The sequence below is a fragment of the Panthera leo genome, chromosome C1 (genome assembly GCF_018350215.1).
Source record: "Panthera leo isolate Ple1 chromosome C1, P.leo_Ple1_pat1.1, whole genome shotgun sequence".
NCBI classification, from domain to species: Eukaryota; Metazoa; Chordata; class Mammalia; order Carnivora; family Felidae; genus Panthera; species Panthera leo.
Genome location: NC_056686.1, coordinates 24,762,707 through 24,833,267, shown reverse-complemented (window position 1 = coordinate 24,833,267; position 70,561 = coordinate 24,762,707). Strand labels below are relative to the sequence as shown.

General features: G+C 47.7%; 2 protein-coding genes, 1 non-coding gene and 1 pseudogene across 5 annotated transcripts in view; 3 read left to right on the top strand and 1 right to left on the bottom strand.

Annotated features, from left to right (window-relative positions):
- The window catches only part of AK2 (adenylate kinase 2), a 21,097-nt gene extending 20,354 nt beyond the window's left edge, over window positions 1-743 (top strand). Inside the window, exon 7 of the mRNA XM_042951770.1 lies at window positions 1-743. This exon is cut by the window's left edge and continues 150 nt beyond it. The gene's annotated coding sequence lies outside the window, so the exon portion shown is untranslated.
- A 28,363-nt stretch (window positions 744-29,106) lies between these two features.
- LOC122225845 lies at window positions 29,107-40,085 on the bottom strand (annotated as a pseudogene).
- On the top strand, window positions 35,390-35,496 carry LOC122228953. Its single transcript, XR_006206836.1, has one exon. It is a non-coding gene; the product is annotated as a U6 spliceosomal RNA (small nuclear RNA).
- Window positions 38,666-62,275, top strand: RNF19B (ring finger protein 19B). 3 transcript variants are annotated; one of them, XM_042948669.1, is made up of 12 exons: window positions 38,673-39,145; window positions 39,228-39,316; window positions 39,610-40,715; window positions 50,084-50,289; window positions 51,935-52,079; window positions 53,516-53,678; window positions 54,126-54,240; window positions 55,279-55,419; window positions 56,377-56,584; window positions 59,050-59,181; window positions 59,989-60,487; window positions 61,771-62,275. In XM_042948669.1, exons 3-11 carry the CDS (start codon window positions 40,084-40,086, stop codon window positions 60,449-60,451), a joined length of 2,205 nt encoding a protein of 734 aa, XP_042804603.1. In that variant the 5' UTR covers window positions 38,673-39,145; window positions 39,228-39,316; window positions 39,610-40,083; the 3' UTR covers window positions 60,452-60,487; window positions 61,771-62,275. The 3 variants fall into 3 exon arrangements, with proteins under 3 accessions (XP_042804605.1, XP_042804603.1, XP_042804604.1); XM_042948670.1 differs by having other exon boundaries at window positions 38,675-39,145; window positions 51,938-52,079; XM_042948671.1 differs by lacking the exon at window positions 61,771-62,275 and having other exon boundaries at window positions 38,666-39,145; window positions 51,938-52,079; window positions 59,939-60,023.
- The last annotated feature ends 8,286 nt before the right edge of the window (window positions 62,276-70,561 follow it).

Here is a 70,561-nt window from a genome sequence, read left to right as displayed (position 1 = left end):
GGCAATGTGGTAGTGAGGCCGTCTCCTTGACACATAATAGAGGAGTCTGGAAGAGTACAGAGGAAGGGGGAAATTAAACTGATTAGAGTGTGTAAGTAGAAATAGGGAAGTGCAGTATTGTTTCTAAGAAATTGAAGTTTGATTTACTGTGGATTCGTGACAATATTTTTTAAAGCCAATGCCCTAAGACCTCAACTTTTATCTCAGAACCTCATGGGCTGCCAGCCTAAGAGTGCAGGAAATCAAACTGTTCTGTCTCTCCTAAAGCTTGGAACAGACAGGGTTTGACTGTTGACCCTGACCCTGGTTCCCTGCACCATGAGATCAAAAGATCATCTCCACATGGGAAAGAGATGGGGGGGGGGGGGTATGGGGTTCATGGGGGCGGTGTGCTCAGCCAATCAAGTTTACTGCAGTTGTGGGGAAGGCAGGGCTGGTCTCCCTCCTTGAGAGTGCACCACTGTTTACCAGGCCACCCGTTCTCACGGGTCAGCTCTCGGCAGCCACCCAGCATCCCTACACTCTTGCCATCTTCCATCCACAACGTGTGAAGGGACTCTTGTTAATAAATGAACAAGTGTCCTAAGCAACATCATCCAAAGACTGTCCTTACCATCCTCAAATCCTGTGACTGGGATCACTCGTCAGCACTGTGATGTATTATTTTCAATGAGGTGCCTTTCTTAACTGACCAAATGCTGCCTTGTTTGGCCACTAAATCAATAAAGTATGTTAAAAATTTGTATCCCATGTTGTGGCATTTTTTGAGAGGATCTGGGCTAGAAAGATGGCATTGAATTCTGAATCTTGCTTGGAAGCACCTTCTTGTCACTAGAAGTCAGGAAACAGGGAGGTCCAAGTGTGTGCTCTTAGGATGAGCCGCACCCTCTTGAGCCTCAGTTCAGATGCAGGCTTTTCTTGCACCGGAGGACAGGGCAGCTTGGCTTAGTGGAGACGGCGCTGTGCCTGGAGCTCAGAGGATGTGCAGTGAATCCCGGCCAATCATTTACTCTGCTCCTGTTTCCTTGTCTGAAAAAAGAGAGGCGTGATGCCACCTTCTCAGACTTGTTGGCATTAAATGAAGTTTATAAAAAGAAGCTTTGTGCTTGGTGGCTGGCACATAGCATACTCTTGATAAATGTTAGTTGGATCCGAATAGATACAAAAATATCTGCTTCATGCCGGGCTAGATAATTGTTGAGTGGACAGTTGTCCACAGCCTAGAAAGCCAGTGCTTCTCATTCCTAGCCAGATTTTTGGCTGCCTCTTCGGCTGCCTCTTTAACACTCCTGGTTGCTTCTTTGTAAATCCATTTCTTCCTCAGCAAAAGTGCCAAAATGAAGCTTTCATGCTCTTTGGAAGGGCTGCCTTTGCCAGTGAGGTTTCTTTCTTTTCTTTCTTCTTTCTTTTTCTTTCTTCTTTCTTTCTTTTTTTCTTTCTTTCTTTTTTTTCTTTCTTCCTTTCTTTCTCTCTCTCTTTCTTTTCTTTCTTTCTCTCTCTTTTTCTTTCTTTCTTTCTTTCTTTCTTTCTTTCTTTCTTTCTTTCTTTCATTCTTTCGAAGTTTATTTGTTTTTGAGAAAGAGAGAGCATGAGCTGGGAGGGGCAGAGAGAAAGGATCCCAAGCAGGCTGCACTGTGGTGTCAGCACAGAGTCCAACACAGGGCTCGAGCTCACGAACTGCAAGATTGTGACCTGAGCCAAAATCAAGAGTCGGAAGCTTAACCAGCCCACACATCCTTGCTAGTGAGGTTTCTGAGAAGTGACTGCTGTTCCCCAAATCAGAGGAAGCTGTGCTGGAAACACCGCCATTCTTCAGGCTTTCTTGTTCCAGAGAGATCCAGAGTGGTCACAGGCATACTAAATCCTGCTTCCTGAGCCAGCTCCTCCCTCCACTTCACCACATCCCCACCTGTACAGTCATTTCAGGTGCCAACATGACTTATTTGCTCTGATGTTTTCGTTCCCTGAGCTGTTTAAATGTCCTGTGAAAGTATTCTTCCTTTCTTTGATCATCATGTAACAAACTGGGGAAAATATTTGTGAAACAGCCAGGAGACCACGTGGTATGGTTGAGAAGAATGGCCTGAGAGAAGACCACATCTTTAGGCTTCATTTCCTCCTCCGGAAACTGATTGGACAAGGGAACCACTCCCCTGCCTGGAGCACCGGTGTCAGGCCAGGTACTGTGCACAGGCTGCAATAGCCACGACCTCGCTCAGTCCTCCCAGAGCATCTGGGGCAGTCGGAACTGTTGTCCTCCTATTTCAAGGTAAGGAAACCAAGACTCGGAGCAGCGAGGTCACACGGAAGAGGCCAAGTCGGCACTCGAAAAGCAGTCTCTGACGCCACAGTCTGTCCCCTTGACCTTGTTGCTGAAGCGATTTAGTGACCCGTGCAGCGCTCTGTAACAAGACGGGCCCCTCCAGGTGGGTTCTTGTTCACGGACGCTCACTGCCAGTCAGAGGACCCAGGGAATGTGTCTTAGGCTCTCTCGTGGGCACGGAGCATTGCAGACAGAACAGAACGGAATGAAGAGCAACCGTGGCCCTCAGGAAGCCTCACCAGTCTTTCTTAGACCGCTAAATGAAGACAGATTCTGGCCGCACCTCCTCCGCCACGAGGCCTCGGGTGAGTTATCTCCTCATCAGTAGAACAGAAATGACCCTTGCCCCTCAGGTGTGCTGGCGACACTGGTGACCCGGATTCCCTGTGCACAGCACATGCCCAGGACATGACGATGGAGTTCAGAGAGAAAATGCAAGCATTGGCAACAGCTGTCATCTTCCTGACTTTCAGGAACCAGGCCAAGGACTCTTAAGCTAGGATCCACTAGAAGTCCGTGAACCCGTAAAACTGCCTGCAGAATTCTGTATTTTCGTATTCTCATGATTACTCACGGGTTAACGTCTACTTAATGCTTACTGTATGATAGGTTCTGCATACACTATCTCACTCAGTAACCCTGTGGGAGTGAGTGCTGCTGTTACTTCCACGTGATGTCTGTGCATTTTGAGGTCCGCACATCTAGGAGTGACAGAAGCCGAGAGGGAGCCCATCGGCGGCTCCACAGCCCGGCCTCTTACCGCGACTCCGTTGCTTTGACACGTTGCTGGGAGCAGGAAAAGACTCTCCAGGCACTCACGATGCAGAGGAGTCCACGAGCCATACATCTGAATGAAAGGAGAAGAAAGTCGAGGCCGTTTGCCAGTGATGCCTCAGGTAAGACAGTTTTCTATTTCGTCCTTCCCTCGCTTCCCTGCTGTGGGTGCTGAAGCCCCAGTGCACTGGATTTGCAGAACTAGGAGCCACTCCTGTTCCAGAAGGCCAGAGGAGCAAGTTCCTGGGGGGAGAGAGGAGCCCGTTTTCCCGGCCAATGCCTTCTGGAAAGGGCTGCAGCAGGAGGGTGTCTGTACTGGTTCCACTTCACGGTCACTCCTTTCAGACCGTGGCTCCACACAGCTAGTGGTGTGGCATAATCATAACCCCGAGGGACCACTGCCCTGCTGGCAACTCAGGAACATGGCAGTTCTGTGCTTAGAGTCACGTGAGGCAATGGGACGATAAGGGCAAGAGCAGATCCTCTGCAGGTCACCCTCAGACTGAATAGATCTCCACTTTGGGGGTAAAATCGCTAGGGGGCAAATCATCACATTGGATGGGGTCCCTTAAAGAAAGGCTTTGGGGACAGATTCCTCTGAGCTTAGAGCTAGGAGATCACTTACCTTCCTGTTCAGTTGGTGTGCATTCTTCTACTGGTAAGAAATGCTCCATTTTCTGCTGTTTTTCTCTTTGCCCTGGCTGTGAGGAAACCCCTTGTGTCTGATACTGTGCTTTTCCTCCGTCAGGGTTTCGTAATAAAATTCTTACCCGCCTCACCCAATGTCCGTCATTTTGTTTGGTGTTAATGTGCTTGGACATGTCTCGAGTCTTTCCAAACTGCCTCGAGTCTGTTTTGGAGAAGAAGCGGAGAGTGAAGAAAGGGCTGCTTATGTGGTACAGGAGGTGAGGCTGCAGAGAAGATGGTCGTGTAGCTTCCAGGAGGAGGTGGGACTGGGGCGGCTCCGCATAGAGGGTGGGGCATTCCAGGTGGAGGCCGTTGGCACTAAGGGCTGCTCTTATGTAGTGAACCCCTAGGGTACTTGAGAAATCTGCTTTCGGTTGGAAACCATGTTTTTCAAACAGCATAGGGACATCAGAAGGGAAGTTTTTCTGCTCAAGAACCCGGAAGAGCCAGAGGCAAGGTTATGTGGACAGAGTCGATGGCCACTTTCAGCTTGGCCCACGTGCCATCCTTCCCACCTCTCCCAAACACATAGCATCAGTGCTTTGACTGTGAGTTGGGGTGACCCTTTGCTGTGGGACTGAAAAGAAGGGAGTCTCTCGGTTTTAATGTCTGCTCTATGTTCAGTCATTTGCCTAGTGATGTGGGCACGGGTTCTATGGTGACAGAGGTGACCTGTGGTTAGATCTTGGCACTGACGTAGCCTTGGGGAGCTGCTTAACCTCCAAGCCTGAATGAATGAACTCTGTAAAAGGATGACCATAGCACCCATCTATGGGTGGTACAGTCCATACGAGTTGGAAAATAGCACCCCAATAAGTAGTCCTTTTTTTATCTTTTTTCCTATGGTTCCTTGCCAAGGAAAAGACCCTGCCATGGCTACCAGGTGTTTCAGACTGTGTATCTTCGTCCCTGTTCCCCAGCGCCATATCCATCTCTCCCTTGGACTGCTGGACCAACCCAGAACAGTTTGCTTTTCACTGGGGTGTTTCCTGAGCTGCTAGATGTGCCCCCGGTGGGGTGGGAATCCGAGTCTCTTCCCCAGAGGTGCGGACAGGAAGCAGTCTGTCCTAACATGGCGGCCTGCCGTGTATTGACGACCACAATACCCAAAAGTCACTGCGAGGGGGACCTTCTGTCATTGAAGATGGAAACAGGAGCTGTTGAAATCACACCTTGGGCCAGCGGAACCTGCTCTTACTCCATAGACCACTGCAGTGGCTGCCTGCACGGAGCTGCCCTCCTTGAGGCCAGGATGGGAGGGAGCACGGAAGGGCACCGTCGGGACAGGGTAGATCCACGTGTGCTTGAGCTGGGTGTGACACCAGCGAGGGGCTGCGGTGGGCTGAGAGAATCTTTGGTGAGAATTTGTTGGCTCATCCTTTGAAGCCCTCTGACAGTTGTCCTATAATAAAGGAATGAGAGCAGTACTTGTTTCTTGGTGTGCCTGGCAGGACTTAAGTTCACATATATCCAGGGCTTGAGGACATTGACGGCTTGTGGTGCTCAGTATGTTGTTTCCTAGCTGGCAGTTCTGGCTCAGCACTTCCACTTTGTTAATGTACCCTAAGGAAATGACTAAGGATGTGCAGCCTTTTTTTATAACACTAAGAATTGGAAACAACCTAAATTTCCAACAATAGGGGAGATAGGCTGTGATGATTCATTCAAGGAATAGTATGTGATCATGAAATAGATTCTTTTAAGACAAGAATTTCAAGATAAACTATTGAGTGAATAAACATAGATTACAGAACAATAGAGAATGAGTTCGTTTTGTAAAGTAAACTTTTTATTTTGGAATAATTTTAGGTTTACAGGAAGTTCCAGAGATAGTACAGAGAGTTTCTACATGCACGTCACCCAGCTTCCCTACTATTAGCATAATCATGGTATTTACCAAAACTGAGAGATGAACGTTGGGACGTTACTAGACTCTGGCTTTATTTGGTTTATTTGGTTTTTACCATTTCTTCCACTAGTGCCCTTCTGTTCCAGGAGCCAACTCAGTATACCACACTGCATTTAGTTGGGGGTTTTTAAGGTACAGTACATAGAAAAGCATCTGGAAGATTATAGACAAAAAATATTAAGCATGATCATAGCTGAGTCATGGAACTAAGGGAGATTTTTATTTTTTTTTAAGTTTATTTATTTAGGCAATCTCTGCACGCAGTGTGGGGCTCAAAGTCATGACCCCGAGATCAAGAGCCACACACTCCACCAACCGAGCCAGCCAGGTGCCCCAGGAAATTTTTATTTTTAAGTTTTGCTTGGGTCTTCTAATATGTTATACTCTGTATAACATATCACATAATTAACAGCAACAACAACCAAAATGAATGCCTTCAGGCTAAGCTGATTACTCCTAGTATGGCTACTGTGGATTACTTACTCATTTGTCCTCTTTAGACTGAGCTCGGAAGAGGGGCCATGTCTACTTCACGCCTCCTTCCCCAGCTTACAGCACAGGGCCAGGTGTGGGAGGAGGCACTGACATCTGGTTGAATGAAGGAGTGAAGTCAGAAGTTTACTGCTACCAACTCTCAGAGACTAACTAGTCTTGCACTCTTTCAGCTCGAGGAAACCCCAGTCTTATGTTTCCCCAGATTAGTCACCCTCAGCAGAAGTACAGGACCTGTTTGTAAAGCTTGCAGGCTCAGGGCTGACTCTCATGCCCATCACTGAATGAGTTGCTGTGGTCAGTTGGCCAGGCCTTTAGATGACACCCAAAGAAAAGTCAGGGTTCTGCTATTTAAAGGAGGGAGGATAAATGCTAAGCAGGTTACCTATATCAGAGCCAGCCCTCCAAACAGGCATTTTAATCCCTGATGCTTTCCATCAGACTGTAAGCTCTTTGAGGAGGACAGGACCACATCAGTACATTGTGCTTGGTGTGGAGCAGAGGCCTAGTCGGTATATAAGTGAACAAACGTATTTGTTGGTAAACACAGTTGTTTACTGGATAGTGTTTGAATCAGGATGATTTTAGTTGCAAGTAATAGAAGATCGACTTAACAATAAAGGAAGTTTGTTGGTTCATGCAACCGAAAAGTCTAGTGGAGCCTGGCAGTCAGGCAAACAGTCGGGTTTGATCAGAACTCCATTTCTCTGCTGCTGTCCTACCTCTGGACCCTCAGTATCATCCTTAGGCTGCCTTCTCTCAGTTCCTGGCTGCAGCGGTTCCAGACCTCACATTTGCACTGCACACCATGTGGAGCCGCAGAGAAAATAGAATCTGTGTCCCAGCATTCCCAGCAAGTCCTAAGATTCACTGTGGACTACATGAGTTCACCTGCCCACCTGTAGATTAACCCCTAGGGGCAGAGGTCGTTTAGTGGCTTAGCTCAGAGCATGTGTCTCACCCTTAGAATAGGGAGTAGGTGGGAGTAGAATCAGCTTCCCTGAAACTGTAAATTCCCAATAGGAATTGAGACTGGAGAAGGAAGAGCAGTCTAGATCGTGGGGAGACGACCTGGAGAGGTGACCAACAGGAATCCAACTCAACCGAATATGCTGACTTATGCAGCACAGACGAGGGCCCCAGGAGGAGGAGGACGCAGTGAGTGAGGGGTGCGGCAGTCAGAAGGGCGGCTTCACGGAGGAGAAAGGGGTGTGTGGAGAGGAGGGAAGGGCACCCCACAACAATATGTTGAGCATTTCCCACGTGCCAGATGTCACGCTAAACTCTGTATGCATCATCTCGATGAATCGTCACAGTGACCTGCAAGGTCGCTATCCTCATCACATCCATTTCACAGACAGGAAACAAACACGGATCTCACGGTAAATGTCGAAAGTGGGACTTCGACCCAGCTTGTCTGGCTCGGGAGCCACAATGCTAGTGAGTAAAGGGGGCCACTGTTGCCCAGAAGGTCTGTGCACCAGTGGAGTGGCCTAAGGTAGTGAAAAGTGGAAGCCGGCTTCCAGAGTCTCCTCTCCCAGCCTGTGTCCTCTATCTGCTGTTGTGAGAAATTAAATGAGTCCGGATAGAGCTCTCAGCACCGAACCTGGCACATGGTGGCCCTGCAGGAATTGAGGGAGTTATCAGAGTTGCAGCCTGTGAGACATGGGAATGCCAACCCCACCCAGTGGGGCCTTTGGGGTCCTGTCCTCTTCTACACCCTAATCTACACACCTTCTCCTCAGAGCAGCCAAGAGACAAAAAGGAAGTCATGTGACCTTGCGGTGGGAGTGGGCCAGAGTCCCCCTCCCTTGGGGTGCTGGCTAGGGCTGATATGACCCCCTTGTAGGTCCCAGCCACCACTACCCCCTGCTGCTCCTCTGGTCTGAGGCCACCAAGGCTGGGCCCAGAGCCTCCCCTGCTTCTGCCTCAGGCTGGGGCAGGTGTGGGGAAAGCTGCAGAGCTACACGGACTCAGGCTGGAGCTGGGCCAGAGCCGCAGGCCGCAGCGGCAACCATGCAGTCCCTCACGTGCTCCAGGGAGACCAGCGTAGCAGCACGAGTAACAGCACTGGGCAGATGCCCAGATTGCAGGGTCCTTGGTCTAGGGCCAAAGGACATAATCCCAGGAGTAGGCCCCAGTCCCCCACAGAACTACACAGCCTTCCCCTTTGAGAGTCCCCACCTGGCCCTTACTCCTGTTCATGTGAGCCCCTGAGCCCCAGGCAAGGAGGCACTGAGCCTAGAGTTCAGATCCTGGCTCTGCTTCTCCCTGACTGGGAGATGGTGGACAAGTCACCTCCCTCCTGGTGAGCCTCAGCTTCCTCCCTGTACATTGAGGATCACAATACCTTTTTCAGAATTAAATAGAACTCTCTATATGAGAATGTCCACGCTAGGTCTTCACACAGTAGGTGCCCAATATATGTCTCTTCCCTTCTCCCTCAAGCGTGCCATTGGCAAGGCAACAGGGATCAGAACTAAGGCATGATTCCTTTGAAAGTGTGCCAAGCTCTGACCTTAGCCATCTGAAGCTATGCCTTCTTTCCCCACCAGATGGACTCCCCAAACCTGGGCTCAGTCCTGGTTCGTCAAACCATCATGCTGTGCACCTTAAACTTGCAAAAAATTTCCTTTTGTCTGTGCTGGGCCCTTGGACCCAGAAACAAAGATGAATGAGACAGTGCCTGCCATCCAGGAGCTCCCAGTCTAGTAGAGGAGACACATGTAAAATCAGGGACACAGAGTGGGAAGAACAGAGCAGGGAGTGAGGAACCTAGCTCAGGTGGGTTGGGGACGGCCTCAGAGAAGGGTTCACTTCTGAGCCACAGCTTGAAGGATGATTAGGAGTTTACCAGGCAGCCACTAGGGAGAGAGTTTTTGTGTCACATAAACATGTTTTGTAAACTGGGCTGCCTCTTCCTGCTAGGCTCCTACCTGAGCACCCATTGCTCCTGTGGGAAACAAATGCCCTAGAAACACCTCCCCAGGTCAAAAGTGCTGACAATAGTGGGCAGGGGAGGGATATCATCTGCTGGGCAAAGTCTGAACTCACTAGCCGGCCACACAGAGGCCTGGCGAGCTTCATCTCCCCTTTATATTTTATGCTCTGGCAAAATGGAACCACTTGGCAGTCCATGAAATCAACTCCATCATTTCTCCTCCCTGGGTCTCCCCACACTACCTGGCAACCTCCAGTTTATCCCCTGGAATTGTGATTAGGCCCACACCCAACTCAAGCCACCTGGCACTTTTCTATTCGTAAATACACGGACTTGTAAATACACAGACTTGTCCTAGCTCCCCAGGTGACTGGTGCTCCTTCCAGGACAGCCTCTGCCTGCCCCCTCCGCCCACCCCCCCCAGTGCCCAGCACAGGGACTGACCCAGAGCTGCATCTGGATGGATGCTTGGAAGTCCTCCCCTTCCACAAACATTGAGCTGCTCCGGCCTGCTGGTGCTGAGCCAGGCACAAAGACAAGGGCAGGGCACAGTCCAGGGAGAAACACATTCACAGGTAATTGCACTGTTGGGTGATACGCTGGGAACAGGACAGAGCAACTACTTCAGCTGGGCGCAGCAGGGAAGGCTTTCAGGGTCACCATCCCATCTGGGCCTGGAGAGTCAAGCAGGGGCTTCCTGGGTGGTGAAAGAAGGAAAGACTGTAGCTTGTACAAGGCACAGAGGCATGGAAAAGCGCAGCAGGCTCCGGAGACCGCAAGTGTTTGCTACAGCTGGAGCATGGGAGGAAGGGAATGGGGCTGGGAGATGAGACCAGGGAAGCAGCAGGGGGCAAAGGAGGAGCAAACTGCACCCTCCTGCCAAGGCGTCTGTGGACACCTGGTCTTGAGCCCATTTATTGGAACTTTTCAAACGGGGAAGGGCTGATGTGGTCAGTTTGTGTTTTAATGTTGAGGACAGAGGGGTTAGAGAGGACAATGAGGAAGTCGCTCTATCCGTCCAGGGATTTGGGCCACTTAACAAGTTAACACTTACTCAGTGATCACTCTGTTACAGGCTCTGTTCTAATTACCTTTTACATATTAACTGATTTAATTCTCCCACAGTCCTATTTGCAAGATTGAAAAAATGAGGGGGCACCTGGCTGGTTTAGTCAGTAGAACATCTGTCTGACTCTTGATCTCAGGGTCGTGAGTTCAAACCCCACGTTGGGCATGGAGCCTACTTAAAAAATAATAAAATAAAAGCAAAGATTTTAAAAATGAGGCATAAGGCAGCTAAGTACCTTGCTTAACTTTGTAGGTAGGGGAGCCTGGATACGCCCCCTGGCTGGCACACTTTCAGGGCCTGTGCTATTAGTCACTCTGCCACATGGGTTCTTGTTATCACAGTAATAACGATGCCACGCTAATGAATGTTGAGTGCATATGACATGCTGGGCTCTGCTCTGTGTACTTCAGACTGTTAACTCAGTTTTAATCGGGTTGGCAAGGAGGACACGGTGCAGCTGAAAGGCCAGGCCCAGAGCCCACAGTCCACTGGAGACACTGTTCTAGGCCTCGCTGTGTCTGAACCACCCAGTGGGAAGTGGCCTAGTCACCTCCCCAAATTGCTGACAGCCACCTTTTGGCAGGGGCAGCCAGACAGAGCCTCGTGCTACAGTTGGCTGAGAGCCCGGCCAGAAGGGCTGAGCCAGTGTGGAATGAGCAGCTGCAGGGCCTGGGCCCCTGGGGCCTCCGGGCACCCTGGCTTGACGCCCGAACACTGTACGAGGCTGCTACAGCCCAGAGCTGGGGACCGAGCAGCAGGACCCCTGGGTTTGGAGCCGAGCTTGGTCACTGATGTGCTATGGGATGTTGGGCAAATCCCTACCCCTTCATGAACCTCAGTTTCCTAGCGGGTAAACGAATAAGGTTGCCCTTGTCCTTGGTCCTTGATCTTCTTCCCACATAATGCCTGATGGTGAGGTACTGTAGATACCACAAAGTAGTCTCTCCTGCCAAGAAACCCAGGCCCTGGTTACTCAGGACCTTCCTTGGTGTCAGACCCTGTGCTGCTGTGCATTGGGGCTGCAGTGAGGAGCTGAGCTGATCCCTGCCTTCAAGCATTTCCCAGTCAGTTGTGAGGTTGGGGACAGACAGGAAGCCAATCCCAGCCCAGTGTGGTGGGTGCTGTACTGCATAGAGAGAAAAATACCCAAGCGGCTCTGGGGCCCAAGGCAGGAGCAGCTAACTCCGCGTGTGGTGGCCTGCAAGGCTTCCGAACAGGAAGAGCACGGAGTCGAACGTGTCTTGCACCTTCCAGGCAGAGAAGGGGTGTGCACTGCCATTGAGGGGACAATGTATGCAAAGCCCTGGTGGGGGAACAGACCAGGTCTGTTGAGGAATTCGTGTGCTCCCCGTGGCAGATGCTGGTGGGGGAGTGGGTGTTGGCGCAAGGAGACGAGCTGAAGGGGCAGGCGAGAGGCAGCAAGGGGCTGAGTGGAGCACCAGGTGCCAAGCCACATCTGAAGGTTCTTAGACTAGAAAGAGCAGGGCCCCCCCACGGGCCTCACAGGCATCTGGGGGCAGCAGGGTGCCAAGCCTCTGGAACCTCAGCTTGCCCACACCACCTCCTCCCTTCCCCCAATGCCAAAGCCATCTTGCCTCCTGGTAAGGGCACTCCCTCCCTCTAGTCTCAGAGAAAGACCTTCACAGGGCAGCCCATCCACCCAGACACTTCACGCTTGGGGCCTCATCCTTGACCTTCTGGGTTTCTCCAGCAGCCCAGTGAGGTAGCTAAGACTCAAAGCACCTGCCAGGTGATACAGAAATAGTTATTGAACGCCTGTGGGTCAGACCCCTTGTCGACCTCTGGAGAACAGGTCAGACAGGATTCCTGCAAGGAGCCCACCGGCTGGCTGGGAGGACAGACACTAAACATGTCAGCATGCCAGTAATGAGCTATTTGTGATTATTTGGGTTGTTTAGAAAAATATAGGTAGCTGGAGAGCTTTATAACAAGAAGCTCACCTCTCTGGGCAGATGGGAGAGGCATTATTCCTAAGGAAGTGATGTTGCAGTTCAACCCTGACATGTGGAGGAGCGACTTCCTCAGTGGAGCAGTGGAGGGGAAGAATGTTCCCAAGCCCAGGATGATTTGTCCGAGGTCATCTGGCTGTAGGGGGATCTGACTCCCGGCCCACCACCTCACAGCCCCTTCCCATCAATAATTTTCTCCCATCCTTCAAATGTCAACAGCAAAGAATGTCCATATCTTTGATCTTTTTTTTTTTTTAATTTTTTTTTTTTAACGTTTATTTATTTTTGAGACAGAGAGAGACAGAGCATGAACAGGGGAGGGTCAGAGAGAGGGAGACACAGAATCTGAAACAGGCTCCAGGCTCTGAGCTGTCAGCACAGAGCCCGACGCGGGGCTCGAACTCACGAGCCTTCGAGCTGTGAGATCATGACCTGAGCCGAAGTCGGCCGCTTAACCGACTGAGCCACCAGGCGCTTCTGCATATCTTTGATCTTACTGGATCCTCTGTGAGGTGGGGCCCACAGTCCCCACTCAAAGGCAAACTGAGACCTTAGGCAGTCCAAATTACTTGCCCATGTCCACACAGCAAGTCAGAACCAGCACCAGAACCCACATTTCTGGACTCTGAGCTACATGGTAAAATCACCACTGTCTTTCTCGGCTTTGCCTTGGGCCAGGCTATCCCTGGGATGACAGACACCCAAGGGACTTTCCTGGAAAAGGACTTCTTGGAGAGAAGGAAGAATGGCTCAAGAGAGATTTTTGACTTGGGGACGGCCCTGTGCGGAGCCTGAGGGTGCCTAGGAACCCAAGCAGATTTCCCAGCCTTGCTGGCAGCCCAGAGCTCAGAGCAGATACCTGGACTGTAGTTCTTTTTGGCCTTGAGGGTGCAAAAGCAGGACTGTTATTGAATGAAATGGAGCACGAGCCCCACACAAAGTTCATACAGTCCTCTCCAGGGGATGTGGGCACCACCATTAAAAGGCCTATATACTGTAGGAAGCTCTAAGCCCTTGAACACTGGGCCCTCAAGCCCTGAACTGGGATGGGTCTCTCTGGGTCCTTATGGAGAGGATTTTTGGGTTCTGATGAGCAGGTCTTTGGATACTCTGGCCCCAGGGGAGGGTTTCTCACAATAACAGATGAGTTACGAGAAAGGAAGAGCTAGAGTGTCTGAGTCAATCTGAGTGCACGTATTTCCTGTGTCTGTCAAGTTCCTCGGTGCCACTCCTTCCCCAGAGCACTCACCCCCATGACTATCTTGTGCCCTCCACATTGGCCTTCCAAGCATCACTTTGTGGAGCTAAAGATTAAAGCTGGAGAAGTGAGGAGAGCTGCCCAGGACCGCACAGAGAGGGACACATCTGGAATCAGATCTGACCCTCTCCTCTGGTCTCTATCTGCCCTTGTACCCTCTGCTAGCCCACCCTCCCCAATCCAGCTTTGCCTTTCTAGCCTGTGCTGAGCTGCAAGCCTGAGAAGCCAGAGAACAAACCCCTGCTCTCCCACCTGCCCCCATCCAAGTTTTCCTTTCTGAAAAAGCCCTGTCTGGGAATGAACTGGGGGCTCTTATCCTGGCTCTGCCTCCTTCCCCATGTTGCTGTGAGTTTCAGTGAAATCGTGCATCTATAAAAGTACTTCATAAACTGAAAAACACTGCAGCAACTCAAAGGGAAGCCACCCTTTCATGCACAGAGACAAGAAGCTCACAGTCTGGGGAGACAGACACGCAGACCCACAACCCCAACATGGCACGAATAATGCTACAGCCCAGAGGTGTGCCAGGCACCGCGAGACAACTCCTAAGGGAGTCAGGGAAGGCCCTGAGAGGACGCCTCAGAGATGGCCCCTGAGGGATGTGTGAGAGTTTACCAGGTAGATAAAAGATGAGACAAGGCATGTGTTCCACAGGACGGAGCAGCAGCTGGTGCAAAGACGGGGTGGAAAGGGAACGGTGTCCGGCCAGCGCTTCCAGTCGGTGGTGGGGACACGCGTCTTGGCAAGGCAGCCCAGGGCAGGGTGGAGGAGAGCGTGGACATGCTTGCAAAGAAGATTCAGAGCTGTTCTCCACAAACAGTGGGACTTCTAGAGGAAGGAGTGGTACTTGTGCAAGGAATCGTGGCTTCCATTTTTTACAGATTTCAAAACAGGCTCAGAGCGAGCCAGCAAACTGCCCAAAGCCTCTGTATTCGCATAGGGCCAGTCCAAGTCTGGGTTCCCTGTGAGCCGGTCAAGTTGACACATAAAATTAACTATAGCAGCCTCATGGCTAAAAAGTGGCAGGGCTGGGGTTCGAACCCAGGCCTGGGACTTATGAACACTGCTGCAGCAGGCACTGGGCACAGAGAGATCCAGGCTCTCCTTTCCTAGCCTGGGCTCCAGCCCCATGCCAGCTGGAGAGAAGCAGACAGTCACCAGCCAGGGTAGGCTGTGGGCCAGTCAGATAGACCAGCAGGGCTTCGGGAGGAACCAACCAGCAGCTTCTCTGTTGTAGGCCAAGCTTTACAACGGCTTTACAACACCTTGGGAGGAGAGGTGAGGGCAAGGGAGCGGGGCCTCCAAGAAAATGCCTGGCAGGAGCAGGGAAAGCCTCCTCAGTCAGGCATCTGAGCAGCCCGCCTCTGTCTCCCTCGTCCTCCTATGGCCTGGCCTGGAGAGTTGTCGCTTCCAAGATTGTTGGAACTAGAAAAGCCCCCAGCCATCCAGCCATGCTTTTTTCGAATCAATTCCACACCGTTAAGCAAATGACAAAACACAGGTCCAGAAAGGGAGAAGGCTTCCCCAGGGTCACGCAGCCAGTCCGGTTCTCTTCGACCCATGTTTGTAGGCCTCACTATGTTCTACTGGGTAGGGGGCTTAAAATGTAAAGAAATTGAATAGTTGACTCCAGGAGTGTGGTTATGTGACCCTCTCCCCACCAGCCAGGGGGCCCTAAGGATAGACTGACCTACCTCCGTGCCTCCAATGGCAACACAGGGCCCAGCATAGGGAAGGTGTGTGCCTATTCAGTAATGTCCCCACATGTTCCACAAGGTCCCGGGGTACATAGGATGGACTCCCAGAGAACAGAGTCTTCATGACGTGGGCTAGTATAAATGTGGTGGTGAGGAAAAGGAGGATAATATGCCCCAGGTTCCAGGCTTCCGCTCCTGGGTATGTGGGGATAGCCTTGTCTAATTTCGAGAACAGTCAGAAGAGCAGATCTTGATAACAAATACAGTTGGGACCCTGAAATCACAAGTAAAGGGCTGGGGGAGGAAGGTTTGCTTGAGGAAGTTATTGGTGTATGTTGGAGAGTGAGGAGAATTAGATCTGAGCGGGAGAGGGTTTTGAATGGAGCCTGAGGTTGGTGCTTGATCCCATCTGGGCAGAGAGCCCCTGGAGGTCTTTCAGGGGCATGGATCCCAAAGGTCACTTCCAGCCAGCACCATGGGAACAGCACACCCCAGATTCAAGGTGTGCTTTACAACGGCTGTAAAGTAGGTGGGGGGAGATGAAGTTGGGCTGTGCCTCTATCTGTCCTGTTCACCCCATTTGAACTCAGTAACCCTGAGAGTGGGGAGGGCTAAACAGCCCATTAGCAGAAGGAGAAACTAAAACGTTTCTTCTTCTTTTTTTTTTCTTTAATGTTTTATTTATGGGGCGCCTGGGTGGCTCAGCCGGTTAAGCGTCCGACTTAGGCTCAGGTCACCATCTCGCGGTCCGTGAGTTCCAGCCCCGCGTCGGGCTCTGGGCTGATGGCTCAGAGCCTGGAGCCTGCTTCCAATTCTGCGTCTCCCTCTCTCTCTGCCCCTCCCCCGTTCATGCTCTGTCTCTCTCTGTCTCAAAAATAAAATAAACATTAATGTTTTATTTTTGAGAGCCAGAGACAGACTGTGAGCGAGGGAGGGGCAGAGAGAAAGGGAGACACAGAACCCTAAGCAGGCTCAAAGGCTCCGAGCTGTCAGCACAGAGCCAGACAAGGGGCTAGAACCCATAAGCTGTGAGATCATGACCTGAGCTGAAGCTGGACACTTAACCGACTGAGACACCCAGGCATCCCGAAATGAAGACGTTTCTAAGATGGGGAGGTGAAGTGGCTTGCCCAGGGTCACAGCTAGCAAGCAGAATCACAGTACCCAAGATGCTTGGAGCCCATCCCCCTCCTGTTTTATAGAGAAGGAACGAGAGACCTAAAAGGGAATGTCCCCGTTCTGCTGATGAGGAAGTAGAAACACAGGAAGGCCAGGTCTTCTCCAAGCTGTTCAGTGAATAGTGATCAAGCCCTCCAACTATCCTGGGTGTCTTTTCATCTGTCCACGGGGCTGGGCCTTTCTACTGTCCCCAACCCCAGAGTTGACAAAAATACTTGGCCACAGGATCTTGGGTTCACGATCACACCACTGCAGAACCAGATACAACCCACTGTCGCTCAGCACTGAGATCCAGAGAGGGGAAACAACCTCCCATGTCACCGCACAAGCCCGGATCTAACTCCCAAGGCCATTTCCCTGGGCCGCCTTTGGAGGAGCACAATAGAGGCGTGGCTAGTGGGCCAGCCTCTAGGAGACCCTGGGAAACTGCTCTGAAGAGAGAGGCTCTGAGGCCCAGAGAAGGCAAGTGGGCTGGGCTGCGGCTCCTCAAGCTGAGGCTTTGCTGCCGCCCCATGAAGCACCGGGGGAACACCTGGTACTTTCTGACCGCGGTGGGGGCCGGCTGGGGTCACAGCGCCCGCCACAAGAACGCACCCAGCTCAGGGAGCTTTTTCAGCCTATCCCCGCGAAGTTGCGCCACCACCCCCCGTCTCACCACAAGCATTTCCTTCTCTAAAAACTCCCTTCTCGGCAGGCCTGAGGCCAGCACGGAGGACGCACACTAGCTTCTTGGTGTGGCTGGCACACCAGGTCAGGAATGTCCCCGGGGGCCCTCTTACCCCGCCTCGCCACAATTCAAGGGCTGGGGGGCAAGGGGCGGGGTGCTGGCCTCAGGAAGGGCTGGGCCTCCGAGAGTGAGAGTAACCGGCTCCCACCGCTTGCAAGCAGTTTACATGCAACGGCGCCCTGGGCCCTCACTGCGGTCCTGGGGGCGTGGCACGGTTACGGTGGACAGCCGCCGGCTTACAAATAAGGAAATTGAAGGCAGGGAAGGAGCCAGGGGCAAGGCGGCTCTTTTCCCCCCCGCGTCTGACTCAGCTCTCCGCTCCTCCTAGGGGTCTATCTACTCAGTGGTGTCAGGTATCAGGTTTCGATTTTGCTTTCGCATTCGGAGATTTTTTTGGAGGGAGGTTGCCTGGGAAAGACTTAAAAGTCTTAATCACGCCAAAGCGGGAAGGGTTTCCCGGGATGGGGAAACGGGAGCGGGAACGGAGACCTGGGTCGGCGAAGGTTCCACAGCACGTGAACTGGCTGGCTGGGGCAGACTTGGCCCGGCTGCAGCCTCCCACCCACCCCTAAAGCCTCAGTTTCTCAGCCCTCTAGGCTGGGGCTCCTCCAGAGCGCACGCCTCGGGTGGGGCCGCAGAGTGTGGGAGCTGCGTGTGCCGGAACGGGTTTGGCTGTGTGGGTGCACAGATTCCGGCCCCGCCTCCCGCAGCCCCGTCTGGCCCCCCCTCGACACCCGCCCCCCCCCATCTCGAAAGGCCCCGCCCCCAGAGACGCTCCAGCTGTGAGGGGCAGGGTGTCGCCGCAGCCGGGGCCAGGCAGGAGCCCCGCGCCCCACCTGAAGAGACCCACCCAAGAGAAGGGGTTTCGCTCCCCCCTCCGAGAAAAGAGGGTTGGGCTGCCGGAAGACGCCTACTGGCTCCTGACTCATTCATACCTTCTTCCATTCACGCGTTCGGCCTCCCCATGTTTATTCATCCATTCTCTAACATTCTTATCCATCCCCTTCTTTTTTTTTTTTTTTTTTAATTCTTTGTTTTTTAATTTAATTTGAGAGAGAGAGTGCATGAGCCGGGGGAGAAGGGTAGAGGGAGAGAGAGAGAATCATAATGTTTATTTTTGAGAGAGAGAGAGAGAGAGAGAGAGAGAGAGAGCAGGGGAGGGGCAGAGAGACAGGGAAACACAGAACCCGAAGCAGGGGAACTGACAGTGCAGGAGCCTGACCCCAGCTCGAACTCATGAACTCATGTGCAGTGAGATCATGACCTGAGCCAGAATCGGGCGCTTAACTGACTGGGTGCGCTTAACCAACTGTGCCACCCAGGCGCCGAGAGAGAGAGAGAGAGAGAGAGAGAGAGAGAGACAGAGAATCTTAAGCAGACTCCATGCTCAGCGCAGAGCCCAAGGTGGGGCTCGATTCAGGGACTGTGGGATCGTGACCTGAGACAAAACCAGGAGTCCCATGCTCAACAGACTGAGCCACCCAGGTGCCCTTTATCCAGCCCCTTCTAATTCTCTAATTTTCTAATTCTCTCATTTGATGTATCCTGACAGCGACTCTGGGGCATGCCTTCTGCTGGACCCTGCCCTAGGGACACAGAAATGAACAAGGCGAACATAGTCTCTGCCCTGGAGGAGTTTAAGAGTATAGGGAGTACAGCATTGTGTGTCTGACGCTATAGCAGAAGGATGGTCGCGGGACAGCCACAAGACAAAGGGAGTGAGAGGTATGGGAGCTGCCGGGGGAAGACTAGAAAGGAAAGAGGCAACTGACCTGGATCTGGAAGGGAACAGCAGTTGGCCAGGTGAACAGTTAATAATAGTAACAACCCCAATATAAGCTCTTTGCAGGCTCTTACTGTATGCTTTATTTCCATTAATTTTCATGTTGACCACAATCCTGGAGGATAGATATTAATACCTCCATCTTACAGACAAGGAAGCTGAGACTCTAAGAGGTTTAATAAATTGTCCAAAGTGATACAACCAATAAATACAGGAGCCAAAATTTGAACCAGGTCTATCTCCAAATCCAATGCTAAGTTTAGACCTAAATTTAAGTTTAAACATACAGGATGTTAACTGTAAAGTCCTGGAGGCTATGCCCCAAATACTAGCAATGGTAGTCTCTGGGAGATGAGTTGGCATTGTTATACACTGACATACGTTTGAATTATATATTTCTAGCATATATAGACATATCTATATATGCTAGAATTCACAATTATCCCCAGGTACACTAGTTTTGTTTTCTCCAATTCTTTTTCTTCCCCCAGAAATGAAAGTTGCTTAAGTGTGGGGTTTTTTTTTCTTGATTGCAAAAATATAGGATCATTTTAAAAAATCAGTCCATATTTGGGGCGTCTGGGTGGCTCAGTCAGTTAACCATCTGACTTCGGCTCAGGTCATAATCTCACAGTTCGTGGGTTCGAGCCCCGCGTCGGGCTCTGTGCTGACAGCTCAGCGCCTGGAGCCTGTTTCAGATTCTGTGTCTCCCTCTTTCTCTGCCCCTCCCCTGTTCATGCTCTGTCTCTGTCTCAAGAATAAATAAACATAAAAAAAAAATTTTTTTTAAATCAGTCCATATAAAAATGACCATCGCCAGTGATTTTTTTCCCCTTTCTCTTTCCTAAATTACTGCATCAAGGATGTATTATTCCTGTCATTCAAAAGTAAATGTTATTTTTAAGAAATAAACTGCACGTGGGGCACCTGGGTGGCTCAGTCGGTTAAGCGTCTGACTTCAGCTCAGGTCACGATCTCACGCTTCGTGAGTTCGAGCCCCACATCTGTGCTGTCAGCACAGAGCCTGGAGCCTGCTTTGGATTCTGTGTCTCCGTCTCTCTCTGCTCCTCCCCTGCTCTCTGTCTCTTCTCAAAAATAAATAAACATTAAAAAAAAAAAAAAATTAAATAAATAAATAAATAAATAAAATTTAAAAATAAAAAAAAAAGAAATAAACTGCACGTGTCAAGGACTGGGGTGACCCAACCAACCAGACCTCAGGCAGTTCCTAAGAAAAAGGCCTGGGGGTTTTGGTCAACCTCAGAGCAGAGTGAGTCAGCAGGGTGAAGTAACTGCCAAAGCTAGACAGACAGGTAGAAACATAGGTCCCATATGGGAGTAGGAAACTTCCCCTGCACCCTCATCTGAGGCTCAGACATGCTAGAGATCCCCTAAGCACCGCCGAGGGGTACCTTGGAGAGGAGACACCCGGAGGAAGGTCTCTACGGCACGTGCACAGTGGGTATGCAGGAATGGGAAGGGCTTGACCAGGCGGCTTAACCTGTCTGGAGAAATAGTGAGCAAGGACAGGCGGGAAGACCGCCTCATTGTAGGGCAGCTGTGTGGGTGATAGGTTGCATTAGGAGACCTCCCTAACACGTACAGTGTTTGTAGGATATGAAGGGGGAGGGATACACGCCCAACTCAACATCTCAGAGGGAACGTGCTGGAACTATCAATAGTAAGCACTGGGTGGCTCAGTCAGTTAAGCTTCTGACCTTGGCTCAGGTCATGATCTCACGGTTCATGGGTTTGAGCCCCACGTCGGGCCCTGTGCTGACAGCTCAGAGCCTGGAGCCTGCTTTAGATTTTGTGTCTTCCTCTCTCTCTGCCCCTCTGCCACTCATGCTCTGTCTCTCTCTCTCTCTCTCAAAAATAAATAAACATTTAAAAAAAGCAAAAACCAGTAACGAGAACCATTTGTTGAGTGCTTATTGTATGCCAGGCTCCTTACACCTAGCACATTATATGTAATACAATATATAGCATATTAACTATGTTAAGTGTATCTATAACATATGGTATGTTATACAGTACATAATATAATTATATATAGGCATATATATAGGCAAGGCATAAAGGCATATATATAAATGGCTTTCAAGCTTGAGCTACACTAGAATTCTCTGGAAGGAATGTTGCAACATAGATTTCCGGGCCCCATTTGAAGAGTCTCTGATTCCATATATCAGGGGTGGGTCTAACTGACAGGTAATATTAATGGAGCTGGTCTTGGAACCACACTTTGAAAACCACATTACATTATACATTATCTTATTTATTTGTCACAACTACCTTACAATGGAGGTTCTGTTATTATACCCATTTTACAGATCAAAAAACAAGCAAAACAATGTATATCATCTGAGTCTTCTCCCAGAGGTAAAATTACTGGGGTTTTGGGGTGGTTTTTTTATGTTTGTTTATTTGTTTGTTTGTTTGTTTTTGTGAGAGACAGATCACGAGCAGGGAAAGGGCAGAGAGGGAGACACAGAATCCGAAGCAGGTTCCAGGCTCTGAGTTGTCAGCACAGAGCCCGATGTAGGGCTTGAACCCATGAACTGCAAGATCCTGACCTGAGCCCAAGTCGGACACTCAACCAACTGAGCCACCCGGGCACCCCTAAAATTATTGTTGACAGCTAATAAGTGGCAAAGCCTAGGTTTGAATCCAGGCCTTCCAGATTCCAGATAAGTTCATGCTTAACCGAAACAGTTCTTCTGTTCAATTCATTGATAAATAGAAACCAAGATTCTGTCATTTGGTAACAAACTTATAAACTGTTTATTCATGATATAAAATAAGAATAAAAATTGCGATGCCTGGAAGAGGCTGGAGCAGGAGTTAGCAGTATTCTGGGGGCAGAACAACAGCAATGCCTTGCGCGGGGGGGGGGGGGGGGGGGGTGATGCCACACTGGAGGGGCTTTGGGCTATACTCTGCCCAGATTTTCTCAGTTCTTGCAGCCCTAGGATCTCATGTGTGGGCTCTCTGCTGGAGCAGTATTCTTCCCTTTCTTATGATGCAATTCACCAAACATGTGTTGAGTGTCTTGCTCAATGGAGCAAGTCAGGCTGAATAACGGCCAACCAAAGATATCAGATCCTAATCCCCAGAACCTGTGAACATGACCTTATATGGCAAAAGTGACTTTGCAGATGTGGTTAAATTAAGGATCTTGAAAATGAGACCACCCTGGATTATCAGGGTGGGGCCGTTGTAATCACAGGGCCCTTGCGAGAGAGAAGGCAATGTGTGACGACAAGCACAGAGAGAGATGTCTGAAGGTGCTGTGCTGCTGGCTTTGATGATGGAGGAAGGGCCAGAGCCAAGGAATGCAGCCCTAGAAGCTAAACAGCCCAGAAAACAGATTCTTCCTAAGGGTCTCCAGAAGAAATGCGAAGCTCTGCCATCACCTTGATTATAGACCCTGTATGACCCGTTTTGGACTTCTGACCTCCACCTGTAAGACAGTGAAACTGTCATTGTTTTAAGCCACTCAATTTATGGTAGTTTGTTACTGAAGCAATAGGAAATTGATTCAGACGTAATTGCCCCTGGTTTTTGCATAAGTTTCCGCACAAATCCACACACATTAACACTCACACTGCTGCTGGCCTTATGTATGCAGGGGAGCGAGTGCAAATCGATGTTTAAGTGGCTTCCAGCCTTGGGGAGCATCTATAGTCACCTAGACCCACACAGACCACTGCTGGTCTTATTTCCACAAGTGAGCAAATGTGATTCATTCCCTTGACTGTGCCCAGCATGATGCTGGATATGGGTACAGAGAGATGGACCCAAACAGATCCTCGTGGGGTTTCTGGTCTAGGAGTGGGAGAGGGGGTTAGAAATCCAATACCCTCTCACATGGTGAGGGTTGTCTCTGAAGGAGGTTTACCTCTATAAAGTCAGCCCTCAGGTGGAAAGGGCATAGCATTCAAAATTATATTTAAAAGCCCTTAAAGTGCCTATAATGCACACTGAATCTTTTGCATACTTGGGTCTGAGACCTGGGCTGAAAGAGGTAATTAAAGCCATCTTGAGATACTGGGACATTAATGCTTCTCTCCCCTTAAGAAAAAGACTCTACCTTTAGGGACGAATTGAGGTGGAGCAGAGAATTCAGGAGTGCTCCTGGCAGCTGCAGGGAGGATTCCAATCTGTTTTTCTATTAAGCGTTGTCATCCTAGTGCGTGTTAAAAGATTAGTTTGTGGGGCACCTGGGTGGCTCAGTTGGTTAAGCGTCCGCCTTCGGCGCAGGTCATTTCATGGTTTGTGGGTTCGAGCCCCGCACCAGGCTCTGTACTGACAGCTCAGAGCCTGGAACCTGCTTCGGATTCTGTGTCTCCCTCTCTCTCTGCCCCTCCCTGCTCATTCTCTCTCTCTCTCTCAAAAAAAAAAGATTAGTTTGCTTTTGTGAGGATAATATCAAATTCTGGAGATGCACCTGGAGGTCAGTGGCTGGAAGGTGAGTTCTGAAGTTGGTGTTAGTTAACTGTGCCTCTGATGCGAGCCCACAGGGCAAACTGGTGTCCGTGCAATTATGGAAAAGAGCTGGACTCACTAGCCTCTATGGTTAGGAGACCGTGGGGGTTCACAGAGCCCTTCCCAGAGGAAGTTACATTAAACTGACATCTGAAGGGCAGGTGGGCATTAACCAGCCAAGGCAGCTGAGAGGGAGAATGTCCTGGGCACACAAACCACCACAGCGAGTGATTAGAGATGACACCTCCACGGTAGGCCCCAGAGAGTGACACAACATGGCCAGACGCCTTGCTGCCTAGAGGAACGCTAGCACGCTCAGCCCTAACCTTGAAACCTCAGGATATCCTGGTCTTTCAAACCCCAGGCACTGTTCTACTTCCTAGGAAATGCTGGGGATTCCTTAAGATGGGATTTGTTGTTTATGCCTATGGCACTTTCTGTTTTCTGGAATGGTGAGGTGAAGCTTTGGCGAAAGTGTTCCTAGAATCTGCTCTCATATTGGCTTGCTATGTGACCTTGGGCCAGTCACCAGTCCAGACCTGTGGGCCTTGATTTGTCCATCTATAAAGTGGGGCTTGGGGCAGGCTGAGCCTTTCCTGCTCCCTCCCCCAGAGGGACTGTGATTCGAACCCCCAGACCATGGCACTGGCTCGGAGCGTGAGTCCCGACTCTGTCATTTACTGGGAACTTGGGCAAGTCATTTCACCTCTCTGAAGCTCCATTTCTTCATCTGTAAAACACAGGCCTTTGTTCCCATCCCCCTTGGACTGCATGAGGATTAAATGAGATCATGGACATAAAGCATGTGTTGCTGGGCTCGGCAACTGCTGTCATTTTTTGTAATGGTTGTGAAATGGAACGTGTTGACTCTGCTGATGGCTGCAAAACACACCACCCTCAGGGTTTACCATCCATGCAATCTCTGCAAACAGCATCAGAAGGTCCTCTGATGGGTGTTCAGGGAAACACCCAGAGCTGGGTGGCTTCATTTTGGCAGGAACGGAGGAAACTCCCTACTCTGGGTAGGCGGTAGCTTCACTGACTCTGCCTAACTTGCGAGTCCAAAGATGGTTCCCAGACTGAGCTGCAAGAGTGGGCCTGGGATGGAGTCTGGCTGGCCTGAATTTGCTTGGGGCGGGGGAGGGCGGGGAGAAAGGAAACATCCCTTGCCCTCGGCTGGTAACCAGAGCCAGGGCAGGCTAGCACAGGACAGACACTGCTCTCCCCCACGACTGGCCCTGCCATCACTGATTCCAGCTATCTAGCGTCTACTCATATTGTGGCTAACACAGTCTGACCGCTCTTTAAACAAGGGATGGGAAATGGAGTCCCAGAGAGGGGCAGGGACTTGCCCTGCAAGTCAGAACCAGAATCAAGGTCTCCAGGCATCAGATCCAAGAATCTCTGACAGCATCATAGCAGCCTCCTTGACTGTCAGAGTGAGGGAGTAGCTAGTTGTTGCCTGGCAACTGCAGCAGGCCCAGATGTTTTCCTTCTCCACATTTCCATGGGAATCAGGCCACCCAGTGACAGTTGGGCTCAGACCTCAGAGACAAAATGTTTCTGGCTTTCAGGGCAACAGGGAGGAGGGCTTCTCCTGTTGAAGTACAGACCCAGGCAAGAAACAGTCCCCCTCCAGGTACTGGGACTCCTCCCAGGCAGCCCAGACCTGTCTATCTTTCTGGCTTAGGGACAGACTCCCATCATTCCTTCTGTCTAGGCAGAGCTGAGCCGTGGGCTGTCTTCACAGACAGCAGCAAGTGCTGGAGGAGAAAATCGTGCCAGAGCAATGTGGAGAGAGAGCAGCGTGGAGTCCCACGTGAGCCCTGGCTCTGCCACTCGTTGGCTACGCAACCTTAGTCAAGTCACTTCACCTCTCTGAGTTGGTTCTCTCATCTGCAAAATAGGATTATTAATAACTACCTCTCAGGTCTGTATAAGGAGTGAATGAAATAAGAAAGGTAAAGTACCAGGCATAGAAGTAGGTACTCAATATTGATATCTGTAGCAGTTAGCTTGCTCGATTATAAACAAGAGTCCACTCTAGACTGTCAGGCAGAAAAGGGCCAGAGAATCACTCTGGGAGGCTATACAGCAAGGGACCATTGCTTGAATGCTACTCCACTGAATGCTGCTTCAGTAGAGACAGCACAGATGTGGCAGCATGCACGAGGGATGCTGCGGGCACCCCGTGCGCTTCTCACTCTCCTTTGGGGATCTGGTACAGGAGGAAAGAAGGAGAACACCAATATCCAACACATATATGAGCACTAAACACCTGGTACCGCTTACAAGTCTTGGGGAGAGATACTATTATGATGCCAGTTTCCAGGTTTGGAAACTGAGGCACAGAGAGACTTCCCCTAACTTGCCTGAGATCACCCAGCTAGGAAGTAGTGAAACCTGGAATGGCCATGCAGCCCAGCTCCAGAGCCTATGCTCCTAACTATTACCTCTGCCCTACTGTTCTGAACTGGAACTCAGAGTGAGGTATCCCGAGAAATAGTGTTATACGTGATGGGGAGCTTCTATCATAAATATGACTAGATGGATGGATGAATGGATTTAACTCATTAACTCAACTAGAATTAAGCACCTTTCTATGTTCTCTGTGATGAGCACTGAACAAGACTAACACGTCCTCTGCTTATAAGGAGCTTAGCGCCAGTGAGGAAACAAGAAGTAGGCAAATGCCCAAATAAATAAAACAATCACAAATTATGATAAGAGAGATGATGGGGGTGCCTGGGTGGCTCAGTCAGTTAAGCATCTCTTTGTTTCAGCTCAGGTCATGATGTCATAGTTTGTGAGTTCGAGCCCCAGTTCGGGCTCCAGGCTGACAGTGCGAAGCCTACTTGAGATTCTCTCTCTCCCTCTCACTCTGCCACTCCCTCGCCCCCCACTTGTGCTCTCTCTCTCTCTCTCTCTCAAAATAAATAAACTTTAAAGAAAGAGACGAAGGACACACAAAGCATGGTATGAGGAAGAATGACTGGGGCATTATTGGGGGTATGAGGACTCTCTCCCTGGCTCCTTCTGTTCCAGCCATGTTGGCCTTCATGCTGCTCTTTGAAACCACCAGGCACACTTAGAGCTTTTGCATTGGCCGTGGCTTCTGCTTAGAAAAGATTGTCCCTGGTTATCTACATGGCTAACTCCCTCACCTCCTTAACGCTTTACATAAATCCCATCTTCTCGGTGAGGTCCCTGACACCACTGTTTAACATTGGATCGCCTCTCCACCCCTACACCCATCTGTACTTACGCTAACGGTACTTAGCCCTTATACCTTCTAACAAAACTTAACTGTGTTTACAGTTTATCTGCTTCCCCTTGTAGAATATAAGCACTAAGAGAGCAGGGATCCTTCTTCCGTTCACTGAATGGTGTGTGGCACATAGTGTAGTGAGTGTAGGTGCTCAAAAATATTTGTTGAATGAATGTAAATAACACCCCCGAGGTCACGCAGCTGGGAAGCAGCATGGCTGTGATTTGAATCGAATTTGTTTGTTTGTTTTGGTTTTTGTTCCAAAGCTATAGAATCTTCTTTCTAGGGCTGTTATGAGGCTCAAGTGAGTTCACATGTGTCAGTCACTTAGCAGAGTGCCTGGTACAAAGGTCAATGTACCATGAACCTGAGCTATCATCATAATCACCATTATTATTATTATTATTATTATTATTATTATTATTAATGCTCCCCTCTCCTCCTGGGTCATTTTCCTTTTTATTATTTTTTTTAATGTTTATTTATTTTTTAGGGAGAGAGCAGGGGAGGGGCAGAGAGAGAGAGGGGAACAGAGGATCTGAAGTGGGCTCCATGCTGACAGCAGAGAGCCCCATACAGGACTCCAACCATGAGATCATGACCTGAGCCCAGGTCCGACACCTAACTGACTGAGTCACTCAGGCACCCACTGGGATCATCTTTCTAAATTCCATAATAGTTCAGTCAGCTTTTGGGGGTGGAACTTCAGACCTAATTTTGGCAGACACACTGACATGAGCCCCAGGAAAGAAAAACCCCCCACATCTCTTGCCAGCTCAGGTAGCAGGGAGCCAGGCCCCTGCAGGACCCAATCCTCTATGTGGCCCCACCCACTTTGTAACTGACCTGAAATTGTTCTCCCACAAGTGCAAACAACATAGGCTTCCTGTGTTTTAAGAAAGGGGAAGTCCAGTCAGCAATTTACCTTGAGTCATTTGTTTCCAGAAGGAAGCCTCCGCAATTGGCAAAAGGTAGGAGGAGGAGGAGGACTGCCAGAAAAGAGAAAGGAGGCCTGGCTTCTAGGAGTGCACCCACTTCTCAGCTGACTACAATGAGCAAGCCCCCTCTCTGTCCTTAATTTTCTCACATGGAAAATGGGACAATGATCTTCAATTCACCTCCTTCTCTGCACAGTACTAGCATGGATGTGGGAGCACATGTGAGTGTGTGTGTGTGTGTGTGTGCGCGCGTGTGAAGCGCTGGGAATATGAAAGCACTATGCCATTGGGAGGGCTTGCAGTGGCCTCTAAGTCCAGAATTAAAAATACACAGATCTGTGTTCAAATCCTGCCTCTATCACTTTCTAGCCGTGTGCCCCTGGGCAAGGAATGGAACCTCTCTGAATCTTGGTTTCTTTTCATATAAAATGGATCCTTGGTTTCCTCAGCTGTGAAACGACAGCTTAACTCCTAATCTGGCTTTGAGGGTTAAATGAACTATGCACATCAAGAGCCAGGAAGGACCTAGGCTCAGAGCAAGCTCTCAGGAACAGTGGTTCTTGTTTTTAATCCTCGATGACCTCTCACTTCCTCCCCTCTGCCCTCTATGCTGTCTTGTTCAGCTCTGGCTGTGCTCAGGGCAAAACCCCTTGTCAGATTGCTTCTAATAGACCCTCTCCCACACCTGTGAGGCCACACAGAATTGTTAAAATGGAGGATAATTTTATTTTTATTTTTACTGATTACACAAATAGTCCATGGCAAAAAAAAAAAAAAAAAAAGTTTTAAGCAAATAAGTAAAAAGAAGAAAATAGAGATTACATGTAACTTTACCCAGAGATAATCACTATCGATGGTTGGGCGAAATTTTCTTCCTGATTTCTTTTTAATACATGTATCACAGGATTTTAAATGCAAGTTTCCTGTCACTTTGCATTTAGAGCGGAGGCAACAAATGCCAAGGACCACCCAGACAGGGCATGCCAGAAGGATGGAGAAACTGGTTCTACCCAAATTAACCCATCACCTACCTCTTGTCACCATGGAGTGTGTTTGTGTTAGAGAGAGAGAGAGAGAGAAACTGAAACACAGACACAGAGATACAGAGACAGAGGAGAGGCTGGTTGTGGGGGGATTTCTTTTGGACAAGGCTGTTGATTATTGTCTGGTCCCCACTGCAACAATCCCCTCTACCCAGAGAGGAGGGATGAAGGTGTGCCTCCTCCTCACTTTAGGGTGGAGGGATTCAGAGGCCGTTTGGCAAGTTTGTGCCTCAGGGGTCCATGGGCCAGAGAAAGGCAAGGCTAAGGCAACAGCCCCTCTTCTATCACCTCCATCCCCCCAGCAGAGAGATGATCATGCTGAATTGTGAGTGTCTGCTGAGTTATCTGCCTCCCCAACTTGACCTGTATCCCCTGCCCCTGCAGGAGGCATAGCAGCTAGCTGATGCTTGATAAATGTTCTGGTGAACAGAGGAAAGACTGTTGGAGCCACACAGATCCAAGTTCAAATCCTGCCTCTGCCACTTTCCAGCTGTGCTCCCTTTGGGGAAGTCACATCATCTCTGTAACCTCATTTTCTCACTTGTAAAATGAAAATAACTGAGTGTCTGTTCTTAATAACACAGAGCTTTATTTTCCCCTGAGCCGTCATTTTATTCTGACACAGATCAGAGGTGCCCCCCGACAGGACCTTCGTACCTTCCCTCAGCCATGGGCCCACTGGTGGGGGTGCAGGGGTGCCGGCCAGCACAGTGGGCATGGGCTGTCAGTAGCCAGAGCCGGGGACCTGGGCCAAGCCTGTCCTAGCTCCTTCTTGCGGGAACAGAACCCCATCTATCTGCTCCTCTAGGAAAGAGATCTGTTCACTCAGAGGGTCGATGCGGTCCAGCTGCTGGAAGGGGTGAGCCAGGAAGCTGCTGGGGTCAGGCCGCCTGTGCTCCAGGGCCCTCAAGGCCAGGCTGTACAGTGGGGCCAGCAACAGCTATAGCTTCTGCTCCAGCACATCCACCCTTGACCGAAGCCGCCGCACCTCCTCCTCTACCGCCGCACCTCCTCCTCTACCGCACTGTCCATTCCTGTTGTGGGGTTCGGGGCTACCCTGGGGGTCCCTCTCTTGGGCAAACAGAGCACACCATCTGCTGATGGGCCGTGCCCTTCCCGACACTGGCAGCAGTAACTACCCACGGTGTTGACACACCACGGGGGACAGGTGCCCCCTCCAGCACTGCATTCATCCACGTCTGTCTGGCAGGTGTCGCCCTGCCATCCTGCAGGGCGGTGACAGCAGCCTGGCTGGACACAGTTCCCCCGTTCTGCCACAGTGGCTGGCACATTGCTGCTCCACGGGCCCTGGGGAGACTGCTGGTCCTCTTCCAGCCAGGGCAGCAGGCATGGCGAAGCCTGGCGGAGGCTGGCCCAGGGCCGCGGCAGTAGGCAGTCCTGTAGATGGTCCAGTAAGTGCTGCAGGCTCAGAACTGTCACAGGTGGTGAGGAAGGGTTGGTACATTCGCTACACAAAAGTCTCGACTCGGGGCCCTTGGGAGCCCCTGTGGCCAGGCCGGTAGACATGCTCAGTGCCACCCACTGCGAGCACCGAGAACCACAGCGGAAGTAGCTCCCTGGAGTCACACAGGCCCCATGTTTGCAGGTGGGATGGCCTTCTCCTCAGGGCGGCCGCTCCAGCCGAGAGCACACTGAAAACCAGAGTGTTTATTGAAATGAGATCAAGCATTGGCACATAGTAGGTCTCCCAACAATGATGAACGTATAAAGACACAGCAGTCTTGGAAATTGCACACTGGCAGGCCCTCCTGAGAATTTCCCGTCTGAGCTGATGCAGTGCTGGAACTTCCGGATCTTGGTTTCCTTCCCTGCTCCTTCCTCAGTCACCACCACCATCATCATCATTAGCAGCAGCAACAGCTGCCGGTTGTATGGCAGTTTCCAGAAATTCTATGACTTGGTCTCATGTAAATCCACCAATAATCCTGTGAGGTCTGTATATAATTCCTATTCCACAGAAGGCATCTAGGCCTAGAGAAGGTGTATGACTGGCTCAAGGACATAGGGATTTGAGGCTTGAGGGCACTGCTTTTGACCTTCCTTAAATGAACTGATTTACTATGTATATAGTACCCACTGTGTGCCAGGCACGTCAATTAGCAGCATGGCTCCTGTCCCCTCACAGATGAGTCGAGAGGACAGGCATGCAAGGCAAAACGGTACTTATAACTCTGCACGGCAAGTGCTGCCCATGAAAACCCCAGACAAGAGGACAATTTCTTTTTTTTTGGGGGGGGGGCAATCAGTTGGAGAGCAGATCCAGTCCACTTTTTTTTTTTTTTTTTTAATCTCTGTGGCTTTGGGCAAGTCCCTTCACTTCTCTGGGCCTTGATTTCTTCATCTGTAAAATGGGGACTATGAGGAATGCCTCATATAGGAGAGTATGACTCTCTCACTACAATCACTGCAGAGATAACAGACATAATGCATATGTGTGGCACAGGGGCACAAGCAAGAACTCGGTGAATTGTAGCTGGTTCTTCACTATTGCAACCTAGATGTGAGCCAGGGGCCGCCTGACCCCTTGAGATCCTCACAAGATGAGCCCAAGCACCCACTGCAAAACCCTCTTCAAGATTACTGCAAATTCCTGGGACACTTGATCTCTCCTGACCCAGCGCCTGCTTCAGCCTGTACTGTCTTTGGTCAACATTATACCAAAATAGATGTAAAACTTGGCCCCCTCCACTATTTCCACAACACCCCAATCTAGGCAGCCTCAGTGAGTATGGGAGGCTTTTTTTGAAGGTTTCCAGGGATGGGAGACGGAGAAGGCCATCACATCATAGTTACAAAAAACCTCAGGGTGAACTAAAAATAACTTGGTTCCCTAGATGGCCTCAGCCTTCTCTTCTGCTTCCTTTTCCATTGTCCCCAGCCCTTCAGCCTTGGGACAGCTGCCATAGTTTGGCTATTGTCTCCAATTCCCTCTTCCTAAGGAGCTCTCCAATTTCCATTCCGGGCATTATCCCACCGTGGGAAGCCTTAGAGGTTGGAAGGGTTGGCTCTCCCTCCTATCTCTCCCTCACCCAGCCACCCACGACACCCCCATGAGTAAAGCACCACAGGGTGCCTTCCCCGCCTTCTCATAGCCCCCACAGGAAGGGAAAAAATGTTTGCAATCATTCCTGGTAGTTGATGCTGGTGGGTGGGTGACCCTGGCTAGCTGCTGGCTGCAGACCTGCCTCCCCCATTTTCAAGACCCAGTCCTCCAGTTTCTGGTAGATTCTCTTGAGTGCTCGGTAGCTTAAAACATCCAGTGTCATTTTAGGAGAAAATTCAAATCCTAGTCCACTTTCTTGTTGCCTCCACAGCAGCTGTGTCTCAGAGCTTCAAGAACAAACTTTCACCTTCAACAGTTTTTCAGTGTTTCCCCAACCAAAGCCATCCTCTTCTCTAGGACAGGAAGTCACATGCTGAGGATCTGTGAGCTGCAACTGGCCCGCAGGGATGTTCTTAAGAAATCAAATCAACACTTAAAAATTCAAAGATTACACATGAAAATCTGGATTTGTGGCATTTCATGTAAACTCGTAATATCTGTCATCGTAGGACCCACATTCCTCCCAAGGAGCATGTTGGCCTGAATGGAGAGCAGAGTCTCTGCCCTTTAGACAGGTTTTTCTTGTGCTGTCACCCACTGGCCTTATTTCTCCTGCTTGATCCCTGTAGGCTTGCAACTTTGTGACCTTTGCTAAAGGGCATTTCGGCACCGGTTTCCACCCTCCACTGCGTTATTACAATCAAATTGGGTCTATAAATGTGCTAGGTTCGCAAAGGGTACCCTAGGCAGAAGACATGGCAACAGTGGTCACTTAAGTATGCAATCGGTGACTGTTCCTGGAAGGGCAAGGGGTCCGGAGGAACTGGGTCTCTGGGCTAGGGGGCTGTAAAGGGTTAAACTGGGGCTTGGTTCTGTAGGGCCTTAATGCTCTCTTACGGGACACTGGGAGCCAGTGTGGGGTTTAGAGCAGGGACACAGCATGGGGTGTGCATATGAGAAAAGGGGCTGGGCAGCTCGTGAACGGGATGGACTGAAACCCTCCCATCCCTCTGAATGTCCCCCCAGAAAGCCCAGCGAGAGGCTGAGGCCGTGATCCAGGAGGGCCCGGGACGCTGCGGCCAGGAGCGGCGGTGGGAATGGCTGGGACGATGGCAAGGGAGGGACTCTGGAGACAGCCTTGCGCGGGAACGGGTACGCCTGACCTTGACGGAAAACACTGCAGGCGCCGCGGCCGCAACGCGTTCGTCTATCCCCCCCCCCCCCCTCCCCTGCGCCGCAGCGGACTGCGGCGGAATCCCGGCCCCTCGCCTCCGCGCCCTCCCGCGCCGCTGCGGCACGCGAGGGGCGGGGGCGGCGGGGTGGCGGGGATGCCCGTCGTCCCTGGAAGGCCGGAGAAGGGGGTGGGGGAAGGAGGCCGGTCACGTGGCGCCGCCACCAGGCGCAGCCCGATTGGCGGTTCCGCAGCCCTGCCTGCCCGGCTGCTCGGATTTCCAGGCACGGAGCAGCCCCTCCTGCGTGTCCGGGCTCGCAGGGGATGCTCTGGCCCAGCGCCGAGCAGGGTCGGGCGGGGCCCGGGCTCTCTGTCCTGTTAACCGCTGCCAGGTCCCTGGCTTCTCGCCGAGATCCTCACTGCAGCTTGGGAGGTCTGATTTTTGTCTCAGTGAACACATCCCTTCTCTGCGTCTCTCCTGCCTTCCCCCATCTGTCCCTTTTCCTACCGGGCTACCTGGAGGCCAGCTTTGCGAGGACTGGCTGAAGCAGGTTTGTGTTACTTGCCACAATGTTGCAGCTTTGGGCGAATCAGTTAACCTGGCTGGAAGTGGGGAAGATTCAAATAGAAATCCCACAGACACTCTTCCTCTCTCTTTGCTCCTCCCCTGCTCACGCTTTGACTCTCTCTCTCTCTCTCTCTAAAATAATAAATAAACATTTAAAAAAAATTTTTTTTAAAGGGGGTGCCTGGGTTGCTCAGTTGGTTGAGCCTCCGATTTTGGCTCAGGTCATGGTCTCGGTTGTTCGTGAGTTCCATCCCGGCGTCAAGCTCTGTGCTGACAGCCCAGAGCCTGGAGCCTGCTTCGGATTTTGTGTCTTCCTCTCTCTCTGCTCCTCCCCTGCTCACGCTTTGTCTCTCTCTCAAAAATGATAAGTAAACATTAAACAAAAAATTTAGAAATCCCACAGACACCTCAAGTCCCACACATCCAAACCGACAGCAGTCTCTCCCGAACTGCTCCTTCTTTGTTTCGCCATCTGTTTTAAGCAAAAACCGGATAGCCACATCCATCTTGCTATATCCCCCATCAAATTTATGACCGAAACCTATTAAATTTACCTCCAAAATATTTCTTAAACCTCAGAACCGGGTATTTTCCCTTAGGATTTATCCCAGTTTATACTGTATGTTTATTTGTGTGATTGTTGTTGAACAGTAAGCTCCATGAGAACAAGGACCTTGTCGTTTTGCTCATCACTGTATCACCAACACAGTACCGGCACGTACTAGGTGCTTCATAAATTTTTATTAAATGAATAGATGCACGGCAAGTCCCGTGCTAGGTACTAGCCGTGGAAGGGACAACAGAATTGAAGGTGAGACACACAGTTCTATCCTCAAGAAGTCATCTGTGTAACAAACGTGCCCTGGGGCCTTCTCTATGTTAGGCCAGTGCACAAGACGAGTAAGACACCATTTCTACCTTTCATCTAGGGGGACCACACATGACCAACCTAAACAACAATAAGACTCTGGTATTGGAGGGGTCAGGTGTGGTGGTATATAATGACCTCTAGAGTCAGAAGAGTCCAGGGTTTGGAATCTAATGAGCTGGCTTCCCAGGCCAGCTTTGTCTCCTTCTGGCTATGTGACCACAAATCTCCTCTCTCTCAAAGGCTCCATCCTTTCATCTTAAAAATGGGGGATAATAATACTATCTAAGAGACATGAACAAGACAAACGAACACGTTAAGTGCCAGGTTTTACAACAATGTCAGGTATGGGTGGGCGACTATACCTCCTACTTTGCCTGAAAGAGACCAGTTGACACCTGTTGAACCAGGGCAGTTAATTAATAACAGCGTTCCTGGGGGCACGTGGGTGGCTCAGTTGGTTGAGCTTCTGACTTTGGCTCAGGTCATGATCTCATGGTTCTTGAGTTGGAGCCCCACGTCAGGCTCTGTGCTAAAATCTCAGAGCCCGGAGGCTGCTTCAGATTCTGTCTTCCTCTCCGCCCCTCCCCCACTCACGCTCTGTCTCTCTCAAAAATAATTAAACATTAAAAAAAGTAATAATAATTGCATTCCTGAGGCTCCTGGGAGGCTCAGTTGGTTAAGTATCTGACTTTGGCTCAGGTCACGATCTCGTGGTTTGTGAGTTCAAGCCCCACATCGGGCTGTCTGCTGTCAGCACAGAGTCTGATTCGGATCCTCCGTTCCCCTCTCTCTCTGACCCTCCCTGCCCCTGAGTGCATGCACTCTCTCTCTCAAAAATGAATAAACATTAAATAAGAAAAAATAATAGTGTCCCCGTTCGTTCTCAAAAGTGTCCTGGGCTTGGACAGTAAATTATATGGTCATCCTAGTAACAGGTGTGATACTAGAGTTATCTACACTGTGCTCTGGGGACACAAAGGTGGGAGGGTGGTGGGGCTGACTGTAGAAAGGGGGGCTGTGACCATGGAAATGAGCCTGGAAGTATGCATGCCATTACACCAAGTGAAGAGAGACGGGAAGGGCGTAAGAGGCAGAGGGACCAGCATCTGCAAAGGAAGCAAAACTTGGTAATTCTGGGCATGCCTAGATAGCATCCAGAAGGCCAAATGGTGCTCGTTTTGGCAGCATATATACTAAAATTGGAACGGCACAGAGAAGATTAGATGGCCCCTTGCACAAGGATGTCACACAAATTCGTGAAGCCTCCCATATTTTTAAGGGGCGCTTGGCCGGCTCAGTCGGTAGAGCCCGTTGGCTGTTGCTCTCCAGGTTGTGAGTTCCAGCCCCATGTTGGGTGTAGAGATTACTTAGGGAAAAAAGGCCAAATAGCTCAATTCTAAGAGGCATGGAAGGAGATGAGGCTGACAGTGGGAACTGTAGAAGGGATTGGCATGAGTTGGTGGCTTTACAAAAGAGTCCAACTGAGGAGCTGGGGCCAAAGTCCAGGCAAGAGAAATAATGAGGCCTGAAGCCAAGAGAGGTTCTAGAAACACTTTAGAAGTTAACTGGACTTGGGGGGTTGGAGGACAGGTCAGGGGCAGGAGAACGTCTAGGGGAATGGAGAGGCCACTCATTGAAGCAGGTGGGGAGAAAGGGCCAGGAAACCCAGGAGACAGGAGGTGACCCAGATTGGACTGCCTAAAGTAGGGGTCATAAGAACTAGGGGTCACTTCTGAGGCCAGGGGAAGGAGCTGGGGCCCAGCTGGTATTCAGGTGACATCTGAATAAAAATTACCTTTCAGAGCAACCTTGAAAGGCAAGAGAAAGCTCAAAAATAGAGGCTCAAGAAAAGAAAGAGCTGATTTTGCAGACCAACCTCATTGTACATATCGCTCTCCTTGATCAAAATGTTCCCACAATGCCCCGCTGCATAACAGAATAAAAGCTGAGGTCCTCAGCCTGGTCTTCAAAGCTTCTGGTGACCTGGCCCCAACCTATCTCTGGTGAACGTTTCATATTTCACCTGGTCACTTTTGGCCCCTCCCTTCTTCTGAAAACAAGAATTGCTCTTCCCCTGGCCTAACATATGGTCCAGGTGGAAACCATCAGTCATGGCATCCTGTTCCCTATGATCAAGGGTGTGAGTGAGCATGTGACCAAGCCTGGTCAGTCAGAATCCTCCTGCAGGATTTTGGGGATTTGGAACAAAGGGAAGAGAATTTCTCATCTCTCTGGTGAGGGAGCTAGAAGGCATGAGCTGGGGATTGCTGTTGGGCACAGTTCCAGCCTAGAGAGGAAAGTGGTCTGAAAAGCCACAGTAGGGAGATGAGAGGGTTATTGTTTACTAGGTACAGGGTTTCAGTTTGAGAGATAAAAAAGTTCTGGAGATGCATGGTAACAAAAGTTGCACAAACAACGTGAATATACTTCATGTCACTAACTGCACACAGAAAACTGGTAAAAATGCAGGGCAGCTCGGTGGCTTAGTCCATTAAGTGTCCGACTTCGGCTCAGGTCATGATCTCACGGTTTGAGAGTCCGAGCCCCGCATCGGGCTCTCTGCTGTCATCTTGAAGCCCCCTTCAGATCCTCTGTCTCCCTCTCTCTCTCTTCCCCTCCACCATGCTCGCTCTCTCTCTCTCAAAAATGAACACTAAAAAAAATTGGTAAAAATGGTAGATTTTATGTAAGGTATACTTTATCACAGTTAAAAGGAGGAGGAAGAGGAAGAGAAGGAGGGGGAGGAGCTTCCAGGCAGAGAAGCAAAGATGAATGATGGAGGAGTGCAGGTGGTTCCCTGGCTGCAGTTGGTCCTTGGGCCCCTTTGCTGCAGTGCTTTTCTCAAAGGATTGCCTGAGTCAACCTCCTCTTTTAGGATCAGCTAGTTCATGTTGGGTTTCTCTTCCTTGCATCCAATGGAGTCATAACACAGAGGCTTTCCATTCTCTCTTCTCTCTCGCATCCTTTCGGACATTCTCCACTCTTGTCACACGCTGCTGTCCACACTCGTCAGACTGACCCTGTGTTTGTACTCCTATGCCTTTCCTCCAGACTCCCTCTGCCCTTTCCCCTACTGACAAGTGTCAACTCCCTACTCGTCATTTGAGACCCAGCTCAAAGGGCTCTTCCTCGGAAAGCCATCCCTGACTACCCCGAGCAAGGCTTGCCATTGCCCTCCTCTGGCCTGTCCATGTCTTTGTCACCTAGTATCCCAATGACCTGCTTTCCTGTCTGCAACCCTCATTAGGCTCTGTTTTTCATCTCCATGATCCTAGTGCCTGACAAACAGCCTAGCACAAGGAATCATAAATGTTTACTGAATGAGTGAAAAATGAGTAAGAATCCTTCTTTCTCTCGTGCCATCCCCCTGAGTCACTACTCAGTCTCCACCAAGTGGAGACACAGGAAAAAAAAAAAAAAAAAAAAGTAGGAGGAATTGCTTTAGTCCCTCGATTCAAGGGTGATGGATCCAGGAGGGAAGAAAACCCAGTAGGAAAGGAATGGGGCCATTGCAAAGTTCAATGGCATTTATGAGAGGTCAGCTTTCTGCCAAAGCACTGATGGTGGCAGCTTTGAGCTGAGGCAGAGTTTGTTTGGACGCCAGTGCCAAGACAAGCAAACATTCAGTGTTGAGCTTTTCCGCAAGCTTGGATTCTGACAGCTGTGTGGGGAGAAACAACTAAAAGCCGTCTGGGTCTGCCTGGAATCAGGAGTCACTGTCTCCTTCAGACACAATCTGACCCAAGGAACAAGGCAGCCTCTTCTCTACCCTTCATCCCCACCACAGGCACACACCTCCTTGAAGGGACCCTGCCACTGATCAGGACATTTGGCACTGAGGACAGAGTAAAAAACAACTCTAGGGAGCTGTGGCTTTGATAATATGGCTTACTAAATAGTCCATGGCTTTCCCCCCTACAATTCCCAGCCTGCCTTGCCGTTAGATTCGGCTTGTGTGACAAGGTCCGGTTAAGAGTCTGTATGGAAGTAATGAGTGTCATTTCCAGGCTGAAGTCTTTCATTGCCAGTACATTACCTTCTATGTAGCAACCTTTCCCTTATTGAGGCAATCCTGAAAGCCTTGTATTGAGGTTGTAGCAGTGGCCTGGGTCTCTGAGTTACCCAGTGGAGTAGAGGATCCGTATGCTGGAGAGCACCTTGAGCCACATCAGGCTTTGCATGAGTGACAAAAATAAACCTTTGTTGGGTTAAGCCATTGAGCCATTCGGGTTCTTTGTTACCATAGCAGAGCCTAGCCTATTCTGACGAATATATAGAAATTAATTGTTGTTTTAGCCATCCAGGAGCAAACCTCCTTACTTGAGGAGAAACATGCCCCCTCCTTATGGTATTGGTCACTTCTCTCTTCTTTCCTGACTTCTCAGCAGCAGTTGTCACAATAGACAATCGAAACATTTCATCTTGGTGTCTGTGACATCACGCCTGTCTGGTTTTTCTCCTCTCACAGTCCCTGCTTCTCAGTTTCCTTTGCTGGCTCCTCTTCCACTGTTTTACCTCAAAACTTTGAAGTTTCTTAGGGCTTATTCCTGGGGACCTTTCTCATGGTTGTAAAGGCCACCCATGAGAAAGACAGCTGGTACCTTCCAGAATTCATTCTACCATTCTCTATCAATCACAGAGCCTCTATTTTTAGCCGGGCACATTGCGCCTAGTTAAAAGGCGACATTTCTCATCGTAGCTCATTATTTTGGCCAATGAGATGCCAGCAAAAATGCGTGGGGCTTCCAGCGCAGTCTCTTAAAAAGAAAAGGGTGCACTTTTCCCCCTCTCTCCTGCATGCTTCCAAAGGTGGAGCGCAATGAGGTAAACTTAAGATTGGAAACCAAGCGCTGAGCGTAGCAGAGCAGCTCAAAACTGCCTACCTTTGGACTTCTTTTTTGTGAAGAAAGAAATCAATTTCTATCGTAAGTTATTATTTTTTTTCTTTTGTCATTTGCAACTGAACCTCATCCTAACTGATTGTTCCTGTCGCTGTCGCTGTCGTAGTTGCATGCTCACATCCCACCAGGAAGCCTGCGTACAGCAGAGGACAGACACCTCCGGGGGAAAGAAACGCTGGGCCTCCTTCCGCAATTGTAAGTAACCAAGCTACCAGGAGGATAGGATGGGAGGCGGGCCTAGGAATACAGTTTATTAGCTCACAGAGAGCACTGAATGCTAGATTAAGGAATTCGGACTTTATTCTGCAAATCCCTTGCGGACAGGACACCCTGTCTGTCTTATCTAGTAATGCTTCCACTTTGTAGATGCTTAATGAATGACTATATTCTTTATTAATTAATGCTGTTAACTTAAACGACAGAAGAATTGTTGCGAGGTGGACCAGTTGGGAATCACCACCTGATCCACCCCTGTCCGGGTTTTACAGGTGAAGTAACCTAAGTATCTTTTGCTGGAAGTGGCAATCAGCCTGTCCGCGAGGAAAGGCAAACCGAAAACTCCCATCTCGAGGATGAAGGCGGTAGGGGGTATAGAATTGGGGAACGGGGCCAAGAAAAGCAGTTGGATGTGTGGCTCCTCAAGATGGCTGCCCCGAACCCCATGACCGGGAGGAAGCGGAGCTCCGCCCCAGCGCGCCGGGCCCCACCCCACTCGGCCCCGCCCAGCGCCACCCCCCTCCGGGGGGGGGGCGGTGCGGGTTGTGAGGTGTCTCAGCGAAGCGCCTGCGCAGTGGGCAGCGGCGCGCGGGGCGGAGGCTTTATAATCACTTCGACGCGGCCGCTCGGCTTCTACCTCGGGGAGGGCGGCCAAGGCGGCGGCGGTCGCCGCGCCGGTTGAGGGGGCGCTGAGGCGGGAGCAGTGGTGGCGCTGGGCGCCCCTCGCTCCTGGGCCTCTGGGGGCCATGGGCTCCGAGAAGGACTCCGAGTCGCCGCGCTCTACATCTCTACACGCGGCCGCGCCCGACCCCAAGTGCCGCAGCGGCGGCCGGCGCCGGCGCCTCACCTTCCACAGTGTCTTCTCCGCCTCGGCCCGCGGCCGCCGCGCCCGGGCCAAGCCGCAGGCCGAGCCGCCGCCCCCGGCCGCGCCGCCGCCGCCCGCCCCGGTCCCGGCCGCGGCCCAGGCCCCGCCGCCCGAGGCGCTGCCCGCCGAGCCGGCCGCCGAGGCGGAGGCGGAGGCCGCGGCGGCGGCCGGGCCCGGGTTCGACGATGAGGAGGCGGCGGAGGGCGGCGGCCCCGGCCCGGAGGAGGTGGAGTGCCCGCTCTGCCTGGTGCGGCTGCCGCCCGAGCGGGCCCCTCGTCTCCTCAGCTGCCCGCACCGCTCGTGCCGGGACTGCCTCCGCCACTACCTGCGCCTGGAGATCAGCGAGAGCCGGGTGCCCATCAGCTGCCCCGAGTGCAGCGAGCGACTCAACCCGCACGACATCCGCCTGCTGCTCGCCGACCCGCCGCTCATGCACAAGTACGAGGAGTTCATGCTGCGCCGCTACCTGGCCTCGGACCCCGACTGCCGCTGGTGCCCGGCCCCGGACTGCGGGTGAGCGCGGGGGCGTGGCCGCCCGGGCAGGGGCTGCGGCGGAGGGGGACCCGGGCCCGGGCCCGGGGACCGGACCCCACCCCGCGTGTGGCCGGCCCGGAGAGGCGGTCGGCGGCGCCCAGGGTGCGTGTGTGTGGCCCAGCACCGAGGGAGCGGAGAGGGATGAACAGCGGGAGGAAGGAGAAGGCGGCAACTGCGGCGGGTTGGTAACCGGCCACCATCGGCAAGCCCAGACCCGTGGGGGACGGCACCCACCACCCCGCCCTACCCGAGGGCTTGAGGTGGGGGCTGAGCGGTCCTCGAGGGCAAGGGAGCTGTCCATCAAGTCAGGAGGCCTGGAGAGGCTTTTAGGTCGGGTGAACGCCCCTCCGTCCAGAGGTGTAGGGGGCATGCCTTAATGAGGGCTGGGAGGGAATGACTGGCAAAGGATGGAATGAGAATATCATTCTGAGGGGCTCGCAGCAGTCGGAGGGGTGTGTCCCTTTGGCCATGGGCAGACTTAGCAGCATTGCAGGAGAAGGTGTGTTCTGACCACCGCTGCTGAAAGTTGGAATGGAGGTGATGGAAATGGCACCAAGGGGGAAAGGACAGCTCACTGGCAGCTCTGGGGCACCCGGGGCATCGTGTGCCTTCTGTGCTAAGCTGTTGGGAGGCCCGCTGTGGTTTTACACTGCTGCCTTGGGCAGAGTGAGGGGTGGACGGGCCCTTTCTTTGTCCAGAGAAGCAACGGGGCACTGGGAAGAAGGATGCCCAGAGGTTGATACGGTAGGAGAAAATGTGGTACCCGGCCCCTCTGATCGTGAGTTCTTGATGACAGTCTTTTTCATGCACCGTATATCCTGAATTTTTAAGATCAGTGAGAAAATATGCAGTCTTTACAGGGACAGAATTCCAGCAGATTTTGCTATCTAAAGTATTCAGTGGAGACCACCCTCCCCCCCTCTTGAAAAAAAAATCTGTGTGATACTGTCAGTACAAACCATGAATGGTTGCATGCAGCAAAGAAGAGCTTATCTAAGTGGTTGGGAGTCAGACTGTGCCATTTACCAATTCTGTGACCTTGGGCAGATCATTTTATTCTTGTGTATTATGCTTTGGGGGCAAAAAGATGCTAGGGACTCCTTGCAGTGTGTGAATGTAATGCCAGTAAAAAGCTGCATGGTCCTTTGCTTCAAAGGAGTTAAGAAGGGCTTTTAATTGTAGCCTGTACATCAAGGCTGTTTTAAGATTTCCCCGATGCTATTTGTCTCCTCCAAAAGAAGCTGTCTTAAGAGTGTCTAGAAGAGTTAACTTCTTTCTATTTTGCCAGACTTGTTTAGAGATGGGTGTGTTATTTAACCTCACTGAGATGGAGTTTCTAAATTACTTTGAAGGGTTGTAGTCAGAGGTATGGTGTTTGTCTATGGTAGATCACTTTCGCTTTCAATTAATAAGTGTCGGAGGGAACCTTGTAGGCTCTTATTTCTGGTGGTCTGGTGATCTTAATGGCCTTTAGAGGTTAATATACATATGATATGCAGGCATCATACATACTGTTGATCTATCTTCTGAACTAAAAGAACATTAGGAGAGCATTGCATGGTTAATTTTGGAATAGTATATTAAACTACTTTTTTGAAATGTGTTTCCTTGAATTTTAACTGAGAAATGTGGCATCACTGACTATCTTTCTGGAAAAACTCCCTTTTTGTTATTCTATGAAATCGGTCACTGTCTTTGCTCACATCAATAAAAATGGACAGGAATTAACTTACCATCTTGATGGTAAACTGTAAGCCTTTACTGAAAGCTATTAAGGAATTAAGACCATTTCTTATTTCAGCCAAGTATTGGATTAGTATCATCCAGAGTTTTTTTAATTAGTTAAGAGAATTATAAAAATTATATAACTATATTTTTAAGTGTGTTATGTGTGGGTTTAAAGAAGGTAGAGTTTGGAGAAAGCAAGCAAGCTGGCAGCTGAGTATACATGTGCCAGGCATACATAATTGAATTTGATTCTTACAACATTGTAAGATAGATTTGATCTAGTTTTACAGATGAGAAAAATGAAATTTAAATAAATTGAGTGACTTGTTGAGGGTCATATAACTAGTGGGTGGTGGAACCAAGCTTGAAACACTTAACTCCAACCAAGGCCAATATTCTTTCCTCTTAGCTTTTTTCTTTTTAAAAGCATGAGATTGTTGGCATTATTGGGGATGCTACTGTTTGGATCATTTTGTCAAATGTTGTAGCCTAAGGACAACATTGAAAGAGCCAAGGATGCTAAAATCTAGTTTCTCTTCTGATTCTTTTTGTGAAGAGCCACTTATCTGCTTTTTCTTACCTGAAATAGGCCTAATCCTTTCCTGACTTGAGAGGCTTATTAATTAATGTTTACAAAGTGTTTTGAGGTGTGCAGTTGGAGGTGTTAGATAAATAGAGAGTAACTTTAAAATTCTGTCACTTCCCGGGGCGCCTGTGTGGCTCAGCCGGTTGAGCGTCTGACTTCGCTCGGGTCACGATCTCACGGTCCGTGAGTTCCAGCCCCGCATCAGGCTCTGTGCTGACAGCTCAAAGCCTGCAGCCTGCTTCAGATTCTGTGTCTCCCTCTCTCTCTGGCCCTCCCCCCGTTCATGCTCTGTCTCTCTCTGTCTCAAAAATAAATAAATGTTAAAACAAAATTAAAAAAAAAAAAAAATTCTGTCACTTCCCAAACAAGTGTCTGAGTTCCCTGGGGATGTGGCCAATGATTTTGCCACCTCTTTTTATTTTAATTTATTAAAAAAAATATTTTTTTAACGTTTATTTATTTTTGAGAGAGAGAGAGCATCAGCGGGAAAAGGGCAGAAGGAGGGAGACAGAGGATCCAAAGCAGGCTCTGTGCAGTGAGCACAGAGCCCAATGCAGGGCTTGAACTCACAAACGGTGAGATCATGACCTGAGCCGAAATCAAGAGTCAGGCAGCCACTTAACTGACTGAGCCACCCAGGTGCCCCACCACCTCTTTTTAATGCCAGGAGAAAAATAGCTTATTTTGTTTTGTTTCAATCAAATGGTTCTATTCTTCTATGTCTGTTAAAATTCTTGATGAGCAGTTAGAGAAGCATAATCCCCAGTTCTCTTCTTGAACCTGACCACCTTTACTCATAAATCAACTTCTTGCAGCCAGATTTATCAAGTCCTCCCTTTGCTCTGTGTGTGTATATGTGTGTGTATTTGAAGGAGGCATGTAATTGATCTTACAGAGTTCTGATCGTTAGGTTCACTGTGATTATAATGAGAACACTGTATATTAAAAGATTATTTGTTTACGGGGCGCCTGGCTGACTTCAGTCTGAAGAGCGTGTGACTCTTGGGGTCATGAGTTCGAGCCCCTTGTGGGTTGTGGAGATTACTTAAATAAATAAACCTTAAAAATTATTTGTTTACAAGGTATTTGTAGAGCAGAGCAAAGAGTCATGAATTTTTCTTTTCCCATACTTGAATATGATTTTATTTTAATCATAAATAAGAGGACCAGTTTCAGTGGGGAAACATTTACATTATTATTTAATATTATTAAGTACAGCATTACCAAGTACATTTAAAACATACTTTCTAATAGGTAAAATTAACTCAAAATACAAATAACTGATCTTTTTATAGTTCTTTATGGTAAATTTATTTTATAGAGGAGAAACCAGCCCAGAGAAGTTTAAGTGTGGGCTTCAATGTCTCAGTGCTAATAAGTGGTGCAGTTGATTATAACTGCTTAGAGTCTCTGCTTAAGCATGAGGTCTTTTCAGAAACCCCCACCTCATGTAAATATATAATGTTTTCCTGTCAAGTACTGTGTTGCCAGTCTTCAAACCCTTTCAGAATCTCCGGAAGACTGAGGGGTGAGCAGAGGAGGCAAAGAAAATTCCTGGTGTACAACAGCAGACCTTCTGTACGAATGAATAGGAGATAAGGCTGTCTTGACCTAAATTCTTTGTGCAGGTCCACCACTCCAGCCTCTCATTGCTGGTTCTCTCTCAGTCCCCCCTCCTACCTGACCCCAACAGGTAGTGTCAGCTGTTGGTCTTCCTGGAGAACTGGACTGGACCATCCTGTAAATAGGAACCTTCTGTTCATCTCTAGCACAATTGTGAGCAAGACAAAATTCTCAGTCAATGAGGGAGGATTTTCTTTTCCTCTCTGCAACCTTCCTGGACATCTTTTATCTCTCTCTTTTGGTCTGTGTGTGTGTGTGTGTGTGTGTGTGTGTGTGTGTGTCTTTCTGGTATGACATGTAAAAAATTGAGATAAAGTTGATCTGGATGTTTTCTCTTAATTGATGTCTGTACCTTCTATTTCACAACTCTTAAGTCTCTTAAGCCTCTTAAGCCCCCCATCCCTCGCTTGTCCATCTGCATCATCCTCCAGCTCCATATATCTTTCCCATATTTGCCAAAGTACTCATTCTAAAGTGGAACATCTTATATCACTCCCCTGCTTAGAACTGTTCATACCTGGGGCGCCTGGGTGGCTCAGTCGGTTAAGTATCTGACTCTCGGTTTCGACTCAGGTCATGATCTCAAGGTTTCATGGGTTTGAGCCCCAAATTGGGCTCTGTGCTGCCAGCACAGAGCCTGCTTGGGATTCTCTGTCTCCCTTTCTCTCTGCCCCTCTCCCAGTCACACTATCTCTGTCTCTCTCAAAATAAATAAACTTAAAAAAAAAAAAAAAAAAAAAACCTGTTCATACCTGACATATAAGATGACTTCTTATGTCTTTAAGAAGTGATTATTTATATGATCTACCCTTATAATGCAAGCCTCATTATAGTCTTCTACCATCTTTTCATGTTATTTTCTGTTTTTCACCTACAACAGTATTTTCCAATGTATATTATACGTATTACTGGAAAGGAAAACGTTTTGTGATCAAATAAGCTTGGGAAATACTGGCTTGAGCAAAAAAAAAAAAAAAAAAAAACAAAAACATTTCTGAGCTTTCTGGACCCTTTAAACATGCTAATATACACTGTAAATTTTGCTAATGCTAATAAACAGTGTAAATCTTCAATCTGGTGTAATTTCCCCAAACTTAGACCAACAGGAAACTCCTTTAACAGCTACTCTGTCTTCTGTTAGTGTCCTTATTTAACAGTGAATCTTGTACTCTGAATAGATTAAGAGCTCCTCTAGACTAGGATATCTGTATTCCAACTTTTTCCATAACACTGCGAACAAAATTTTTCAGTTAGATCTCAGAAGAATGGGATATTGAATTTAGATAGTTGAAGATAGATAAAGATAATGAATAGCACAGTTTTTGGAAGAGAAGCAGATAATGAGGGGGAGGGTAAGAAGAGGACAGATGGTCATTAAGTAGACACTTTTGAGAATTATAAAGTGTTGAACCTTAGGTAAATATTGGGTATTACAAAAAGGACTTAGACATGGTCCTCTTGATAGGGAGTTTGGCCTGTTAGAAGGGATGATAGGTAAGTAGGTAGGTAGGTAGAGAGATAGAAAGAAAGAGGAAAAAAAGGAAAAGGAAGAAAGGAAGAAGAAAGAAAGAAAATGCAGTGTAATACATCCTAAAGAAAATACAAATCCTCTTAGAGGATAGATGAAAGATTTTGTATGAGGGTGTCAAGAAAGGGGTGCCTAGGTGGCTGACTCAGTTAAGCATCTGACTTCGGCTCAGGTCATGATCTTACAGTTCATGGGTTTGAGCCCCACATCAGGCTCTGTGTTGATAGTGTGAAACCTGCTTCAGATCCTCTGTCTTCCTCTCTCTCTGCCCCTCCCCTGCTTGTGCTCTCTCTCTCTCAAAATATATATAAACATTAAAAATGTTTTATTAAAAAAAAGACTTCGCAGAGCAGGTAATATTTGATCTGGGCCTTGAAGAGTAGGAGTAGTAATTCCTACAAGGCAAATAAAGATGCAAGTAGAGAAAAAAGCATCTTAAATCAGAGGGTTATGAGCAAATACATAGAGGTATAAAAATGCAGTGCTAAGTCTGGAGGCTAGTTTGGTCAGCTTCTGGATGCACAATATGGAGAGCATGATCTGGAAAGTAACTAGAGATCAGTCTGAAAATATAGACTGGATTCAAGTTGATAGCCCTATCTAAGCCGTGCAAAGTTTAGGTTTGAAAGACTTTTTTTCGTTGAAGGATTTTTTTTTTTTTTAATTTTTTTTTTTAACGTTTATTTATTTTTGAGACAGAGAGAGACAGAGCATGAACGGGGGAGGGGCAGAGAGAGAGGGAGACACAGAATCAGAAGCAGGCTCCAGGCTCTGAGCCATCAGCCCAGAGCCCGACGCGGGGCTCGAACTCACGGACCGTGAGATCGTGACCTGAGCTGAAGTCGGACGCTCAACCGACTGAGCCACCCAGGCGCCCCTCGTTGAAGGATTTTAAGTAAAAGAGTAACATCATGATAGATAACTTTCTGGAATTGGAATTTGGATTGGAGTGGAGAATAAGGAGACTAGATAGTAGACTCTTAGAGTTGTCTGGCCAAGAGGTGACATGAGTTTGAACCAAGGGGGTGGGAATAGAGGGGGGAGAGATAGTAAGAGTACAGCTCATGACAACTTGGTGCATATCTGCTACCCTTACACATGCTCAGGGTCCATTTGTAAATGAAGTTACATGGCCTGGAGCTACAAAGTGCAGACATAATATAGGAACACATTTCTTTAACTACTAGGGTATGTGGAACGTAATCAAATAATAATGGGATTTTTTTTTCTCCAGGGCTGAAGTTAGGTAATACTGTGGTCTGGCCTGTCACACATATTTCTGAAGACTTAGGAAGTGAATAAAATTGGTAAATTTGTATGAAATTAAGGGGAGGGAGAAGGATACGTCTGTTTTCTTAGCAGCATGTAATTTCCAACACCTATTTAGCTGCTGCTTCTCCCTCCCCACCCCCCATCTAGCTTCTAATTAGCAAGCCTGAGTGCTTGGTTACTCTAAGAGCAGGGTGGGAGAGAGGCTCCAGTGTGGGACATGGAAGAGAAAGAACAAGATCATCAAGGTGGATTTGGTCTCAAGGATGAAGTTTTTTTCAACTACCTGTGGAAGAAGATTACCTTATTCAGAATTTAGGAGTTTACTCCTAAAATGGGCTTAGACAAAGTTTTAGGACTAAGTTATAGTACCTGGCATATAATAAACCAGTAGATACATGGGTAAAGTTTAAAGATTGCTTTAGGACAGAGTAATGGTCCATGAGAAGAGTTAGAATGGCCTGGGGAAAGTAAAGAACTTAAGCAGGAGAGGGTCTCTATCATTCGTTGAACACAAGCATTTTAAGCATGAACCAGTATACTATACCCTGAAGATTAAAAAAAAAAGGATGATACTTTTCCTTGAGTCTAGTCTGGTTGGGGAAGCATATGTATAAACAAATAATTAGAACATAATGTGATAAGTAATATGAAATAATCGTACATAGACATAAAGTAGGCAACCAGCCGCCTAAAGAGATTAAGTGGATTTTATAGGGAGATGAAATTTGAGCTGGTTCTTAAATGGATAAAGTATTTGCCAGGGCAAGAAGAAGAAAGGAAAGAACATTTCTAGGCAGAAGGAGTAGATTATGCAAAGGCTATGAAGTAGGATAAAATGTGCTGTATTTTTATATCATACCTTTCAGGGCAAGATCTCAAATGCAGTTTAAGAGTATGTGTAGTTCCACTTAAATGTGGCAAGCACCTATACCTCCATTTTTGGGGTAGAGGTTAAGGCTTGGAGATTTAAATTAGCTCAGTGTCATGCAGTATGAGTCAGGGACAAGGAGCCCAGACCAGGCGCCCAAAAACAGGAATGCCAAGTCTCGTGCCCTGAGTAATTCTGTGTCATGGTAATAGATTGCTGTGTGTTCGTGAGTATTTGGGGTTATTTTACTTCCTTAGAACCAAATTCTACACCCAAAATTGACATTATCAATCTTGTCAAATGTCCTTTAAAGAAAAAATAAAAGATTCTGTTAATAAATATTTACTCCCACCATGTGAGGTAGGAATGGATCAGGAAATGATCAAGGCTTCCTGACTGTGTAATTTGTATCATCAGAAGTTGACTACTTTTCAGAGGCCATCCAGTACCTTTCCTATAACCCAGAATAGTAAGGAAGTCACTTTCTTCAGGAGAAACATTGTTTATCTGTAGTAGTTATTTTGCAGCGAGGTGGGGTAAATTTGCTCAGAACTCCTACAGGATATGAATCATTTGCATTCATACATTGACCCCTTTGCTGTTTCTGAGAAGAGATTTAATACAGACTATATTATGTAACATAGATGATATGTCATCAATACCTTCAATGCCATTCTCAAATCAACTTGCAGAATCTATAATAAACCTGAGAACTTAAGTTGCTGTTATGAACATCTAATGTACATTCAAATAAACAGTAGAAGAAACCCAAGAAAACTTTTATTAGCCTTCCATAAAAGTTGTTTAAGGTCTTTGGCAATTGGAGGAGAAAATGGAATAGGGGACAGCAAAGCCCAATGGCAACACCTAAGCCTATAGTCATTGACCTGTTAATATTTTGGATTGTGAGACAGAATTCTTGGAAAATAAACATGAATTATAAGAAACAGTTGATGTTGGTGCAGATAGATTCTGAATTGCCCATCTTTACTCAGAATGTGTATCAGAAGAGAGAAGGAAGGAGAGGGAGATAATAACCTTATTCTGTATTAATTAGTAAGGTAGAAGAATGATATTCTTGGACTCTGGAGCCTGTCAAGGAAGTAGATATTTCAAGGTATAGATTTGAGTAAAAAAAAAAAAAAAAAAAAAAAAAAAGTTTGAAAGATAAAATGAGCTTTCAATAGGAGAAACTGGTCATGAATCCATCTGTGGCTCTTGTCTCAGGCTGTGTGTGGTCAGACCAGCTTCACTGTGGAACTTAAAAATAAAAAAGTATACTTTAGTTTTTGCTATAGCTTGTTTTACAAATGTTCTGTCCTTTAATGTAAACAAATTCTAATCTCTCTAAATATAGTAAACCATCAAAAGGATATAGTTTTGTACCCTGTAATTTATGAAACTTGCTGTGGGAAACTGCTTTTAAAGCAGCTTGAACTGTGACTGAATATGTGCTAGAATTCAGGCTACCTATGGTATTTTCCCCTATTTTTTCACAAATAAGTGATTTGTGTTTTTTTAGAATCTCAAGAAGAAATTTACTTTCTCACACAGAATATGTTTTACAGTTTGTTCGGCATGCTTGTGTGTATATGTCATGTGTTACATGTGAACTCTTTTCTCTCTATATCATGTGTAGTGACGAGGAGAGTCAGTGTTACCCCACTGACACTGATGAATAATGTCTGTCTTGTTCCGATCTTTCTTACCTTACTGATCCCTCTTCCTGTGTCCTTACCCAGTTATGCTGTTATTGCCTATGGCTGTGCCAGCTGCCCAAAGCTGACCTGTGAGAGGGAAGGCTGCCAAACGGAGTTCTGCTACCACTGCAAGCAAATATGGCATCCAAATCAGACATGCGATATGGCCCGTCAGCAGAGGGCACAGACTTTGCGAGTACGGACCAAGCACACTTCAGGTCTCAGTTATGGGCAAGAATCTGGACCAGGTATAAGTTGGCATTTTCTCATTTTTCTCTTTATTTGATATTTCATAACATGAGCCTAAAGCGAGCAGAGATTATCTTAATGTATAACCAAGTGTTTCCTGGGATCAGAGAGCAGAACATATTTGGTAATACCTTCAACGTTGTATTTGATACGTAGCTTCTCTCTCTGATAACTATAGGTTTTCCAACCTATAAATTGGTAAAATTGGAATGCAACAAAATTGAATTCTCTAGTTTCTACCTTCTAAATTTTTTTTTTTTTACATTTATTTATTTTTGAGAGACAGAGAGACAGAATACAAGTGGGAGAGGGGCAGAGAGAGAAGGAGACACAGAATCCGAAACAGGCTCCAGGCTCTGAGCTGTCAGCACAGAGCCCGACGCGGGGCTTGAACTCATGAACCACAAGATCGTGACATGAGCAGAAGTCAGACGCTCAACCGACTTGAGCCACCCAGGCGCCCCTGTAGTTTCTACCTTCTTAGTAATACGTCTCATATTGGAAAGTAATTAGGTCCTTCTGCTAAGGACTTTTTCGAAACCTTCATTGTAAGCAGAAAGACATTTAATTAGTATTAAACCTCTATTATTTTCCTACCAGCTTTAAATGCACCACTGCTTTTGGAAGTAGGGTACAGAGTTAATGAAAGGAAATAATATTAGTATGGATTAATGATTAACCTTAAAAGGAGGAACCTTGGCAAGTCAGAGTAAACCTACTTAAAAATTTCACTGGGTTTATTACCTTTTATAAATGTATTTTATTTCACTGATGTCATTTGGGAGAGGCTGGTAGGAAAGATTTTACCATTTACTTTTTCCTGGCACAGCATAATCTCCTAAATTGTCATTTTAATAGGATAGTTCCTAGCTTGCTGTGAAAATTACTAGGTGTGTGCTACATAGCATACCCACTTATATTTAGGTTTTGAATTTGAAAGTATCATGGGAAGGGTCTGTGGGTTGTGTTAACAGCAAATCGCAATGATACTTACTGAGACTGAGAAACGAGTTTCTTGAGCTAAAGTTTTTTTGCAGACTGTTCCTCCTGCAGGACTCTGCTTTGAATTCTGCCAGCCTATTGGCTGATGAAATTTCATTTTTCTTGGAATGATCTTTCTCTCTTGGGAAGTATTCTTGCTCAGAGTGTGGCTTAAGTGCTGTGTAAGATGCCAGTTTGGGGGATAGGCAGCTCAATATGAGACAGGATCCATTTTATGAAAATTCCTGAGGTCTAGACATAGCCAGCCTTCCAGTGAAGTGGGTTGCACAATTTGGAATTCTTAGTTGAGAGTTTTTGACTACCTCCTCACTTTTTTTTTTTTTTTTTTAATTTTTTTTTTTTCAACATTTTTTATTTATTTTTGGGACAGAGAGAGACAGAGCATGAACGGGGGAGGGGCAGAGAGAGAGGGAGACACAGAATCGGAAACAGGCTCCAGGCTCCGAGCCATCAGCCCAGAGCCTGACGCGGGGCTCGAACTCACAGACCGCGAGATCGTGACCTGGCTGAAGTCGGACGCTTAACCGACTGCGCCACCCAGGCGCCCCACCTCCTCACTTTTTATATATATTCCTAGGAATAATAAATCAAACTAGGTTTAACTAGGGATATTTTTCTACCCGATTTTCCTTCCCCTCTTAGCAGATGACATCAAGCCATGCCCACGATGCAGTGCTTACATTATCAAGATGAATGATGGAAGCTGTAATCATATGACCTGTGCAGTGTGTGGCTGTGAATTCTGTTGGCTTTGTATGAAAGAGATCTCAGACTTGCATTACCTCAGGTGAGAAGGCAAATGTGTCCATTGCTTTATAATCTTGTTCTTTTACTGATTGAGGGGAAAAAGGAGGTCAAAGAGACATAGTTGTCTGTCCTCGCATTACAGAGTAAGGAAGCTATAAAAAGTTCTTCTGAAGTACTTCTGTGACCATGTTTTTTTCGAGTTCAGCAATTTCCAGGGACTGTTTTCATTACCTTCCAGATAGAGTTCAGTTTCCCTAGCATGGCTTTAAGTCTTTCCACAATTTGGTCATCATCTAATTTTCTCGCTTTTTCCATGTTGCTTTTATACATGCTATATATTACAGGTAACCTGGGCTTGCTGTTCCCTGTGTCTGCTCTGTGCTGTCTTATTGTTCATGTTCTTTCATAATTGTTTATGTTCTTGCCTCTGCTCAGAATGCTTTCTGATCACATCGCCCTCCCAGCAACCTCTTTTTATCTCAACCTGTTCAGTTTTTATTCACCTTTCAGAGGTCACTTAAATGCCATTTTGTCTGTGATGCCTTCCCCAGCTTTTTCTGCCTCATTCTTCTATATTGGCATTCGTTAAATGTTTCTTAATAAACATCACTATTTTTGCTTCATATACAAGTCTAATTTTGCTAAACTGCATAAGTTTATTAAGGTTGGACTTACCTTTTTACAGTTTCTTACATGTAATGACTTCCTAAAGGATTCTAAAGGATTCAGGCTGAATACTAAAATATTGTCCTGAAGGAGTTAATATTTACCAACTTAACATTCATTGTGTGCATGAAGCATTTTCATTTCCAATATGGCAGACATTGAGTACTGACACTATACCGATTATCAGTGACACGAGTGTGTAAGACATGATCCCTACTTTCAAAATTGCTTATCCTGTCTGGTCAAGAAGACGGGACAAAGGGAGTGAGCAAAAATGGTTGAACACATAAGGATTGGGTATAAAAGTAGCCAAACTCGGAATATGAAACTGACATAAAGGGTGTGACAAAGTCTTTTTATATCCTTTCCCAGAAACATAGTTTACACTATCTATTGGATATGGGTAGGACAGATGCCAAGAAAACTATGCAAATCAGTGTTTATTAGCTGCCGGGCACAGTGCTTTTGGATGCGATATTGAGTGTGTAGGTTGTTCAGGATCCCAAGTAGTATATCAGTCAAGGAAGCGGAATCAGTGTTGATAGGTTAAGGAGGACAGAGTTCAACAGAAAAGAAAGGAAAGAGGTTTCAAGTCTGGAAGCATACCTTTACAAAAAGTAAAGGGCCCAGAGCTCTAGTAATCTGACCTTGTCTTTTGCTCCCCCTCATATGATATATTCATTTCCTGTAACCTCTTGTAACTATTAATCATTCCTGTTGAAAAAGAAGGCTCTTGCTCTTAGTAAGCCCTCTGGTGACAATAGCTGCATTTGTAATATTACCATTAACTTCAGCATGTTTCCTCTGCAGCCCCTCTGGCTGCACATTCTGGGGCAAGAAGCCGTGGAGCCGTAAGAAGAAAATTCTTTGGCAGCTGGGCACACTGATTGGTGCTCCAGTGGGGATATCCCTCATTGCTGGCATTGCCATTCCTGCCATGGTCATCGGCATTCCTGTTTATGTTGGCAGGAAGGTAAGACATGCTGAGTTCTATGTATGTTCCATCCCCAGGTTTGCTGGTAAAGGTTTGAAGGAAATAGGGAGGAGCTTATATTTCAGAGCTTCCTGAAAACCAGCTGGTTCTTGGATAAAAATAACCTTAATTTCTTAAATGGATTTTCATAAACCCCAAGAGATCTGGAAGTTCTTATTAGCATCCTGGGCCTGGTTTGTCTCGGTGACTTAAAGGTGAAATACTTTTCCTCACTCTTCTGAGTTATTTTGTCTCTTCTTGGATTAACTTTTTCTGTATTACTTTATGTCACCCTGGTCTGAGTTAGGTTCAAATTGGAGTAAGATGGCCTCTTGGTGGGTGGGGGATATATTTTAATACAGATAGAATATTCACTTGTCTTTTTTCACCCTAGCAAAAAGATTGATATCCTAACCTGCTGACCTGAATTTTATTTCTTCTTCTTAGATTCACAGCAGATATGAGGGAAGGAAAACCTCCAAACACAAGAGGAATTTGGCTATCACAGGAGGAGTGACTTTGTCAGTCATTGCATCCCCAGTCATTGCTGCAGTTAGTGTGGGTAAGCTAGCCGAGACCACAACTCTTCTCCTTCCCTCCCTCTCTTTTCTTTAGCCGCCCCCCGCCCCCCCTCGCTTTCCAACTATAGCAGTTTAGCCAGCTGGCCAGATGCTCCACCTCGGAGGCTCCTACATTCTATGCCAAACCCACCTTGGGAGTTAACTGTTTTAGGCGCTATCATTGTGATTATCAGCTGCACTAAATTGTCACACTTTGGGATCTTTCATTCTTAAATTAGTGCTTAGAACTCCATCTGGCACATAGAAAAGTTTGAATTAAAGGATATCACTTTAAGACCTAGTTTTTCACCTTTCCTCTCCACTTGCCAGGGAACCCACAAAATAAAATTACTTTTATTTTGATTTGCTTAATGCCTCATAGTATTTTAAGAGGCATGAGGGTTTGTTCTAGAATAAGACTATTATAAGTAACATTTATTACAGCTCTCCATGTGCCAGGAGCAGTTCTGAGTGTTTTGCATGTATTAATTCATTTGATCCTCACAGCAGCACAATTGTAATAGAAAGGTGCAGTAATTTGCCCCAGGTCACTTAGCTGGGACATGAATCAAGGCAGTCTGACTTCAGAGCCTGTGCTCTTAACTAAGCCATTCTGCCTCACACAGCAGTAAGATTTTGGAATTAACACTCTGCAGGGGCGGGGATTCTAAGCCCCCACTTATTTAATGTTTGATTATTGATTGTTTCTTGGATTAGCATGTCAGCAGTGAGTAGAAGAGGGAAAATGAAAGCAACGTGTACTCACTGTGCTGGGCACTGTACATACTTTTCTTGTGGTCAGTGACAACCCTGGGAAGATATGTCCGAGGTTATACAGCTAGTAATTTGGAGCCAGGATTCTAATCCAGGCCTAATTCCAAGTCCGGTCATCGTCTCTTAGTCCCACCTACCTTTTTAGGATAAGCCATCTCTTTCTGTGGCCCTTTATAAAGTGGTTTGTCTGTGCTCAGGCTGGAAAGGAAAATTTAGGACGGTTGAAACCTGATGGCCTGCTGACTTGTTTCCTTCTCCTCCCCCAGGTATTGGTGTCCCCATTATGCTGGCTTATGTCTATGGGGTTGTGCCCATTTCTCTCTGTCGTGGAGGCGGCTGTGGAGTTAGCACAGCCAATGGAAAGGGGGTGAAAATTGAGTTTGATGAAGATGATGGTCCAATCACAGGTAAAGGGAGAATTTTAATTTCCCTTTAAATTTATGGGACGGAAGATAAAAATCTGTAGAATTCTGTACATTTTACAGAGAGATTGTCATTGGATTACTTTGGGTAATGAGCTTTGTAGGGGGTAAAGTATTTTTAGCTTTTCATTTCTTTGTTCCAGAGTTATTAGGTTAATTCCTCTGGTACTTGGCTCTGTGTGGCAGGTACAAACTAGTAGGATTCCAAGTAACTCCAAGTATGCTGGTAATAGTAGTGATTATAATAAAGTCTTATACCTGCACAGTACTTTATAATTTTCAGAGGACTTTACACAGTTATTATCTCATCTGGTTTTTATAGCAGCTCTCTGAATAGGGAAGGCAAGGGCTATTATCATCCGCATTTAATGGGAACTTCTTTAAGCTTTTGTCTCAACATCTGTTAAATGGGTTTAAAAGCTTCTGCAGAGCTGGGACTAGAGCAAGTCTTTCGACTTCTTCCCCGCCTCCCCACCCCCCCAACTTCTACTTTGATGTTTTTGCTTTACCATATTAACTAAGCTAGGGCACAGAGAGTCCCACAAGTTTTTTAAGCTTCCTACTAGTCTCAGCACGTGACCTGAACATATTTTGAAATCTTCATGTTTGATTAGATGGCATCTGTGGTATAATAGTGGACTTAGAATCCGAAGTGTAGTTTTGTGTGACCAGCCATGAATGGGACAAGTCATTTACTTCTAAGATTTCACTTCCTCAGCTGAAATTGGGCCTGTTATTGCCGAGTTATTGGGAAGATTAAATATTAACATATGTTCAAGCATTTGACATGTAGTGGCTGCATGTAGTAGCTGTTCATTAAGTGGACATACGAGTATTCTTCTACATGAATGCTCTCCACTCTGAAGAGTCATTACAGGAAAATAACAGACTCTGTTTTGATGCCGTGTTATCTTCAATTGAGATATTTTGTTCCTTCCCCAGTGGCAGATGCCTGGAGAGCCCTTAAGAACCCCAGCATTGGGGAGAGCAGCATTGAAGGTCTGACTAGTGTATTGAGCACCAGTGGAAGCCCTACCGATGGACTTAGTGTTATGCAGGGTCCATACAGCGAAACAGCCAGCTTTGCAGCCCTCTCAGGGGGCACGCTGAGTGGTGGCATTCTTTCCAGTGGCAAGGGAAAATATAGCAGGTAAGCAAACAGATAATTTCTGACAGAACCAGTTGGAATCATAAGAAGTAAAATACCTGTTTTGAGTCATTTCTCTGTGCTGGGCACATCTCATATATCATCTCATTTGATGTAATCACCAGTGGAGCCGGGGGGGTTTGTGTTTTTAACTTCACAATGAGAAAATGGGCTCAGAAATGTTAAGTGAATTACGGAAAGTTTGGTGTTCTTCCCACTGCACCATAGCAACTCCACGTAAAGAGTAATCCTGACTTCAGATCTTCCCTCTCCTACATTAAGCTGCCTGCTTCTGGAAGGGAAAGCACACGTTTTCGTGGCAGTCACTAAAGTGCACTCCCTGTTAGGCTTGTCACTGACTTTCAGTTGAACAGCATTCATGCTGTATGTTGTTGGCTTATTGGTGTTGTGATCCTTATTACCTTCTTATTCCTATTTGATAGATAAGGAAAATCAATTCTATGAACATGCGTTGAGACTATGTAAAACTTTATGACTAAAAACGTTTTGACCTGCTCAGTTATTTTACCAGTGAGATAAGCCAGAACATATTCAGAGAAGCATAACAGATGTCACATGAGAAGCAGTGAGTTGAGCGCACTGGAGAAGGGAGACCCGTGGATAGGGCAAAACAAGGCGAGGAGGTAGGAGAAATTATTGCCTTCAGATAGCTGAAGGACCTTGAGTTGGAAGAAAGGATTCTGACTCATGCCAAGAGGTAGATTAAGGCAACTTAGCAGAAGTTAGAGGGAAACTAATTTTGTTTCTTTATAGAGATTATAGGGAAAATCTATATAAAAATCCAAAGAAGGATTGGATTGGATAACCTTGAAAATACTGAGCTGCCTATCCCTGGAACTATTTAAAGTAAGACCAGATGGCCATTTGGCTATTAGGCCTTTTGGCTAAGGAGTCAAGCAACAGATGACAGATGGATTGGATCCCACACCTGAGTACCTGTCAGTCACCTGGGAGCCTCTTAAAAATAGACTTCAGGGCCCTATCCCAAATGAATAAATTGAATCTCCTGGAGTGGAACCTGGGGATCTATGTTTGGAAAAGGCTCCCCAGGTGATTCTAGCAGTCACTGTACAAGCTGGCATCTGGGAAGCACCTAATGGATGGTGTTGTGAAAAGTCTCTTCCAATTCTCCGAATCTGTGGAAGAGCCAAAACTAGAACCCAGGTCTGTGATCTGACGCCTCGTTCTCTTGGGCCGTGGCACATGCTTGAGGGTATCTGAGGCCGGAGCTACAGAGCAAGGCATAGGCAGCAGGATGGTGGTTGCTCAAATGTGCAGCTGAAGGCTGCTGCTGACCTGTCTGTATCTCATGACTCTGGCCGTCTCTTGTTAGGGGATCCCGCCCCCACATGCCAGAGAATTCACTGCTGGGCTTTCTTAAAACCATCACCCTTGTAAAGAAGCAGACAGACATAATTGGAGACTGACTTGCTGAAACTGCTGCTTAACCAGTCTAGCTGTTCCAGTTCTGTGAAAGCCTTTTATAGGAAGTGCATGAGTCAGGTGGGTTTGACTGTGAAACCTATTAAGAGGAAATACTTAAGGTGAACTGCAAACTGGTGTTCCAGCCAAGAAGGGAAATGGTTATGGGTTCTCAGCTTTGAGACACAATCGGGGAAGCTTGCTGCTCTTGTGGGAGATCGGATCCTCTGTGTCCTTCAGTCTCATCGCCTGGAGGTAATTTGATAGCTAAGTGTTTGAGTTCCCATGTGCAAGACGTAATGTAAATGAGATGTGGTCTCTCCTTTTTTCGGAGCTCACAGATGATTGGAGGAGAGATGCACGAATTGATTTAATAAGTAGGTAGGTGCTATGGGAGCACTTAACAGGAAATGACTGGTTTGCTGGGAGAATGAGGGGAGATGATACCTCCGTTGTTGTTAAGGACTGCATATGAGTTTGTCACATAAAGAAAGGAAACTTCCAGAGTGAGGGAATGGTATGTGCAAAGTCATGGAGTATACAATGTATATAGGTGTGTAAGGAAAGAAAGAATTCAGAGTGATTATGATTTAGGACTGTGGTGAGAGACGAAACTGGAGAGAGAGCTTGGAGGCAGATCGGGAAGACTTTAAATGCCTGTTGGCAGTAGAGAACCAAGAGAGGACTGTTAGAGTGATCGGGTCTTTGTCCACATTGGCACTGATCTGGAAGGTGTTGGACTTGGACTTAGGGCTGCTGGAGAGAGAACCCAACTGCAGTTTTCCAAGGAGGAGATGTTGAGCACCTAAAGTTAAGTAGTAGCAATGGGGATAGAAAGGAGGGGACGATTTCAATAGGTATTCAAGAGAGAAAATATGTGGGCATCTATCTGAGCTATTTGACAATTGGAGAAGATCAGATCAACTCAGTTTGCAAGAGAATAATAGAAGAGATGTGTGCCAGGAAGCAGACTGTCTCAGAATACCCAGGTCTCATATTAACGTGAACGTCCCCTCTTTACACAGGTTAGAAGTTCAAGCCGATGTCCAAAAGGAAATTTTCCCTAAAGACACAGCCAGTCTTGGTGCAATTAGTGACAACGCAAGCACTCGTGCTATGGCCGGTTCCATAATCAGTTCCTACAACCCACAGGACAGGTATGTGAACAGTCAGAGATGCCCAGGAGAGGTTGGAGTTTGTAGTTGGGTATAGGCCTTCAGAAGCTCAACGCCTCCTGTTAGGGCTGCGTGTGCTATCGGATGGGATGTATCGTGTGTGCCCTTTGAGTTCACCCGGCAGGTTCTTGGTATAGGAGTGTCTGAGATCTCTTGATTGATTCTTCTTGTTAGCACTTGATTTTTAGAGATTTCTTTCTTTCTCCCTTTTCTTCCTTCCCCCCCCTCCCCTTTTTTGGGTCTTTTTTGGCTATTGTATAATTATTCACATGAAACTTAAGGAGCTAGGTTGCTGTTCACTGATGTCTGTGGGTCTGTGGTTTCTGCTCTCATGTTGCTCATTGCTTGATGTGACTCCCGTTGCCTATTTCTCTTTATTTTTGAGGAACTGGTGTAACTGACATGGTGTGATTGCAGCACCCCCTGCTGGAGGGGTTCTGGTTCCTTCCAATTGTGACACAATAGCAAAACACTATGAATCTCCTTTCACTTTCATGTTTTGAGTAAGATAGTGTGAGGGTCCGACCCTTAGCTGAATTTTGAAAGCTCTTTTGTAGTTGTATAAAGAAATTGGCAGAGGTGCGTATGTGTTTTTAATCATCGAAAGAGATCTAGTTCTTCACATCTCACTTGAGAGTTAGGTTAAAGTTTTACGTTTGCCGAGAGTGAGCTCTCGTCTCCTGACTACCTGTGTTTCAGACTTTCTAATTCTGAACCCACAAACTGCTTGTACCAACAGGTATAGCATGACCCGTACGTGACTCAGCAAAGTGGATTTTGTCTCCACAGAGAATGCAACAATATGGAGATCCAAGTGGACATTGAAGCCAAACCAAGCCACTACCAGCTGGTGAGTGGAAGCAGCACAGAGGACTCACTCCACGTTCACGCCCAGATGGCAGAGAATGAACAAGAAGGTGGTGGCGGTGGCGGCAGTGGCGGCAATGAAGAGGACCCCCCCTGCAGACACCAAAGCTGTGAACAGAAAGACTGCCTGGCCGGCAAGCCTTGGGACATCAGCCTGGCCCAGCCCGAGAGCATCCGCAGTGACCTGGAGAGCTCTGACACGCAGTCGGACGATGTGCCGGACATCACCTCGGATGAGTGTGGCTCCCCTCGCTCCCAGACGGCAGCCTGCCCCTCCACTCCCAGAGCCCAAGGTGCACCGAGCCCAAGTGCCCATATGAACCTCTCTGCCCCCGCCGAGGGGAAGACTGTCTTGAAGCCAGAAGGTGCAGAAGGCAGAGTATGAAGTGGAATGAATGCTCCTGTTCTGAGAAGCACACTTGTAACTGCATCTTTTGGAATTTTTTTGTTGGGGGGGGGGGGGGTGGTGGGCGGGAATTTATGTATTTTATTTCAAATATTCTCTGGTCACAGGTTTTCCCCAGGGAAATTCTGAGAAATTTGCTATTTCTTACCAGATAAAACATGGAAATTTTTGCCCTTCGTCCCACCCCCCAACCCCTTCCCTCCTTGTTTTAGTTTTAATTTATTGGTTAAACTGAAAGTGGCAATCCGTGAGGTGTGTCAAAGAGTGTACAGATGTATGTGTGTATATTGTACGTATGCTAACATATTACTGAAAGAAACACATTTTAATAAAGATTTCTGTCGTCATTCAACTCCTCTCATTTTCCTTGGCTTGGGACAGTCCTACAGAGCCAAGTGTTTGATCGAATAGACCAGTCTCAAGATGGGAGTTTTCCTAATCCCAGGGAAGAAGCATTGTGTTCTAGTTAGACTGCAGTGGAGTCCCGTATACACCAACGACTCCGAGCCTGACAGGAAGCGAAGCTTGGCTTGTTTGGGACTCCGGGGTCAGACTGCAGAATTAGCTGAGTCAGCTGTATGGAGAAGCTGTAGATTAAAATGAACCTCGTTTGTCCTCTGGAGGCAGCCTGCAGTTTTCCTGTTCAAGCTTTACTTCTTTTCCGCACCGTAGCCGCCAGTAGGAATGTGCTTCAGAGGAGAGAAGGGGTGGCTGTGCCAGTGGCTCTTCAGAGAGTCCCAGTGAATGATGTGGGGTTACAGGCTGGGGACCGAGTATTCTTACTGGAGGAGGAAAGGTACTGGTTTTGCATAATCACCGAGCAATAACCCCGAATGTTTGTTACATTCCTGGGTACGCATTCCCCGTTCCAAAAGGCTTTCTTACTTTTGCCAATGTAGTTTGAGTAAGAGGGACTAAGGAATGTGACTAAAACTCGTCATGAAAGGAGATAGGAGACATGCCATCAGGATCTCAACATTTGATTTTATCTGCTCTTATAAATTTGTGAGAATTGAGCTATGTTAGTACTACTTGGGGTTTTGGCCTTAGAAATGAGAGCTCATACATAGTGTAGCAGCAAAACCAAAAGATTCATGAAACCTGATGTAAGATTCTAAACCTGGCAGTAACTTACTTTGTGACCTGTGAGTCAGTTTTTCTCTCATGCTCTTAATTTCCCCAACTCTTACACAATATTTAAGGAACTTCTTTAGCACCTTAGCCCTGGGCCCAGAGGAAGAATTGAAAACACCCTTTCTTTCCCTAAGGACCAGATGGCTTTCTGTTTCCTTCCACAGATGCACCTGCTCCTTGTCTTCCTGGCCTGTGCTTTACCACAATGAGGATGATGAGTCTGGACAACAGACAACTTGGAAGACTCTTAACTCTTGGGCACCGCAGCCAGACTGAGCACATGATGCTCATTTCCCTGCACCTGAGACAGGAAATGCTCTTAGCGGACTTTGAGTCTCTGTAAGAAAGTGCCCTGGAGGGTGTCTTTGTGTGAAAAAGGGAAACTGTTGGAAAAGGGGGCAAACAGTCTGCAAATCTGTGAAATGCAAATTATCAGCTCAAGATTGCAGTTCTCTTGAAGCCTTACCAGGACAGCAGTTAACTTTGATAAACTCGAAGAAGTCTTTGGGAGGGGCAAGAATTGGCAGCCAGACCTGTGTTCTTATCTAAGCTCCACTTCTTCCTGCTGTGACACTTGGACAGTTGCCTCTGAGTCTGCTGTCATTCAACCAGAATGGGGAAAATAATCGTTAAGTATGGGGTCGCAAAGATTGACATGGTGTACTGAAATGCTTTTGGTAAAGACCCATGTTTTTTTCTCCTGCAGGAATAAGAATAAGTTAAGGGAGATTATGGGGGTCATCTAAGAAAAGCCCAGAACTCTAGACCAGAGGCTATGAAAAGCTAAGCTTATTCTAATCCTTTGCAACACTGCTTTGTATAGCCTAGACGTTAGCTGATGAAAAGGCCCTTCGGCACCACCTGGAGGAGAACATGAGTAATGCGTTGGAAAAGTTGGTTCTCCCTTTAGAAAATGGGGAAAGTTTAACTTCCTCTTTGTACAGCATTCGTTCGTTTTGAAATGCCTACTGCATTTCAAGTGTAGCATGCAACAACGAAGAAAACACAAAATTGTTGTCCCCGTGGAACGTACACTCTAGTGGGGGAAAGACGATCAGATAGATGATCTGGATGAGGATAAGCGCACTGGAGAAAACAAAGTAGAAAGAGTAAAGAGAGTGGTCGATGGAGCCACTTCAGATGGTAGCATAGGCGTCTTTCATAAAGGAGCATTTGATCAGAATCCTAAGGGGAGTGAGAAAGAACCAAGTGGTTCTTTCTATCTAGGGGAAGAACATAGCAGGCATTGGGAACAAAATACAAAGGCCCTTTGGTGGAGCATGCTTAGCCTGTTTAAAACACACACACACAGCTTAGAGACCTATTTGGCTGGAATATGTGGACCAAGGAGGTTGAAGAGATGGCTGGGGGTGAGATTGTATAGGTTAGCAAAACAACTCTGAAGACCAGGAAAATTGTAAGTTTCTCTGAGTCCAGGGAGAGAGGTAATCTTCAAAGCCAGACAGATGGGATGCTTGCAGTCGGCTTTCAAATGGGCTAAAACTGGGAGAGGGTGTGTCACCAGTCCCACTTGAATGGGCTCATGTAAAGAAACTCGTGGATATGGTAAATGCGTACTCATTCATTCTGACCCTTTCTAATACACTTTCTTGTACCCAGAGGCTGGAAAGCTAAAAGCGATGTGTTTTAAACTTCCTTAAACCAAGGTTCTCAATATAATTTAAATTTTGCCAATTAAATGTATAAATAAGATGTGGAAGGAAGAAGTGATTGTGGGGCCATCTTCAGCTACTTTGTTGCTACTGCAAGGACCTAAAGACCTTGGGTTTCTCTTCAGTGGTGCCCGATATCCGCCCGTAGTTTTGTGAGTGTTGAAGGGCTTCCTGATCATAAAGAACAGTGATGTGTGTTCTTGTAGTCAGCCTGTGGTGGCCTGATGATTCCTCATCTTGATGGTGGCAGAGGGAATGCTACCAGGGTAGGCCTGGAGATCCAGTCTAGAGCCCACTGCTCAGGCTTTCCGGTTCTTACAAGCACCTAATTTACTTGCGTTGAATCCTTTGCTACTTAAAATAGGTAGAAGGGTTTTGTGTCTTGCAACTACTAAACTCCAATCACCCTGTTTGTTTCCGAAAGTGGTTATAGGCAGTAGGCCCTCAAAGGTAGCACTCTTAGATTAGTTATGACTGTCGGATTTGAAGGAAATGAGGATAAATTGCCATTGGAAAATGGTAGACAAAGATTACTTACATTTGTGTTTCGGTTGAAACGAAAAGTCTCTTGGAGGACGTCGGCAGATCAAATGGCTGCCACTACAGACCGTCATGTAAGAAATGAGGGCCTAGATGGTGGTGGCGATGCTAAAGAAGTAAAGGAGAAAAAAAGCGAAAAACCCAAAGACCCCAGAACTTTGCATTTTCAGCTCCAGGCATGTATAGGAGAGCCCCAGAAGAATTTTGTCTCTTGTAACTGCAAGGCCGATGTACATGAAAATCAGAAGGAGATTCTGGGCTACAGAATTACAGCATGAGTTAAATTCATAGCCTTACCATGTCTCTTATGTGACAATTAGAACCTTGTTTGGGAGAGAATGGGACCCTGAAACGAGAAATGGGGACATTTGAGTGGATTTAGGTAAGTCCCAGTGTTCTGAATCCAGATTCCACTTAGTGTCTCTTACCAGCAGAAACAGCCTTTCTTCCCCTCACTAATATGGCTGGTCCTGTCTTACTTGGAGACCTTGGGTAGTTGCCTTGAAAGGGAATGCCAATACTCATGTCCAACCCACTACCCCATGTTGCCACCAGATCTGTAACTAGAGTTAGATCCCGATGTGCTTCTGGAAGGCAAACACAAAGTCTGATCGGAGGGAAGGCTTACAGAAGAATGGTAAGACTTGGTTAATTTGAATCAGCAGAAACCTGGGTTTTAAAGGTTTAAATTAGACCAGGAAGAAAAGAACAAAATTTTATTTCATTTGGGTTGAATTTATGGATATGGAAATTCTAGAGATTCTGGATTCAGTATATTGGCTTTAGCAGCTACGAGTGGCTCTTAGCTGGTTGGTTAGATGAAACCTGGACTGCACACGGTGTACATTCAAATTGAAACTCCTAGAACTCCTTAGCATAGCAGAAGTCCAAAAACATGAAGATAGAAATGTTGATGCAGATTTGTCATATGTGTGACTTAATCTAATTTTGCCCTCTAGAATTGCTCAGAGGAGGTTCCTTTCACCAAGGAATTGGAAAGTATGTAGATAAGAGGAACACCTTATCTTGGAGAGTGCTGTGGTTTATATCCTCCATAGGCTGGGGATGAAGCTAAGAGATGCTGCCGTTGAAATGGAATCCCTGACGTCAGTAGGAATGATGGGGTCCCGGAGTGGAGGAGCCAAGGGGCAGTACCAAGGCAACAGAGCCGGAGTGATGAAATAGAACGTTCCAAGGTCCTATTTGGTTGGTATAACCCACATCAAGACTCCAGATCTGGCAAAAAGAGACCTGTTTTGAGTCACCAAAATGGAAAGTTATGAACTCTCACTAAATTCTCGGGGACCAAGGTCCTTGAATAAAGGGGTGCGGAGTACCCTGGAGGTAGCACCCAACAATATAACCATCACTGTAATTGCAAATCTTTCAGTGTTCCCAAGGGAATCTTAAGCCGCTTATCTATGTTCCTGTGCTTAGGGGAATGGAAATACCCGGGCCTTTAGGGAATACTTAGAAACTAGCCCTATGCTAACAGTAATCCCCAAAAAGGTCTGTGTTCCACTAGTTGGAATTGAGGTTTGTGGGGTATTAAGGGTTTGGAGGGGTGTCCCCCAAAATGTATGTGTTGGAACCCTAACCTCTCATACCTCAGAATGTGATCTTATTGGAAATAGGGCTGTTGCAGATATAATTGCATAAAATGAGGTCATGCCGGAGGAGGTAGGCCCCTAATCCGATATGATGCGTGTCGCGTGAAAAGGAAGAATTTGGACACAGAGACCCAAAAACAGAACATCATGTGAAGATGAAGCCAGAGATCGGGATGATGCAGCAGAAGCAAAGGAACTGCAAAGATTGCCAGCAAACCACCAGAAACTAGGGGAGAGGCCTGGAAGAGATTCTCCCTCAGCCCTCAGAGGAGCCAAGCCTGCCCACACCTTGATCTCAGACTTCTAGCCCAATAAAATTGTGTTGTTTAAACCACCTAGTTTGTGGTACTTGTTATAGCATATCTAGCAAATGAATATATGGGGATCAAAGAATTTTTTATGTCTATTTTGAGAGAGAGAGAGAGAGAGAGGCAGAGAGAAAGAGAATCTCAAGCAGGCTCTGTGCTTGACAGCACAGAGCCGGACGTGGGGCTTGACCTCACAAACCATAAGACCATGACCTGGGTCAAAATCAAGACCCAGACACTTAACTGACTCAGCCACCCAGGCGCCCCGGGGATCAAGCCATTTAAAAGGAGTGTTGGCCTGGGTCTATCTCACATATTCGTCCTGTGGTTACTTCCCAGTTCGAGCGGTCACAGTTGTTCTAGACGTACTTGGCAACTGGCAGAATCTTTCACAACGACCTGTACAGTTAAAGCTATTGTGGTGAGAAGAGTAAAAGAAAGCCCCTGGAACCGTCCCTTCCTACCAGAATAATTCAAGAGCAGTAGTGCGCCCCTGAGGGCATGACAGATACTGCTGCCGCGTCAAAGACTGAGAAATCCAGGAGTGCTGATTGATCTCTATCTCACCCCCATTTAAAATTATTTGTTTGCCCTGTACAGGACTTGCAGCTGTTATTTCAGATGTAATCTCTTCATGAAGCAAGTCAGCACCTGCCCCAGCACCTGCAGCCATGCGACTGTTGACCTGGAAGATGCTTTCTTCTCTTCTAGCCCTGGGAGCAGAAAACGTCAAAAGTAGAATACTTTTCACTAATCAGGGCCAACAGTACATCTTACTGTCCTACATCTGGGTCATATCACCTCACCAGCTCTGTTAAAATCCAATCTGTAGGCACTTAAGTCATCTCGTTTCCCAGAACACCTCTCTACATGGGATGAAATCATGTTTCTGGGCCGAATAGGAAGTAGCAGGTGTCTAAATGCCTCGGTAAAGCACATGTGTTCTAGAGGCTGGGAGATAATCCCCGTGGGGATTAAGGGCACTTCCTCCTCCATGAAGTTTTTAGGAAACCAGAGCAATAGTGTGGAGCATGGTAGGATGTCTACAGTGAAAGATAAGCTATTGCACTCACTGCATGCCTGCCACCACTCAGAAACCCTGAGAATTTGACCTCTTTTGATATGGGAGGTAATAGGCCACGTTTGGTTATGCTGCGCTGACCTGTTTGCCAAGTATCTCACACGGCTACCAACTCCAATGGGCCAAGAAAAAAAGAATGCTCCCCAGTTGGTATAGGCTGCAGTGTAAGCAGCGTGGGTTTTATGATTCAGCGGATCCAATGGTGGGCAAAGCCCCTTGGCAAGTGAGGATAGTGTATACATACACACCAGCAAACTTCCATAAGAGAATCACAGTGCAGGGCCTAACGATGTTGGAGTCAAGTTGTGCGAATTTTGGCAAGGCCTATTCTTTTTAGAAGCTGGTATTGGCTTACTACTGAGCCCTGCTCCGTCGTCTGGGGAGATGAGCTGCACATTTCGTAGATCAGCTCCCTCCCATCACAGAGGACACGGGGATTTTCCTCAATGGAAAATCAAGATCTGGCTTGTTTCCATGAATGTCAAGCCTAAAATATTCACAAACTTGAAATAAAATTTAAATTATTACAAAACCAAAGACCTCCCCCCCTTCCCATTATACTAAAAAAGTTTTTTTAAATGTTTGTTTATTTTTGAGAGAGAGAGACACACACACACACAGAATGTGAGCGGGAGAGGGTCAGAGAGAGAGGGAGACGCAGCATCCGAAGCAGGCTCCAGGCTCCGAGCTGTCAGCACAGTGCCTGATGCTGGGCTCGAACTCACGAACAGTGAGATCAGACCTGAGCCGAAGTCGGACACTTAACCGACTGAGTCACCCAGCTGCCCGCCCTCCCCGTTATTCTAAATTTGCTTGTACTCTCACAAGCATGGTGGTTAAGAGGATAGACTCCAGAGCCAGAATGGCTGGATGGGAATTTCTAACTCTACCTTTTAAGTAGCTTATGACTTTGGGCAAATGATTTAACCTCTCTGTCTCAGCTTCATCATTTGGGACTGTGAGGATTACATGAATACTGAGAATAGTGCCCAGACTGTAGTAAGTGCTTTATGTGTTAGCTAATATTTTCATTTATCATCATCATCCATGAACTTACCGAATGCCTTACTCATTGTGTAGTATTCTGCACACCGCCTCTCATCAAGTGAGCTAAGTAAGCTAAGGCCAATGGGCCTGTTCGTGACATGCCATTTTGCTAGAGCTGGTGGGCAATCAAGCTATAATAATAATAAACTCCTGGAAAGTCTGAATTGGAAGCACCTTTGAAGATCAATGACCCAACCCCTTCACTTGTCAAATGAAGAAGGGAATTGAGACACGATAAGGATGATACACCGTCCATGAAGCCGAGTGCCCGCGGTTCCCTCAGCCTCCTCCCAAGGCCCGTGGACCTGAGCTGGTCTTGCCTCATGGAATCACTGCGATCTAGGTCATGTAAATCCGATGAAGCCAGCCCTGCCGACCTTCCTGCAGCTGATTGGACACAGGATTTGGGCCCAAGCCAAGTGCCGCTGTGAACAGCCTAGATGTGCTGGAGGCCAACTGCCTGTGTGAGATGAGACTGCCTGACATGGGAGACAGAAGCATTAGAAGCACACCCAGAGCTCGTCACCACATCATCGTTCCTGTTCCCCAGGGACCTGCGTGGGCTGCCGGGATGGCTTCCCTGCCCACCGTACTTCCTCACTGCCCTTTCCACTGCCCCCACTCCTGTCAGTCATCCGAGCACGGCTCTTCCTCGCACACCTGAAGAGGCTCGTGAGCATACCCAAACATGGCCACTGGTTTTCTGGGGGGTCACAGCCAGATTAAAAAAAAAAAAGCAGGGGGGTGCCTGAGTGGTCAGTTGGTTGAGCGTCTGACTTCTGCTCAGGTCACGATCTCGCGGTTTGTGAGTTCAAGCCCCGCATCGGGCTCGCTGCTGTCAGCGTGGCGCCTGCTTGGGATTCGGTCTCTCTCCCTCTCACTGCCCCTCCCTACTTGTGTTCTCTTTCTCAAAAATAAACAAAAAAACATACGGAGGAGGAAGAAGCAAGCCACAGACCCAGATCTGGAATTCCAGACCTCACACTCTTTCCACTCTGACATGGCCGTGTCACATGCGGTATGAGAGAGAAAGGGCTTCATGGGTGCAGGGACCAGAGGAGGCTGCCGGCGCTGTGCAGTTGAACTCTGAGGCTTGCGGTGTTACCAGAGGGATCCAGCAAGGGCAGGACCACTGTCCCACCTCTTAGCCTGTGCTGGAGATGCTGCTTAACTTTACTTCTGTGCGTCTGCCTTTGTGAGTGGCTTGGGGTATAGTTCTAGATGCAGATGCTGCTTTGGCGTTCCTCGGGCACCTGCCTTGGAGGAAATTCATCCGTCACTCGCTAGATGTGGACAAGGGCTCTGCTCGGACTCTGTGCCTGGGCAGACACAGACAGACACGGGCCGTGGAGCTGGGAAATCACCAATGACAAAATGGCATTTGAAACCACAGATGTGAATGACGGGAGAGTTGGCTTTCTCTTTTCGTAAACCTTTCACCGACACGTGCAGAGAAAGGAGCAACCAGAAAAGGGGCGAGGGGAACCCAGGAACGAGCAAGACAGCGGAAGCCAAGCGGGGTCCGAAATTCCCAAGAATTTCGGGAAGGAAAGCACGGTTAGCGGACATGTGAGGTCAAGCTGGCCGAGAAGTGAGTTCGTCACATGAGAAGCAATTGCTGACTTGAGAGAGAGCCATCTCGGAAGACAGCAGCAGTAGAAAACGGAGTTCATTTAGTTGAGGTGTGAGTGGATGGTGAGGAGGTGGAGACGGTAGACGGATCTCTCCTAAGAAAGGGAGATTTTTTTTTTTTTTTTTGTAGTAGGAGAGACTCATGCACGTCTGGACCCTCGGGAGAAAATACGGAGAGAGACGAAGCGATTTAACGGTGCTCTAGAAGCCAGAGGGACGAAATCAAGGGCAGGCAGAAGGGTTGGCTGCGGACACAAGAAGGGGCCCTCCCCTCGCAGCTTGGAGGGACATGAAGACAGCCGCGAGATTTAGTGTCCTTCCCAAAGGGGCTAATCTTTGCTAGGAGAAGGCGTACGATGCCTCCAACAGAACAGATGGTTGATAAATACCAATCCTTCCTCCCCTCCCCGGCTGGGTGGTTCCAGTCCTCTGAAGTCACACACGACGTCACTCAGGGTGTTATGTTACAAGGCTAAGGAACACAGCTAGAGCTGGAGAAATTCAAGGCAATCCCAAACTTTTCTGGAATTTCGGAGAACTAGAGGCTGCTTTCTCCTGAGGTTCCTAAGCTGGAAGGACAGAAGTGAGTGTGGATCTTCCACTATGTGGACAGACTTCCTGACACTGAAGCCACACAGCAGAAGGCAGAGCTGAGAAACGGAGGGCAAGAGACAGGGACACCATTTGAAGCCACCAGACGACATCATTTTAGGGCCGGGATCTAACCATGCCTGAAGTCCCTGAAATTTCCCATGCCGTAATCCAACAAATTCTTTCTCCCTATCCAAAGCCCGCTTCTGTTAAGATTCTGTCACCTGTAACTGAAGAGTTTCTGACTAATACAGGAAGTGGGGTGTTACTGGTCGTGATTCCTAACACACGGCATTGGCAGAGGGGAGGTAGGGTACAGAGAGCGAGGATCTCCCCATCCCTGGCTGGGAGGTCGGCACTCCCTGCCATGCAGGTGCACAGCCAGGGTCTCTTGGAGCTCAGACCATATACCTAACACAGGTAGGAGCTCGGGGACTTGGTAGAAATCTGTCAGAAGGTTGTCTGTTTTGGCT

Coding starts and splice junctions, on each gene's coding strand:
- RNF19B (XM_042948669.1), top strand. CDS start 40,084: ATGGGCTCCGAGAAGGACTCCGAGTCGCCGCGCTCTACATCTCTACAC. Junction 52,080..53,515: donor TCAGACTTGCATTACCTCAG/GTGAGAAGGCAA, acceptor TTTCCTCTGCAG/CCCCTCTGGCTGCACATTCT. Junction 54,241..55,278: donor CATTGCTGCAGTTAGTGTGG/GTAAGCTAGCCG, acceptor CTCCTCCCCCAG/GTATTGGTGTCCCCATTATG.